Source organism: Lucilia sericata, unplaced genomic scaffold, assembly GCF_015586225.1.
Source record: "Lucilia sericata isolate MDLA Ls3-8-SP2 unplaced genomic scaffold, ASM1558622v1 Contig000430F_arrow, whole genome shotgun sequence".
Lineage (NCBI taxonomy): Eukaryota > Metazoa > Arthropoda > Insecta > Diptera > Calliphoridae > Lucilia > Lucilia sericata.
Genome location: NW_023994445.1, coordinates 101159 through 173247, shown reverse-complemented (window position 1 = coordinate 173247; position 72089 = coordinate 101159). Strand labels below are relative to the sequence as shown.

Below are 72089 nucleotides of genomic sequence, written 5' to 3'. Positions count from 1 at the left end.
GGACTATAGACTAGACTATAGACTAGACTATAGACTAGACTATAGACTAGACTATAGACTAGACTATAGACTAGACTATAGACTAGACTATAGACTAGACTATAGACTAGACTATAGACTAGACTATAGACTAGACTATAGACTAGACTATAGACTAGACTATAGACTAGACTATAGACTAGACTATAGACTAGACTATAGACTAGACTATAGACTAGACTATAGACTAGACTATAGACTAGACTATAGACTAGACTATAGACTAGACTATAGACTAGACTATAGACTAGACTATAGACTAGACTATAGACTAGACTATAGACTAGACTAAGACTAGACTATAGACTAGACTATAGACTAGACTATAGACTAGACTATAGACTAGACTATAGACTAGACTATAGACTAGACTATAGACTAGACTATAGACTAGACTATAGACTAGACTATAGACTAGACTATAGACTAGACTATAGACTAGACTATAGACTAGACTATAGACTAGACTATAGACTAGACTATAGACTAGACTATAGACTAGACTATAGACTAGACTATAGACTAGACTATAGACTAGACTAGACTAGACTATAGACTAGACTATAGACTAGACTATAGACTAGACTATAGACTAGACTATAGACTAGACTATAGACTAGACTATAGACTAGACTATAGACTAGACTATAGACTAGACTATAGACTAGACTATAGACTAGACTATAGACTATACTATAGACTAGACTATAGACTAGACTATAGACTAGACTATAGACTAGACTATAGACTAGACTATAGACTATAGACTAGACTATAGACTATAGACTAGACTATAGACTATAGACTAGACTATAGACTAGACTATAGACTATAGACTAGACTATAGACTAGACTATAGACTAGACTATAGACTTGACTATAGACTAGACTATAGACTAGACTATAGACTAGACTATAGACTAGACTATAGACTAGACTATAGACTAGACTATAGACTAGACTATAGACTAGACTATAGACTAGACTATAGGACTAGACTATAGACTAGACTATAGACTAGACTATAGACTAGACTATAGACTAGACTATAGACTAGACTATAGACTAGACTATAGACTAGACTATAGACTAGACTATAGACTAGACTATAGACTAGACTATAGACTAGACTATAGACTAGACTATAGACTAGACTATAGACTAGACTATAGACTAGACTATAGACTAGACTATACACTAGGACTATAGACTAGACAATAGACTAGACTATAGATAGACTATAGACTAGACAATAGACTAGACAATAGACTAGACAATAGACTAGACTATAGACTAGACTATACTATAGACTAGGACTATAGACTAGGACTCGACTAGACTAGACTAGACTAGACTAATAGACTATAGACTAGACTTAGACTATAGACTATAGACTATAGACTAGACTAGACTAGACTATAGACTAGACTAGACTAGACTAGACTAGGACTAGACTAGACTAGACTAGACTAGACTAGACTAGACTAGACTAGACTAGACTAGACTAGACTAGACTAGACTAGACTAGACTAGACTAGACTATAGACTAGACTAGACTATAGACTAGACTATAGACTAGACTAGACTATAGACTAGACTATAGACTAGACTATAGACTAGACTAGACTATAGACTAGACTATAGACTAGACTATAGACTAGACTATAGACTAGACTATAGACTAGACTATAGACTAGACTATAGACTAGACTATAGACTAGACTATAGACTAGACTATAGACTAGACTAGACTAGACTAGACTATAGACTAGACTATAGACTAGACTATAGACTAGACTATAGACTAGACTATAGACTAGACTATAGACTAGACTATAGACTAAACTATAGACTAGACTATAGACTAGACTACATTATAATACAAAAAACTTTCTCCTTTAATATTCTTTTAAATGCACACTTTCTTATACATATTCCTAATTTTTTTATGTTTTCTATATCATTCTTGCAACTTCTAACCCATTTTTCCCCTTTAATTAACACAAAATTCACTCACCTAAATTACAACATCATTATGGCCGCCTGTAAAGAAATACCATTAAATACATTAAAATTATTATTATTGGGACGGAAATTTAAGAATTCGTAATGAAAACTGTTTTTCTCTTATGTCTTCTTTTTATATCTCACATCACTTTAGTGGGGAGGGTTTTATAGGTTTGTGCTGATGTTTGTAACACCCTAAATTATTGGTTCTACACCCACCGTAAAGTATAGCAATCGGCTCTGAGCCATTTTCTGAGCTGTGTCCACCTGCCTGTCTATGTGTCTGTCTGTCTATGTGTCTGTCTGTCTGTGTGTCTGTCTGTCTGTATGTCTGACTGTCTGTCTGTCTGTCTGTCTGTCTGTGTGTACATCTAAACCTTATGCGCACTCTACAGGTCACAATTTTTAAGACAATTTGAACAAATTTAAAGACCTCTTTTGGTCCAAGGACAACGCCATTGTAAATGGTTGAAATCGGTCCATTATTTCATCTATCCCCCTACCGTATATGGCTTTTGAGCTCATAATTATGTTAAATATACCAAAAGATACCTCAACTATGTTTTATACAAGCCTTGATGACCTTACTGAATTTCAAAATAATTGAGCATCGTTTAACCTTAGCTCTAATACCAAGTTTTATGGTTTTTTCAGTAATTTAGTTTTTCGTCAATAATTTTATTTAATATGTTGGAACTAAGAGAAAATTCAACATAAATGCTATAATGCTATTGAAGATAAATCACATCTAATAGTCGTATTTGGTGTACGGTGTCATGTGATCAGCCACGCCCGTCTATAGTTTCGTACTTGTTTTCGAATGGAAAAAGAAAAGAAAATTTTAATATTTCAGCAGAAAGTCAAAAGAAATAAATGCAGATAAACCAACATATTTTATGACACTACAAAAGAAAACAATTTTACTATGGAAAAAAATCATAAGTTTTTCATTCTTTATATTCTTTTTCTGCTCTTAAACAAATATTCTCTTACATATGGGTGTTTCGTAAAGGAAATTCTCTGAAAAATTTGACAGAGTATATAAATATAGAGAAGATTATTTCTTATAAGTTTAGATTTAGATTTTGGTTAATATTGGAATTTTGAGTTTTTTTCTTTGATTTTTATGGAAGGCCCCATATTTTCAAGTAAATTCTACTAAAATATCAGCAAAAATATACATACATATACATATATCAAATGAATTATATAAGAAAATCCACCCAATGACAGTAACCAATATCTATAAATTCTACCCACTAAACAGCACTTTCATTTATTGAAAAATGTAGAAATAATAATAAAAATTATTAATATGTACAAGAAAATCTACTGACAAAATTGAGAAAAAAAATGTTGTAACCGAGATATCAAGGAAAAGTATACTGTTTGAAGGGGGGCAGACATACGATGAATTGAGTTGTAATCGAAATCAGAATGTAGAACTATAAAAAGCGGTAGAAAAACATAAAAAATAAATTAATGACACAAAAATGTGGCAAAAACGCAGCAGCAACTCATGCATGAGAACTAAACTCGAGAGTACACGAACACACAGAGATACTTTTACAAGCAAACAAATACATACGTATAAAGGTATACAAATCAATATACATGCATAAGTACTTACATACATACATATGTATATATGTTTGTACTTTGCAGTATAAAATGTTTAATGTTAAATTACTCATTGACTCACTGAATCCACATATTGAAGGGTTACAAAAGCCAGAAATTGCTAAAGTAAAGTCAAAGGTTAGCTGAAAATGAGAACACTGTCGAAAGCTCAAGGTGTCATAGAGAGAAAAACAAATAAATTTTTATTTGCAAAACCTTAAAACTGTGAGACAAAAAGGGTTTTTTTTTCGCAAACAAAACAATTGCAATAAATGATGACATCTAAGAGTTTTTGCGGCACACGACCTCAAATCCCACCCCCTCCATAATTTTGGCACAAGACCACAACAGCATATGGTCATAAAACATAACAACTAGAACAACAACAACTACAATAAACATAAAAATGTATTATTGTACAAGCAATAAAACCAAAGTCAAATTCGTAATGGACCATCTATATGTCCCAACAGATTTGGAGGGAGCTAGTGTATCCTTTTTTAGAGTGAACTCTTTTCAATGTCGAATGATTAAATTTTTACACTATTTGTAAAGAGAGGAAGTTTAATGTACCCTTAGTGTCCCAAAGTGCTAGAGAAGTCATTGGTCCATAGTAATCTATTTTGTGGTCAAACATTACCTATTACCTGGACTATAGAACAGTTCTATAGTCTGGACTATAGAACAGTCTATAGTCTGGACTATAGAACAGTCTATAGTCTGGACTATAGAAAGTCTATAGTCTGACTATAGAACAGTCTATAGGTCTGGACTATAGAACAGTCTATAGTCTGGACTATAGAACAGTCTATAGTCTGGACTATAGAACAGTCTATAGTCTGGACTATAGAACAGTCTATAGTCTGGACTATAGAACAGTCTATAGTCTGGACTATAGAACAGTCTATAGTCTGGACTATAGAACAGTCTATAGTCTGGACTATAGAACAGTCTATAGTCTGGACTATAGAACAGTCTATAGTCTGGACTATAGAACAGTCTATAGTCTGGACTATAGAACAGTCTATAGTCTGGACTATAGAACAGTCTATAGTCTGGACTATAGAACAGTCAATAGTCTGGACTATAGAACAGTCTATAGTCTGGACTATAGAACAGTCTATAGTCTGGACTATAGAACAGTCTATAGTCTGGACTATAGAACAGTCTATAGTCTGGACTATAGAACAGTCTATAGTCTGGACTATAGAACAGTTTATAGTCTGGACTATAGAACAGTCTATAGTCTGGACTATAGAACAGTCTATAGTCTGGACTATAGAACAGTCTTGATTAATGCATTTGGGTTGATGTGTTATCCTCTGAACGAAAAAAGTCAAAAGTTGGAATTTATGTCGTCAAGACAGGTATTCACATAAAACACTTCAGGAACTCGGACCGTATTTTTATGTCTATTAAAAATACCTACTTCTAGGTTGGACCTTTCACTTTGAACTGCTGGGTATTCACACACACATAATCATACGTAGTAGTTGTAAAATTTGTGTGCAGTAATACGTCTATTTACGTGTGTGTGTATGTATAAACGCGCATATGAAGGTGAACACCGATACTCTGTATTTTGTAGTTGTTCCTTATTTTGTTTTTCGAGTTTGTTTTTTTGGTTAGTGTAAGACCCATATACGACTTATGAGCTTTACAGCTTTTGGACATTTTTACGATGTGATTTTTGTACATCATATATATTTAGTATATTTACAGGTTGAGTAGTTATAATTCATACCACTTTAGATAGACATTTAGATTCACCGAATTTGGCCATTTATAATACCAATTACTTTTGATTATTGGGGTATATTTTAAGAAAATTTCATTCCTGTAAGTCCTTCATTTTGGGTACTATCATGCCTTTAACAGATAGGCAACAGATAGACAGACAGACAGTCATACAGATTTTCTTTTAAAATTAATTTTGCGAAATATTGGAGATATTGTAATGGAACTCACATTCAGGGATGAGGTATTTTCGAGTTGATTTACAGATGTTCGTCGTCGTATGAAGAATGAGAGCCAGTGAAAAGGCTTACAAAATTGCATGAAATGTCGTCATTTATTATCATAAGCATAACATTTCTTTTAATTTTTGTACACGTTTATCTGTATGCTATATTCTTTGTCCCGCTGTACCTCTAACATATTTATATCTGCTTATTGCACAGACAAATTTTTACATTCAAATATTGGTTTCATTCACACCAAAAAGAAAAAAACATTCGTTCTTATGTCTCTATTTGTTTTTCACCTGAATTGAAAATAAAAACCGAAAACAATTTTTTTATATGTTGAAAATCCATTTCGTAAATGGAAAATGACGACAAGACGGTGATAAACATTCTTCAGTCAACAGCCAACCATCTTAACATTTCTATCTTATTCGATAAAGCTAAGGCCAAGCGGTAAAGTTAGAAAAGGGCAGAGATGTACAGGGTTTATTACCGCTACAACTGTAAACTGCACATACATACGCACACATTTACAAAAGTTCTTCAAAGAGAAATGTATGAATATGAAAGTCAGTCAGCCACCTTTCGTTTATTTTTCGTTTTTTTTTTTTGCCCAACAGCTTGGTGCTCATTTTGAAGATGAAAATAAATTTATTGGACTCAAGAGTACACGATTTCTAATAAGCTAAAATGTGATGGCTGATATTAAACAACTAACACACAGCTATAGATGTATTTTCTTTTGTTGTTGTTGTTGTTGGGTTATAAAACAGCAGCTATAAGTATCTCCAGGAATTATGGGTATTAGATGTTGTAAAAGTGAAATGTTGTTAAAGAATAAACAAGAGAGAAGAAATAAAGGGTTCAATTTCAAGCTCAAATTTCACTTTTCAACTTTAAATTGGCCATCGAACTGAGGTAATAATACGTAATAATAACGTAAATCATTTGAGTTGAAAAACTAAATCGATTTAATGTGTTTTTGCAGTAAAAGGTCATGTTTCGGAAGAGTTATTATTATTATCAATATCGTGTTTTGGAAATAGCCTTTAAGTAAAGGATTAATTGGAAAATATACATAAAGAGAGAATTCTACGAAAATTTTCTATAAAAGGATAAAAGCGAAAATTTCCTATAAAAAGAAAATTAAAAGGAAAATTTTATCGAAAATTTCCTATAAAAAGAAAATTATCGAAAATTTTCTATATAAAAAGGGAAATTTTATTGAAAATTTTCTATAAAAAGGAAAATTTTATTGAAAATTTTCTATAAAAAGGAAAATTTTATCGAAAATTTTCTATAAAAAGGAAAAATTTATCGAAAATTTTCTATAAAAAGGAAAAATTTATCGAAAGTTTTCTATAAAAAAGAAAATTATATCGAAAATTTTCTATAAAAAGGAAAATTTTTATAGATAAAATATTCCTTTTTAACGAAAATTTTCTATAGAAAGGAAAATTTTATCGAAAATTTTCTATAAATGAGAAAATTTTATCGAAATTTTTCTATAGAAAAGAAAATTTTATGGAAAATTTTCTATAGAAAAGAAAGTTTATCGAAAAATTTCTATAAAGAAGAAAATGATATCGATAATTTTATATAAAAAAGAAAATTATATCGATAATTTTCTATAAAAAAGAAAATGATATCGATAATTTTCTTTAAAAAATAAAACTTGATCGATAATTTTCTTTAAAAAAGAAAACTTGATCGATAATTTTCTTTAAAAAAGAAAACTTGATCGAAAATTTTCTATAAAAAAGAAAATTATATCGATAATTTTCTATAAAAAAGAAAATTATATCGATAATTTTCTTTAAAAAAGAAAATTATATCGATAATTTTCTATAAAAAAGAAAATTATATCGATAATTTTCTATAAAAAAGAAAATTATATCGATAATTTTCTATAAAAAAGAAAATTATATCGATAATTTTTTATAAAAAAGAAAATTATATCGATAATTTTTTATAAAAATGAAAATTTTCTATAGAAAAGAAAATTTTATCGAAAATTTTCTATAAAAAAGAAAATTTTATCGAAAATTTTCTATAAAAAAGAAAATTTTATCGAAAATTTTCTATAAAAAAGAAAATTTTATCGAAAATTTTCTATAAAAAAGAAAATTTTATCGAAAATTTTCTATAAAAAAGAAAATTTTATCGAAAATTTTCTATAAAAAAGAAAATTTTATCGAAAATTTTCTATAAAAAAGAAAATTTTATCGAAAATTTCCTATAAAAAAGAAAATTTTATCGAAAATTTCCTATAAAAAAGAAAATTTTATCGAAAATTTCCTATAAAAAAGAAAATTTTATCGAAAATTTCCTATAAAAAAGAAAATTTTATCGAAAATTTCCTATAAAAAGAAAATTTTATCGAAAATTTCCTATAAAAAAGAAAATTTTATCGAAAATTTCCTATAAAAAAGAAAATTTTATCGAAAATTTTCTATAAAAAAGAAAACTTGATCGAAAATTTTCTATAAAAAAGAAAACTTGATCGAAAATTTTCTATAAAAAAGAAAATTTTATCGAAAATTTTCTATAAAAAAGAAAATTTTATCGAAAATTTTCTATAAAAAAGAAAATTTGATCGAAAATTTTCCATAAAAAAGAAAATTTGATCGAAAATTTTCCATAAAAAAGAAAATTTGATCGAAAATTTTCTATAAAAAAGAAAATTTGATCGAAAATTTTCTATAAAAAAGAAAATTTGATCGAAAATTTTCTATAAAAAAGAAAATTTGATTGAAAATTTTCTATAAAAAGAAAATTTGATCGAAAATTTTCTATAAAAAAGAAAATTTTATCGAAAATTTTCTATAAAAAAGAAAATTTGATCGAAAATTTTCTATAAAAAACAAAATTTGATCGAAAATTTCTATATAAAAATGAAAATTTGATCGAAAATTTTCTATATAAAAAAGAAAATTTGATCTATAATTTTCTATATAAAAAAGAAAATTTGATCGAAAATTTTCTATATAAAAAAGAAAATTTGATCGAAAATTTTCTATATAAAAAAGAAAATTTGATCGAAAATTTTCTATATAAAACAGAAAATTTGATCGAAAATTTTCTATAAAAAAGAAAATTTTATCGAAAATTTTCTATACAAAAGAAAATTTTATCAAACATATTTTAATAAAATTTTGGAAAATTTGTATTGCTTTTTAAACTTTTCTTAAAATTAAATTTTAAAAATAAAAGTTTTTTTTTTTTGTCTTTGTTGTTGAAAACCTGTGATTATTTACATAATTTGTTTATTTTTATATTGAATAGACGTATTTTATTCTTCTCTAATGTCCTTCAAACATTTGTTTCAATTATTTTATTACTAAGTTTACATTGATTATTTCCTCACTAGACAATGGTCTAGGAAAAGTAAACAAAGCCGCTTGTTTGTCCTTAGACACAAAGCTCTGTAGTAAATATAATCTCCGAATAAGAAAAAACTATAGATTCCTTATATACATACATACATACGTATACACATGTATACACATTAGGGAGACTAAGTTTTATATCAATATGTAAATTTTGTTAAGATTGCTATATATTAATAAGGTGGCGTTTGTAAAAAAGGATGATTTGTTTAACAACTAAATATTTAAATAGTTGCTAGCATTGTTAACTTTTTTTAGGACTACCCTAATATACACATGTGTATTTATACGTACATTGAAGTATTTACTTAATTACTTATGTAAATGAACAACATTTTGAGGTTATCTGTACATACAATTTATAAAATACCACAAAATTGGGTTTTTACTTATGGGTGTGTGTGTGGCTGGAACAAAACAATTGTTTTTCAAACAATCAATACAATTTCATACACCTGCATAAATTGAGCAAAGGATAGAGAATAAAACAACTAACAAATTATAAATGGTCAAGAACGACTATATGATACCCCACATATAGTCGTAGAGGATATTAACAGGAGAAATTATATAAATCCTTTAACGTTACTAAAATTTACTTACGTGGCACTGGGCTCACTATTTTGACCGATGATAGATCAAGACTTTTGCAAGCATGTATGTAATTCATAATAATCTTCCCCTGTTAATGGTGTAGGACACAAAAACATCAATAAGTAAAAATATGGTTTGATGAAACCGGGGATCAAAACTTCAGTCTATTAATTTGTTTATTACCAAATACTGGTGCACTTTAGTATTGCAAATATTTTATTAAGTATTTATTTATTTGTTAAATTTATGAAAATTTATTTAATGAATTGTTTTCAATTTAAAAAATTAAGTTTTATTAACATAAACTCATTCAATTAATGATTTTCAATGAGTATGCTTTTTATGGTTTTAGTAAGTAATTTGATTTACGAGTTTTTAAAATTGAAAAGTAGAAAAAATCGTCTGTTTAAAATATGTCACTATTGTGAACTATTTCACTTTTCTAAATGACAATTTTCCTCAGTAAAATGCAATTTTCATTTTGTATCCACACATACATCTGCTTACAATAAACATACAATTCATTTTCATATAAACACTATTGCTTTTAGAAGTACATACATATGTACATAGGAAAGTATACAGAAGCATTTCACATCTACATACAAATGCGACCACATTACACTTAATTACAAAAACAGGTTTGTAGGTTTTTATGATTATGATTTTCACATTATGAAAATTACTTGGTTTTTCACCAGAAACATAAAAAATGGAAAGAGAAAGGATTGCAAAAAAGTGAAGCTTTAAATTGGGAAAATTGGTCTAGACAAAACTTTTTAAAAAAGTCTTCACAAATACCCATATAATGCAACTAACTAACTACTAACTAACTACTAACTAACTAACTAACTAACTAACTAACTAACTAACTAACTAACTAACTAACTAACTAACTAACTAACTAACTAACTAAACTAACTACTAACTAACTAACTAACTCTAACTAACTAACTAACTAACTAACTAACTAACTAACTAACTAACTAACTAACTAACTACTAACCTAACTAACTACTAAACTAACTAACTAACTAACACTAACTAACTAACGACTAACTAACTAACTAACTAACTAACTAACTAACTAACTAAACTAACTAACTAACTAACTAAACTAACGAACTAAACCTAACTACTAACTAACTAACTACTAACTAACTAAACTACTACTAACTAACTACTAACTAACTAACTAACTAACTAACTAACCTAACTAACTAACTAACTAACTAACTAACTAAACTAACTAACTATAACTACTAACTAACGAAATAACTAACTAACTACGAACGAATAACTAACTAACGAACTAACTAACTAACTAACTAACTAACTAACTAACTAACTAATAACTAACTAACTAACTAACTATAACTAACTAACTAACTAACTAACTAACTAACTAACTAACTAACTAACTAACTAACTAACTAACTAACTAACTAACTAACTAACTAACTAACTAACTAAACTAAACTAACTAACTAACTAACTAACTAACTAACTAACTAACTAACTAACTACTAACTAACTACTAACTAACTAACTAACTAACTAACTAACTAACTAACTAACTAACTAACTAACTACTAACTAACTAACTACTAACTAACTAACTAACTACTAACTAACTAACTAACTAACTAACTAACTAACTAACTAACTAACTAACTAACTAACTAACTAACTAACTACTAACTAACTAACTAACTAACTAACTAACTAACTAACTAACTAACTACTAACTAACTAACTAACTAACTAACTAACTAACTAACTAACTAACTAACTAACTACTAACTAACTAACTAACTAACTAACTAACTAACTAACTAACTAACTAACTAACTAACTAACTAACTAACTAACTAACTAACTAACTAACTAACTAACTAACTAACTAACTAACTAACTAACTAACTAACTAACTACTAACTAACTAACTAACTAACTAACTAACTAACTAACTAACTAACTAACTAACTAACTAACTAACTAACTAACTACTAACTAACTAACTAACTAACTAACTAACTAACTAACTAACTAATACTAACTAACTAACTAACTAACTAACTAACTAACTAACTAACTACTAACTAACTAACTAACTAACTACTAACTAACTAACTAACTAACTAACTAACTAACTAACTACATTACCAGGCCACTCGGGAGTAGTCGACAACGAAATAGCGAATGTACTAGCTTCACAAGAAAGGGAACTCGAGTTAGTTAACCTAAGAACGCAAACCTATTCGACACAACGAGAACTGAATTAAAAATATTGGTGATAGAATTCCCGGAAGTCCTGTTGATAGAATAACAAAGATCCAGTCTGATGTTAGCGTATACAAAATGGGGAGTGCGGATTCAGACGAATGTAGAACATGTATAGAGGACAGTGTAGCACTTCAGCATTTTCTTTGCCTTTGTCAGGGTTCTGTAGAAATGAGATCCAAATATCTAGCGAGTGCTATTATTTCTAATATAACATCTCTCACAAACACTGATTGGAAAATTCTCAGAAATTACGTCCAGAAAACTGAGTTTCTGCACACGGAACGAAAATATATTCAGTGAATAGTATACGTGGTTTTTGTTTTAACCAACAGACATTGTGCATGAAAAGGAGTGCATAACAGGTCCTATAGTGGCCTAGGTGTATTTCTCCTCTCCAGTCAACCTTACATTTATTAACCTAACCAAACTAACTGACTAACTAAAGGGAGTTTTACTAGTGTCATTGGTGGGAATGCAAACCACGACCTGCGAACGAATTAGTATGATTGTAACACTTATGTATGTAGGTATTTGAGTATAAACTTCAATTTCAAAAAATTTCTAATATATATATAACACCAATTCTCATAAAATCAGTTTATCTTTCTTTTAATTTACTAATAGATTTTAACACTTACACATTTTAGTGCTTTTATTCAATAAATAAATTTAGTTTTGCGCTTCATTTACTAAATTCTTATTTTCATGAGTTTATTTTCTTTTTTTCTCTTTTACACGACAATATTTGAATAATGTTTTACAATTATTATGGGTTTAAGTTAAATTTACACTTCCGGTTTTCATTCAATGATTGCCACTAGTTGATACATGTGAACCTCCCCCACATGACAACAACTTTATTTCCTATTTAATGTCATTTCATTATTTTTCAAAGTTTTTTTTTCTCTTCTGGTTTTTTTTTTGTTGTAATTTTTTGACTCCCTAAATAGATTTTTGTTTGGCACTAACAACGTTGAGTTGAATGTAAATATTTTATAATGGTTGACATGATTACATGTCATTTATTACCCTAAATTTGTTGTTATTGTTTGTAGACCGTTATACTACACAGAAAAACAGAGTGTGAGAAAAATAAAAGAGAAAGGGAAATAAACAGAAGGGTTGACATTGTTGCTGTGCCACATACATAGTAATAATGACATACAATTGACACAATAAACTTGTGTAGATTTTGAAAAGCCATCGAGAAATAATTCAAATTCAACGAGAATGATGCGACCAAGTGATTTTGAGTAAGTAAATGAACATTATTGGATTGTTACTCTCAATGGTATCCTTGTTGGATAAATAATGGACATTAAGTAAACATAAATGGATTAACGGTATAATGGTTTGATTGAAAAGGTGGGTGATAGATAAGAGTGATATGATATTTTAGATAAAAGAGTGACAGCTATGATAGAAAGTAATTGTTTGAGGGAAAATTTTGAAGTTTAATCAGATTTCATTTTCTTCTATTTTGTTTGTAAGAAGGATGAATCCGAAAAAAATAAACCTAGGCCTCAATAGGTCCTGTTTTCCGCAGCTCTACCAGCGCCACTATTTATTTAATATATTTGTATGTTTGTATGTATCGGGCATAAGTTCGAAAATATGAACCAATGCTTAACTTTCCTTTAAATGTTCTATTCCATAGCAATAGTTTTAATTAAATCTTTATAAAATTAGAACATCAAAACAATTTTCCCTAAACAAACAAAATGTGTCATTCAAACATTGACATTTATAATTTCCACCGTTTTTCTACTTATAGCGATAAACTTTTCGGAAGCAAACTTTAACTTAAAAAGAAACAAGCAAAACTACCCAAATAATATGATATTCTTTACCACCAAAACCCCTTTTTTCTTTAACAACAATATATAGCAAATTTTTTTAGACTATTCAAAGGAACGAGTTAATAGAACTAACGAATGAAAGTCGGAATAAAGAAAATATTCGATAATAAACCCCTTGTTAAGTATTAATAAACAGGAAGTCTAAAGTACTTAAAAAAATATACTATCACATACCACTATTTCTACAATAGTTATAGTTGTTGTATTAGTAGTACTTATTGTATATGTTTTACACACCCACACAAACATACATACATATACAATAACATTTGATATGTGTATCCTTTCCCTTGTTTGTAGTTGTTACATTTCAATGGTCATAGGATAAGGAAGCAGCTTTGGCAGATTAAAGGCAGACACACACTCCTATACAAACACTTTCAGTCACATAAAAATAGATTTAAGTTGAAAATAACAAGATGTCACATTAAAAATGGCTCTCAACATGAGTCTAAATACTTACATATACATGTATGTTTAATCATATATACATATATGTATGTATAGAATAAAAAGGAACCACATACCAATTTATTCATTGTACGAAGGAGCTTGTGTACATATAGACGAAAGTAATCTGAAAAGGGATCGCTAATAATAATGAAAAATGGAGAACATTTATCAATAATTTTCTTTTCAGTTCAGTTCTAGTTCTAGTTCAGTTCTAGTTCAGTTCTAGTTCAGTTCTAGTTCAGTTCTAGTTAGTTCAGTTCTAGTTCAGTTCTAGTTCAGTTCTAGTTCAGTTCTAGTTCAGTTCTAGTTCAGTTCTAGTTCAGTTCTAGTTCAGTTCTAGTTCAGTTCTAGTTCAGTTCTAGTTCAGTTCTAGTTCAGTTCTAGTTCAGTTCTAGTTCAGTTCTAGTTCAGTTCTAGTTCAGTTCTAGTTCAGTTCTAGTTCAGTTCTAGTTCAGTTCTAGTTCAGTTCTAGTTCAGTTCTAGTTCAGTTCTAGTTCAGTTCTAGTTCAGTTCTAGTTCAGTTCTAGTTCAGTTCTAGTTCAGTTCTAGTTCAGTTCTAGTTCAGTTCTAGTTCAGTTCTAGTTCAGAACTAGTTCTAGTACAGTTCTAGTTCTAGTTCAGTTCTATTTCAGTTCTAGTTCAGTTCTAGTTCAGTTCTCGTTCTAGTTCAGTTCAGTTCAGTTCTAGTTCAGTTCTAGTTCAGAAAATTTCTGTAAATTTCTGTAAAATTTGCTGTGTAAAGAAATAAGTATACAGCATATTTGTTATGAAGCCATTTTAAGAACTTTTGAGTTTTCCTTCGCATGTTTCTGTAAGCGGCGGAGTTTGAGGTCTTATGTACAATCCACTAGTAGTATAAATATTTGTTGCTAAGCATCGAAAGGATTCTATGTGTAATACAATGCTGTGGAGTATGTGTAACCACATACAATTTTTGCCACAATTCAATTGACTTTTTTTTATGGCCAACCATAAAATGTTGTATTTTATTTGGCCAAAAAGGGTTACAAAAAAGAAAAAATACAAATTTGAAGCGTTTTTGTTTTCTTTCAGTCACATTATCACGGGAGAACGAAATGGCAACAGCAAAATAGAAAAATAAGCACAAAACGTTAAAACAATTTTGCATTCAACAGTTAAGACCGTAATAATGTCATCATATAATGAGGTACAAAAAGAACCTTAAAAAAGGGTTCAAAAGAAGACACGACATGAGCTCAATAAAAAATATGTTTATAGTTTAATGATACATATGTAATGTAAAAGCTTAAAAAAATTGTTTTGCCAAAAACACAGGTCCAAGCACGTGATAGTAAGAACAATAAAACGAAATTGAAAATTAAAGAATATTGATATTTTGGGAATGATCGTAAAAATAACGCACTTACTGGTCATCAAAATATGTAACATATTTTATTTTCATTTATAGACTTGAAGAAGAAAAACAGAGTCCATGTACAAGTACATATGTATGTAGTTTTTTTTTATTACAATTTAACTGAAAACGTGACTGCTATAAACATTTATGATGTCCAATTATTTATTATTAAACTATTTTTAAGGTTGTTATCCTGTTTTGTTTTAACAGCCACATACAAAAGAAATCCTCTGTTGTCTCACTTATAAACATAAACATTTTTATGGCCTATATAATTATGTGACCAAAAACCCTCTTTATGACCTAAAAATAAAGAGAACGAAAAAAAAATACAGTTAACTTAAAACACATTTTGTTAATTGCATTTTTAAATACTTTCAAATCGACACACACACACACATACACATACACACATGTATCCTTTTTAATTACATAGAGATACAGACACACAATTTGTGTCAATCATTTTCGTTTGAAGCTGTTTTTAAGTAAAATGGAATATAAATTTGAAAATTTATTTTAAATTTTATGGTTTAACATGCGATTTATTGAATTAAAGACAAAATTTCTATTCATAACTTTCCATAAAGATAAAATTTTTATCGATTACTTTCTATAAAGAGAAAATTTGTATTAAGATTTTTCTCTAAAGAGAAGATTTTTATCATAACTCGTAATCGCAAAAACAATGGGTATCTGGGGCATAGATGAGGAAGGATATCTCGAACTCTCTCTCAAAGAGAATCTGACCTCCCGAATAGCTGACTACTGAGGAGAAACTAAAGAATAAGCTACCCGTCTTCTAATATACTGCCGAAGACAAGTCACCTCACAGTCTCATGCCATAATCCTGTGAGTAATTCCCTAAAGATGCAGACTGTGAAAAAGTAATATAGCAGACATCTTGCTCTAGAGTAGCCAAGAGAAGGCACCGGTCAAAATCCCAATAGACCAGCGGAAAAATGTTGAAGATTAACAATAAGATTGTCGATCACATAAGAGCTTATAATGGCAAATAGGAAATAGAGAGCGAGAGAGTATATGAAGGTACCGCGAAGGATGACTATTTTGCTCTAGAGTAGCCAAGAGAAGGCACCGGTCAAAATCCCAATAGACCAGCACATAAAAGTTGAAGATTAACAATAAGATAGTCGATCACATAAGAGCTTATAATGGCAAATAGGAAATAGAGAGCGAAAGAGTATATGAAGGTACAGTAAATGATGACTACTTCAAAATTGAAAAGACTGCTACCCCTAGCACAGGCAAGAACTACGAAGTACAAACGATATTGCCTACAGCATCATTTCCCACTATAGTTTACCTTGAGGAGTCCAATGTTAAGAACGAGGTGATGATCGTTAACACGCAAAGGGCGAGGAGCTGATAATTAACACGTAAGGAGGAGTCAAATCCTAAAACCGAGAAAGTGACTTCCATTGTCTCCCTCAAAATAGGGAAGGTGCTCATCAAAAAGACTGTTGTCATTAGCCCCGATAGGGTCGACGTGGGAACAACGATGGTACCTACAGCATCGTTAGCAACTACTTGTTACAAGGAGGTAGTTATCACCAATTCGAAAGAGGCAGTTTTTGTTTCTCTATTTCAAATTCTAGTTCATATCCCACTATAGTTTACCTTGATGAGTCCCACCTTCAGCTTCACGCAAAGGGCGTGAAGCTGAACTAACACGTAAGAAAACAAAATTGCGAAGGTGTCCATTGAAAAGGCTGTTGCCACTAACCCCGACAAGGGCGACGAAGAAGCGACGATGGTCTTTAGCCAATACAGTTTACCCGGAGGAGTCAAATCCTAAAAGCGAGGAAGTAAACATTAACTCGCAAGAAAATAGTTTAGTTGTCTCCCTTCAATTCGGGATGGTGCTCATCGAAAAGGCTGTTGTCACTAGACACGATAGGGACGACGTAGTAGCAAAGAAGGTGACTACAACATCGCCAGCAACTACATGTTACCAGGAGGATTCAAATCCTATGAGCGTGGAGGTTATCACCAATTCGAAAGAGATAGTTTTTGTCTCTCTACTTGAAATTCTAGTTCATATCCCACTATAGTTTACCTTGAAGAGTCCAACCATAAGAGCGAGGTGGTGATCGTTAACACGCAAAGGTCGAGGAGGTGATAACTAACACGTAAGAAGACAAAATTGAGAAGGTGCCGATGGTCTTACCCAATACAGTTTACCCGGAGGAGTCAAATACTAAAAGCGAGGAAGTGAACATAAACTTGAAATTTTAGTTCATTTCCTTTAAATACATTTAGTTTATTTAATTTCAAATTACAAATGCACAACATGAACTACATATTAAAATAAAATTAGAGCTTAAATAACTCAACACATTGAAATTTAATGATTATACACACATTCATGACCTGCAGTTCGAGATGGTTGTTCCGAAAGAGTTACTTTATTCAGCCTTTTGGTTTACTCTTGGTTAAAGAATCAGCTAACGCCAACTCACTTTTATTATATTCACAAGAAAATCTCTTTAAAAAGGATACATTGACTCCTTGCTAAATAGTCGGGTAATGCGTGTCAGTGTAATTGTATAATCTATGTCTATAACAACTGAATGACCAGACAATGACAGTAACGACAAATGACTGACTAAATTAATGCCACATACATACATATGTATGTAAGTATGTTGTAGATACAATGTTTTTTAAAGCAGCATTTTAGGAGGAAGAGGAATGTATGTGTGTTTATGTGAGAATGTAAAAGAGTGTAAAATGTTAGAATGCAATTGTGAATGTGTGTAATTGTAAGTAATGTTTTTGATTTTGTGTTGACAATGATCATGTAACGAAATTTATTGTCTATTACAATTCAGAATGTCATTGTATAAGGCAAAAACTACTGATACAAACTGTGTATGTATGTATGTATGGCAAGTGCATGTCTATGTTAGTATGTGTGTGTGTATAAGAAAGTAATTCGTTCAACATCAATTGCTGCAACAACTAGTATGTATCTCTTGTTGTTTAGTCACTAAACTATTGTAAGTTTGCATTTTTTGTTGTTTCGCATTGTAGTGAAAGTGCAGCAAATTGCATTATTCTGTGTAGGAGTTTGTCAGTATGTTGCCATGGAATTGTGATTGTGTAAATAAATTTCATCATGTGTATTTGTCACTATACACATCTCATGTATGTTGGTGTTGACTGGAGATGCCTGCAATTGCTTTGGGCATTTTACTTTTGTTTGTTTTTCTTCCTCTATGAAAGTAAAGGCGTGGCAATGACATTTACACACCCCAATGCAATTTTTTGACTAACAATATTGCGAAGCATTGCTGTTCGGATGTTTCGAATTGTTTTTTGTTTCTGGAGAAAACAATAAAAACAGCAAATTTAAGTTTCCGTGAATGTTTGAGGAAAATCTTTAAAATTTGAAAACTCCTTAATCTTTTTTCTATAAAAAGAAAATTAAAAGAAAATTAAAAAAAAAAAATTTTGTATAAAAAGAAAATTTAAAGTTTAGAATTTAATATAATGTAAATAGAAAGCAAAAAAAAAAAAAAAAACTTAAATTCACCTACACATGTTTAGTTTCGCATCCACACACCCACATTCGTATATACATAGACACATTCAAATAACCCAGCAAACACAACGATATTCTAAAATGTTAATAATAACTTTTTTGAATTAAAAACATGTTCCTAAATGTTATCAAATCACTCACTTTTCAAATATTAGAAATTTTAATTAAAAATTATTAAAGCTGCGACAACAAAATGTTTGATGGTACATTAAGTCTTATACATGCATATGTTAGTACATTGAAAGTACGAATTACATCGTAAAGTTGTCCATCATATACAGTCGTCAGTAAGTCAGTCATTCAGCCACCCAGCCAGCGAGCCATTCATTTAGTCAGTCAGTTTCACATTTATCGTTCATTTCGTTGCCATTTCATTCAGTTCATTCTGTGTGGCTGCTTCAGTTATAGAATGTTTGTAATAAATCAAAATATTTTCACATTTTGTGTTGTGTCATTTCGAGTATCGTTGAGTAACTTGAGCGTATTTTGGTGTATGATGATGGTTTTCTTTTACAATTTTTTTTTCTCTACAATTTTCGGTTCAGTCGAAAAGTGTTTTATTTAGGATATGGTGGTTTTACAATATTGTTTTTGTTGTTCTATACATTTATTGTTAGAAATTTTGTTATTTTTCTGAAAAGTTTGAATGTATTAAATTTCACCTTAATATTACAGATGTGAATATCTTACTTATTTTTATGGGCCGAACAGAAAATTCTTTGTGTATTTAATAATTATTTGGAGGGAGATCAAGCTTCGAAAATAGTTAAAACAAATTCTCAAAACAGTGCCTTAAATTTACATACGAATAATTTTTCCATTATAAAATACGTTCATAAAGCATACGTTGGTAAACAGGGCGTATGATTAATATGTATTAATCATAACAGTATACTTCATACTATAGGAAAGCCTAAAGTCCGACTGTAATCTGAATCGCAGTTGAAACTAGACTATATACTAGACTATAGACTAGACTAGGCTAGGCTAGACTATAGACTGGACTATAGACTAGAGTATAGGCTAGACTATAGACTAGACTATAGACTAGACTAAAGACTAGACTATAGACTAGACTATAGACTAGACTATAGACTAGACTATAGACTAGACTATAGACTAGACTATAGACTAGACTACAGACTAGAATATAGACTAGACTAAAGACTAGATTATAGACTAGCCTATAGACTAGACTAGACTAGAGTAGACTATAGAGTAGACTATAGACTAGACTATAGACTAGACTATAGACTAGACTATAGACTAGACTATAGACTAGACTATAGACTAGACTATAGACTATAGACTAGACTATAGACTAGACTATAGACTAGACTATAGACTAGACTATAGACTAGACTATAGACTAGACTATAGACTAGACTATAGACTAGACTATAGACTAGACTATAGACTAGACTATAGACTAGACTATAGACTAGACTATAGCTAGACTATAGACTAGACTATAGACTAGACTATAGACTAGACTAAGACTAGACTATAGACTAGACTATAGACTAGACTAGAGACTAGACCTAGTCTAGACTAATAGACTAGACTATATAGTCCTAGACTATAGACTAGACTATAGACTAGACTATAGACTAGACTATGACTAGACTATAGACTAACTATAGACTAGACTATAGACTAGAACTATAGACTAGACTATAGACTAGACTATGACTAGACTATAGACAGACTATAGACTAACTATAGACAGACTATAGACTAGACTATAGACTAGACTATAGACTAGACTATAGACTAGACTATAGACTAGACTATAGACTAGACATAGACTAAGACTATAACTAGACTAGACTATAGACTAGACTAGACTAGACTATAGACTAGACTATAGACACTAGACTATAGACTAGACTATAGACTAGACTATAGACTAGACTATAGACTAGACTATAGACTAGACTATAGACTAGACTATAGACTAGACTATAGACTAGACTATAGACTAGACTATAGACTAGACTATAGACTAGACTATAGACTAGACTATAGACAGACTATAGACTAGACTATAGACTAGACTATAGACTAGACTATAGACTAGACTATAGACTACTATAGACTAGACTATAGACTAGACTATAGACTAGACTATAGACTAGACTATAGACTAGACTATAGACTAGACTATAGACTAGACTATAGACTAGACTATAGACTAGACTATAGACTAGATCATAGACTAGACTATAGACTAGACTATAGACTAGACCATAGACTAGACTATAGACTAGACTATAGACTAGACTATAGACTAGACTATAGACTAGACTAGACTATAGACTAGATCATAGACTAGACTATAGACAAGACTATAGACTAGACTATAGACTAGACTATAGACTAGACTATAGACTAGACTATAGACTAGACTATAGACTAGACTATAGACTAGACTATAGACTAGACTATAGACTACTAGACTACTATAGACTAGACTATAGACTAGACTATAGACTAGACTATAGACTAGACTATAGACTAGACTATAGACTAGACTATAGACTAGACTATAGACTAGACTATAGACTAGATCATAGACTAGACTATAGACAAGACTATAGACTAGATCATAGACTAGACTATAGACAAGACTATAGACTACACTATAGACTAGACTATAGACTAGACTATAGACTAGCCTATAGACTAGACTATAGACTAGACTATAGACTGGACTATAGACTAGACTATAGACTAGACTATAGACTAGACTATAGACTAGACTATAGACTAGACTATAGACTAGACTATAGACTAGACTATAGACTAGACTATAGACTAGACTAGACTAGACTAGACTATAGACTAGACTATAGACTAGACTATAGACTAGACTATAGACTAGACTGTAGACTAGACAATAGACTAGACTATGACTAGACTAGACTATAGACTAGACTATAGACTAGACTATAGACTAGACTATAGACCTAGACTATAGACTAGACTATAGACTAGACTATAGACAGACTATAGACTAGACTATAGACTAGACTATAGACTAGACTATAGACTAGACCTATAGACTAGACTATAGACTAGACTATAGACTAGACTATAGACTGACTATAGACTAGACTATATACTAGACTATAGACTAGACTAGAGACTAGACTATAGACTAGACTATAGACTAGACTATAGACTAGACTTAGACTAGACTATAGACTAGACTATAGACTAGACTATAGACCTAGACTATATACTAGACTATAGACTAGACTATAGACATAGACTAGACTATAGACTAGACTATAGACTAACTATAGACCAGACTATAGACTAGACTAGACTATAGACTAGACTAGACTATAGACTAGACTATAGACTAGACTATAGACTAGACTATAGACTAGACTAGACTATAGACTAGACTATAGACAGACTATAGACTAGACTATAGACTAGACTATAGACTAGACTATAGACTAGACTATAGACTAGACTATAGACTAGACTATAGACTAGACTATAGACTAGACTTAGACTACTATAGACTAGACTATAGACTAGACTATAGACTAGACTATAGACTAGACTATAGACTAGACTATAGACTAGCTGTAGACTAGACTATAGACAGACTATAGACTAGACTATAGACTAGACTATAGAACTAGACTATAGACTAGACTATAGACTAGACTATAGACTAGACTATAGACTAGACTATAGACTAGACTATAGACTAGACTATAGACAGACTATAGACTAGACTTAGACTAGACTATAGACTAGACTATAGACTAGACTATAGACTAGACTATAGACTAGACTATAGACTAGACTATAGACTAGACTATAGAACTAGACTATAGACTAGACTATAGACTAGACTATAGACTAGACTATAGACTAGACTATAGACAGACTATAGACTAGACTATAGACTAGACTATAGACTAGACTATAGACTAGACTATAGACTAGACTATAGACTAGACCTACTAGACTAGACTAATAGACTAGACTATAGACTAGACTACTAGACTATAGACTAGAACTATAGACTAGACCTATATAGACTAGACTATAGACTAGACTATAGACTAGACTATAGACTAGACTATAGACTAGACTATAGACTAGACTATAGACTAGACTATAGACTAGACTATAGACTAGACTATAGACTAGACTATAGACTAGACTATAGACTAGACTATAGACTAGACTATAGACTAGACTATAGACTAGACTATAGACTAGACTATAGGACTAGACTATAGACTAGACTATAGACTAGACTAATAGACTAGACTATAGACTAGACTATAGACTAGACTATAGACTAGACTATAGACTAGACTATAGACTAGACTATAGACTAGACTATAGACTAGACTATAGACTAGACTATAGACTAGACTATAGACTAGACTATAGACTAGACTATAGACTAGACTATAGACTAGACTATAGACTAGACTATAGACAGACTATAGACTAGACTATAGACTAGACTATAGACTAGACTATAGACTAGACTATAGACTAGACTATAGACTAGACTATAGACTAGACTATAGACTAGACTATAGACTAGACTATAGACTAGACTATAGACTAGACTATAGACTAGACTATAGACTAGACTATAGACTAGACTATAGACTAGACTATAGACTAGACTATAGACTAGACTATAGACTAGACTATAGACTAGACTATAGACTAGACTATAGACTAGACTATAGACTAGACTATAGACTAGACTATAGACTAGACTATAGACTAGACTATAGACTAGACTATAGACTAGACTATAGACTAGACTATAGACTAGACTATAGACTAGACTATAGACTAGACTATAGACTAGACTATATACTAGACTATAGACTAGACTATAGACTAGACTATAGACTAGACTATAGACTAGACTATAGACTAGACTATAGACTAGACTATAGACTAGACTATAGACTAGACTATAGACTAGACTATAGACTAGACTATAGACTAGACTATAGACTAGACTATAGACTAGACTATAGACTAGACTATAGACTAGACTATAGACTAGACTATAGACTAGACTAGACTAGACTATAGACTAGACTATAGACTAGAACTATAGACAATCTCAATTTCATTATCTTTTATTAATGTCTAAAATTATTAGAAACAAAACGTCATTAACTTTTTCCACCTTTTCGTAACAAGAAAATCCTTATAAAAACTAATTTTTCTTTATAGTTCTAACTTGAGCCTCATAAGTATGCAAACTCAAGCATGTTTGATTTGATATAGTTTTTCTTCTTTTTCCTTAAATCCTTTTTATAGTTTGACTTATTTATGCTGATTTAAAAAAGCAACGCATAGTTACAAAAAAAGAATACCATAAAGCCTTGTAAATACTCAATTTCTTATCTTGCTATAATATTTGTAATATTATATGAACACTCAAATAGTTTTATGCGTTTGACTGTACAAGACTTACACACACACACAAATACCGAGAACATAGTATATTTACAAAAGGATTTAGTTTGTTATTTAAGTATAGTAAATATTTTGTTACTTGTACGCTTCTATGTCTTGATATAATCACAATGAGAATCCTTTGCAAAAATAGAAAAAAACTGAAGAAATACAGATAGTCATACAAATGTATGCAACATGATTGTAAATAGTACAAGTTTACGAGTTGGCCTTATACTCATATTCGTAGTTGTACTATTGCAACAGCATCAACAGACACTTGTATAAAATCTATGAAAAATAAGCCACAAAACTACTTGAGTTTTTGTATGTTCAATGCCCATCCATGAAATAAGGAAGCCATGTATTCCTTTTAGGTAACAGTTGTCCTAAATGTTTTACTCTTTAAAGTTGTTCCTGTGGAAATGTTTAAGCTTTTATGAAGTATAGCCTCTCTAAAATGCAGGGTAATAGTATCCTTTTCTTTTTTAATATGTTTGTTGTTGCTTACATTGACTTTATATGATTGTCGTCATTCCATTGGTATGCTCAAAACTGTACAGGTGTGATTTTATGTAATTTGTATACAAAATTACTAGAGATTCTCGACTGTATGCAGGCAGATTGTTGCAGGCTGAACAATCACACAATTGTATGTAGAACAAGAAAAACATTAAGGAACAAGATGTTGATGATCATCATGATTATAAAATGCTGGTACAAGATTGAATTGAATGTAGAAAGTGTTGTAAATGTTGTAACCGGTAATTGTATGATTTTGCAGTGAGTGGTAAATGTTTAACGTTTTTCTTTGTTTCAGTTTTAAAGAAAATTGATTCGTTGACAAAAAACGTATGTTCCTGATCGATAGCGCTACTATAGTGGACCTATACACATAATTTCGTATAAACTCAATTTGGCATGTGAATACTTTATAATAGTCATTCTATTTGAAAGTCTGTAGTGAAGACTATCGATCAGAATATAGTTAAGACTACTGATCAGTCTTAGATGAAGTTTATAGAGATCCGATATACTTAGTAAGTCTGTAGATCAATTTAAAGTGAAGATTATTATAGATTAGTCTAAAGAAGAAACTGTAATTGAGTTTATGGATCATTATATAGTCAGAACTACAGACAATACAACAGGAAATATTATAGATTATAGTCGGCTCTATAGTGTAGCTTATAGATCTGTCAATAGCAAAGAATATAGATCAATCTATAGTCAAAACAATAGATCAGTCTTTAGTCGAGGCAAAAGATGAATAAAATGTGAACACAGTATATAGGTAAGACTACCGATCAATCTATAATTAAGACTAAAGATCAGTCTATGATGATGTCTATAGTCAAGTCACTTGATCAGTTTATATTTAAGACTATAGATCAGTCCATGGTCAATATAACATACCAGTCAATAGTTAAGACTATAGTCAGGGCTATTTTTCAGTCGATAGTCAAGACAATGTATCATTCTGTATATATCAGTCTATGGTCAAGATTATAGATCAGTCTATAGCCAAGACTATATGTCGATATATGTTTAGCCAAGACCATAAGTCAGTCAATATTCAAATCGTTAGATCTGTCTGTTAGCTATAATCGGTTATATATTCTATAGTTAAGATATATATCACACTGTAGTCATAAATGTATTTAAATGGTAGATCAAACAATAGTGAAAACAAAAGATCAGTTTATTAAGAAGGCATGGTTCAATATTTTGCGTCAAATTAGATTGGTCTATAGTCAATTCAATAAATAGTCAATAAAATAGACTTATATATTGAATTGATTATAGACCAATCGAATTTGACCAAAAATACTGATCCATGCCTTCTTTATAAACTGATCTATTGTTTTCATGACAATAGATCAGTCCGAAGTTTACAGTCAAAACTATAGATCAGTTCATGTTAATTTTTTCATTTCAAGTGAAAAGTTTTACATTATTTAAATTGCACTGCAGTTAATAACGACACCTATACGTATACGTGTTAATGATTTATGGACATTGCAAATATTAAGTATACGCCTAATTTATGAAACATTTCAAGGCAAAAGTAAATCGACTTTTTTAAAGTTTTTTTTTGCGATTTTGATCTTGAAGATGAAGCTTTTTGATTTGTTTTGACCAGAGCTACAACTCTTCCTCAGAGAGTGAATCAAAATTCCGAACGGTTTGATCGATATGAGGCTAAGAAAATTATCACAAAACTTAGGCCGAAAATGAAAATTATAGATCTTATTGTTAAGACTTTATTGATCAGTTTTTAGTCACAAGCTATAGATCGATCAGTCTACCATCGAAATTATTTGACATTAGTCTATTGTCAAGACTGTAGGATGGTTTATAGATTATAGTTCTGTCTACTTGTAATAGCTCTTCACAAAACCACATTATTATCTTCAGTATAGTGGCACAGTATTCTTTGTAGTAGATATTTTTGTCGAATCGACTCACTTTATAGTGAAAACATGTCCACATCTTATGCATTTCATAAGAAATGCAATAATTTGTCTAGAATTTTTCCATTTTTGATTCATAACTTTCTTACTAAAAGTCCTTATCTTTTTGCACTTTTAGTCGTGTGTTTAAGGAAAATCTTTAAGTAAACTATAGAATGCACTTGTAAAATCCTCAATCAGACTAAACAAATATATATAATGTAGGTACCAATACACATCTGATGTTTTTTTTCAAACATAAGTAATTCTTTTTTTTTTTTCAACTTATCTTTGAACAAAATAAATATGAGGGATTATCAACAAATGAATGTCAGCATACATTAAAGAAATGAAGAAAGAGAACAATCCCAGAGATTTTTCTTATTGTTGGTTTGATGATACTATGATGAATATTGCTTTTAATATCTAAATATGCAACTTGATTTTGAGATTTTATTCCATTTTTTTTGATGCTCTGTTGTTAAAAATTATTGTGGTTTTTTGTTATAACCAATGTTTGTTCAGTCATTGTGGCTAAAAAAATGTAAAACATACACAAATTAAGCAAACGGAAAGGGAAACAAAATCAACCTCTTTTACCACCACCAACAACAACGCTACCATTAGCAATGCAATTTGTGTATAAGTTGCTGTACAATTTTTTTTTGTTCGTTTTTGGAGGGCAGGCTGGCTGGCAGGCCTTTTCATTGTCTAGTTGTTGACAAATTGTATGACAACATAAAGTATATGCAACATTTGCTGCATCAGCATTTAAATAAGCTTTTAGTGACATTTGAGTTTATAACTTAGGGCCTACTTGTTGTTGCTGTGGTATGCATGCATGTCTGTGCATGTATGTATGTGTATGTCACAACTTGTAAATTTTTTTAAGGTATATGTTAGTGTATGCTTGTGTCTAAGGGTAGCCACTTGTATTTGTGTTTTTTGTCATCTTTTATCTACAAGCTTGCCACTTGAGAGATTAGCATAAGTAAGCAACTATTATGAGGATGAGTACCATAGAAGAATCTGTCTGAACGAAAATGAATGATAAAATAATAAAACCATGACTGCGGCTAAAATACAATTTAACTCTACTCCCCTTAGTTTTTTTGTCATCAACTAAATACTTATGCTTCATATGATAAAATAAACCCAAAGAATTAAAATTTTTTAAATTCAATAGTATAAAATCTTATGAATCAGCATATAGTCTTAGCTATTGTTTTGACTATAGTCTAGAGTCCAGACTATAGACCAGTCTATAGTCCAGACTATAGATCAATCTACTATCCAGACTATAAATCAGTCTATACTCAAGACTATAGATCAGTCTATAGTCCAGATTATAGATCAGTTTATAGTCCAGACTATTGATCAGTCTATACTCCAGACTACATATCATTCTATATTACAGTCTATAGATCAGTCTATAGTCCAGACTACAGATCAATCTATTGTCCAGACTATAGTTCAGTCTATAGTTCAGACTATAGATCAGTCTATATTCCAGACTATAGATCAGTCTATAGACCAGACTATAGATCAGTCTATAGTCCAGACTATAGATCAGTCTATAGTCAAGACTATAGATCAGTCTATAGTCCAGACTATAGATCAGTCTATAGTCAAGACTTTAGATCAGTCAATAGTCAAGACTATAGGTCAGTATATAGTCAAGACTATAGATCAGTATATAGTTCAGTCAAGATTATAGGTATGTCTATAGTCAAGATTATAGGTCAGTATATAGTCAAGACTATAGATCAACCTGTAGTCAATACTATAGATCAGTCTATAGTCAAGACTATAGTTCAGTCTGATTTTTACTATAGACCAGACTATAGTCTTTACAATCTATAATCAAGTCTATTGATCAATATATAGTCAAGACTACAGATCAATCTTTAGTCAAGACTATAGGTATATCTATAGTCAAGACTATAGATCAAACTATAGTCAAGACTCTAGCTCAATCTATATTCAAGCCAATAGATCAATCTATAAGCAAAACTATATATCAGATCACAATATACTGAGCTATAGTTAAGACTATAGATCAGTCTGATTTATACTATAGACTAGACTATAGTTTTTACAATCTATAGTCAAGACTACAGATCAATCTATAGTCATGACTATAGATGAATCTATAGTCAAGACTATAGATCTATCTATAGTCAAGACTATAGATCAATCTATAGTCAAGACTATAGATCAATCTATAAGCAAAACTATACATCAGATCATAATAAAAACTATAGACCGGACTTTAGTCTTGAGAATAGAGCAATTTATAATCTTAACTAAAAATCTTTCTATTGTGCAGACTATAGATTTTGTATTCATAACTCAGCAATTCATCTGATAAATTTTCTGTTTAATGGGTAATTATTCAGATGTTTCGTTCTTTTACTCGTTTTCACGTTTATTTCAATATTAAGTTCGGTTTTTACTCGTACCGTAACACTACGTTCCTACATCGTTGTAAGGGTAGTAGTAGTAGTTGTAAATTCATTCAGTCCTTGTACTTATTTTTCTAGCTATGTGGTATGGTAGGATTTTTACTAATGAAATCTGTGGGTTTTGTGTTATTTAGTCTCATTTCTTTTCATACCACGATTTTCTTATGTCTTTTCTCGTCTCCCTCATAAGTTTTGTGAACCATTAGATATTTATTTCCATTGTTATAATTGTTGTTGTTGGTTTTATTTTTTTATATATATTATTTTTGTTGTATTATATTTTTATAAAAATTTTTTGGGAACAACAACAACGTTGTTGTTTTTGTGTATTTCTTTGTTATTTACATTATTTTGATTATTTTATTTCTTTGTTGTATTTTGGTGTTGTTTCTGTTTTTTTGCATTTCAATTTTATAGAGATTTTTTAAGCATTAATAGAACATATTTTTTGTAAAATAATTTGATACTTTTTTTTTTGTTTTTTTTTTCATGAAAAATTTTCTGCTAGACTGGCATTTTACGTGCATTTATTTTTTGTTTCTGTGCTTATTTCTTTAGCATTTATAAATATTAAAAAATATAGGAGAATATTTGTTTGTTTAATATTCATAATATTTACCGAAATACTTTGTTTTTTTCCGAGTTTTAACAGTTTTGTTTTTAAAGGTATTGTTATGCTGAGTGAATCATATTTAATTTGTCTGTCAAAGTAAAAAAATATATATATAAAATGTGCTGGTGATGTTAAAGTAATGTAATGTTTGTAAGTTTTTTTTTTTTTTTGAAAATTTTTATGAAGTATATATTAAATATTTGTTAACAATTATTGCTAAATGTTTTTATTGGTGTGACAATGCAATTTTTATAAATCACTATTTGGCAAGACAAACAGGTAGTGATTATGTACATTGTTCGACTTAAAAAACCACCTGAGCGTATGTTTTTCATTATAAATATAACTAACTAACTAACTAACTAACTAACTAACTACTAACTAACTAACTAACTAACTACTAACTAACTAACTAACTAACTAACTAACTAACTAACTAACTAACTAACTAACTAACTAACTAACTAACTAACTAACTAACTAACTAACTACTAACTAACTAACTAACTAACTAACTAACTAACTAACTAACTAACTAACTAACTAACTAACTAACTAACTAACTAACTAACTAACTAACTAACTAACTAACTAACTAACTAACTACTAACTAACTAACTACTAACTAACTAACTACTACTAACTAACTAACTAACTAACTAACTAACTAACTAACTAACTAACTAACTAACTAACTAACTAACTAACTAACTAACTAACTAACTAACTAACTAACTACTAACTAACTAACTAACTAACTAACTAACTAACTAACTAACTAACTAACTAACTAACTAACTAACTAACTAACTAACTAACTAACTAACTACTAACTAACTAACTACTAACTAACTAACTAACTAACTAACTAACTAACTAACTAACTAACTAACTAACTAACTAACTAACTAACTAACTAACTAACTAACTAACTAACTAACTAACTAACTAACTAACTAACTAACTAACTACTAACTAACTAACTAACTAACTAACTAACTAACTAACTAACTAACTAACTAACTACTAACTAACTAACTAACTAACTAACTAACTAACTAACTAACTAACTAACTAACTAACTAACTAACTAACTAACTAACTAACTAACTAACTAACTAACTAACTAACTAACTAACTAACTAACTAACTAACTAACTAACTAACTAACTAACTAACTAACTAACTAACTAACTAACTAACTAACTAACTAACTAACTAACTAACTAACTAACTAACTAACTAACTACTAACTAACTAACTACTAACTAACTAACTAACTAACTAACTAACTAACTAACTAACTAACTAACTAACTAACTAACTAACTAACTAACTAACTAACTAACTAACTAACTAACTAACTAACTAACTAACTAACTAACTAACTAACTAACTAACTAACTAACTAACTAACTACTAACTAACTAACTAACTAACTAACTAACTAACTAACTAACTAACTAACTAACTAACTAACTACTAACTAACTAACTAACTAACTAACTAACTAACTAACTAACTAACTAACTAACTAACTAACTAACTAACTAACTAACTAACTAACTAACTAACTAACTAACTACTAACTAACTAACTAACTAACTAACTAACTAACTAACTAACTAACTAACTAACTAACTACTAACTAACTAACTAACTAACTAACTAACTAACTAACTAACTAACTAACTAACTAACTAACTACTAACTAACTAACTAACTAACTAACTAACTAACTAACTAACTACTAACTAACTAACTAACTAACTAACTAACTAACTAACTAACTAACTAACTAACTAACTAACTAACTACTAACTAACTAACTAACTAACTAACTAACTAACTAACTAACTAACTAACTAACTAACTAACTAACTAACTAACTAACTACTAACTACTAACTAACTAACTAACTAACTAACTAACTAACTACTAACTAACTAACTAACTAACTAACTAACTAACTAACTAACTAACTAACTAACTACTAACTAACTACTAACTAACTAACTAACTAACTAACTACTAACTAACTAACTAACTAACTAACTAACTAACTAACTAACTAACTAACTACTAACTAACTAACTAACTAACTAACTAACTAACTAACTAACTAACTACTAACTAACTAACTAACTAACTAACTAACTAAGAACGAACAACGAACTAACAACTAACTAACTAACAACTAACTAACTAACTAAACTAACTAACAACTAACAACTAACAACTAACTAACTAACTAACACTAACAACTAACTAACTAACTAACAACTAACTAACTAACTAACTAACTAACTAACTAACTAACTAACTAACTAACTAACTAACTAACTAAACTAACTAACTAACTAACTAACTAACTAACTAACTAACTAACTAACTAACTAACTAACTAACTAAGTTCTAGTTCAGTTCTAGTTCAGTTCTAGTTCAGTTCTAGTTCAGTTCTAGTTCAGTTCTAGTTCAGTTCTAGTTCAGTTCTAGTTCAGTTCTAGTTCAGTTCTAGTTCAGTTCTAGTTCAGTTCTAGTTCAGTTCTAGTTCAGTTCTAGTTCAGTTCTAGTTCAGTTGCAATTCAATTCTAGTTCAATTCTAGTTCAGTTCTAGTTCCGTTCTAGTTCAGTTGCAATTCAATTCTAGTGCAGTTCTAGTTCCGTTCTAGTTCATTTCTAGTTCAGTTGTAGTTCAGTTCTAGTTTAGTTCTAGTTCAGTTCTAGTTCAGTTCTAGTTCAGTTCTAGTTCAGTTCTAGTTCAGTTCTAGTTCAGTTCTAGTTCAGTTCTAGTTCAGTTCTAGTTCAGTTCTAGTTCAGTTCTAGTTCAGTTCTAGTTCAGTTCTAGTTCAGTTCTAGTTCAGTTCTAGTTCAGTTCTAGTTCAGTTCTAGTTCAGTTCTAGTTCAGTTCTAGTTCAGTTCTAGTTCAGTTCTAGTTCAGTTCTAGTTCAGTTCTAGTTCAGTTCTAGTTCAGTTAAAACTTATATAACTTCTGTCTTGAATTCTTTCCTTGATGAAAATATCAAATGAAACTACTAAAATCTCCAATCTGTGACCGAAAGACCGATTAGAATGTTGAAAGGTTCTTTTTTTTCATATTAAATAAAATGTTCCAAAACATGTATGCATTTATTTACTTTTTAATACCCATCTACGAAAATTTTTCCATTCTACAAAATGATATCTGTCAGGGTCTATAAGGTGAAACAGAATGTAAGTTGTTTCCATTTTTTTTTGTTTCCAACTTTAGCTGTTGCTGTTATTTGTTACCAACTTGTTAAACAGTTTGTGAAATTTACAAATTTTCCAATTCAATTGACCTTTTCTTAACAAACGGCGACGATAACAAGAACATGGTTTGTTTTAAAAGAAAAAACTAAAATAAAACTAAAATAAAATTATATACTTACAACACAATAGTTGTAGTATTTATTTCTTTTATAACAAAATGTTTGATTTCTTTCATGTTATTGAGATTGTTTTTTTTTTTAATTTTTTTTATCCTCAACTAAAATGCATTCTTGTTTATAATACTTTTTTTCCCCCGATTTGCGTGAAAGAAACAAGAAATTTATTTTATCGTCGACATCAGCGACGATGACGACGTCATCATCAACTTCATTGTGTCGATATGGTTGGTCAATTGTAAGCAATCATCCAACCAAGCAATTCATCCACTCCTAACCATCCAATTTGTGTGTGTGTTTTGTGTTTTTGGTACCTTGTAGTCCTTGTTGTTCTGCTATCAATACAATCGATCTTTAAGGCTGTACGAATGTTGTTGACATTTACAAAATTAGCAACGAATTGAGCTTAAAAATTGTTGTATAAATAAACAGATTTCTTTTTCTTCTGTAGTTTATTTTTTTTTTTCTTTTTTCACTCAAATTGAGTTTACCATTGTTGCAGTTAAATCTATGAATTGGTTTATTAAACTGTGAACAATATCGAACCACCCCCCCAAAAGTTGAAAATACAAAATTAATACTTTATCAAGTTGTTTTGCTTATTTCATTTTTTTGCTGTTGTATTCAATTTCGTTTGCGATAAGTAATCTTTGGAAATTGTACAGCAAAATGGTATGTTATTAAAAAAATAAAAATTTTTTTTCAGCAGCTACCATTGTCAGTGTATGTTTTTTAGAGTAACTATTGCTGAGCTCAGGAATAAATAGTAGTAATTTGAAATTATTGTGTATTTTTTTAACAAATAGTTTACAAGGACGAATTTGAAATGCCCTTTAGTTAGAGTATGGCCTGTATCTGTAGGAAATGTATATACTACGCAACTATAATGATATTTTTGCCGATATTGTTAACACTCTCCCCTTTTTATTTGATTTTGTTCCACTTTAGTATCATAGTATTAGTTTGAATATTATTCAGGTTTGAGTTCGAGTCCCACTGGCGGATACATTTTTTTTTCAAATTTCAATGATATTTTTTGGCTTTTTTAGGTGAACTGGACAAAAACGGTTATAGGACACGTCATCAATGCATACTGGACACATTTGAAGGTTATGCACAATCATCGGACGTGCCTGATCGTATACCAGATACAGAATATGTCGGAAACTTTGAAACGCTGATCCCAGACAGAATGTCTTGGTCAAGCGGAACATTAGAGCAAATACCAGCAGAAATCCGTTGTTACACTGATGGCTCTAAATTGTGGGACAAAGCGGGGCTGGGGTTCTATATTGAAGACCCAGAAACAGAAATATACCACCGTTTACCAAATCATAACACAAGCTTTCAGGCAGAAGTCCGAGCAATAACGGAATGCGTAAATTGGATTAGAATAAATATGGCGCCCACAGCGCTTAATATATTTACCGATAGCCAGAAGGCAATTAGGGCGATATCAGGCGATAGAACTAAATCTAAGACCGTTTTGGATTGTAAGAAAGCTTTAACTGAATACTCTCCCAGAGGTAAGGTTCACATCATATGGGTACCAGCCCACTCGGGAGTAGTCGGTAACGAAAGGGCGAATGTAATAGCTTTAAAAGGTAGGGAGCTCGAGGCAGTTAACCTAAAACCACGAAGATCCTATGGGGTGACCCTGATGAGAGCAAGATGAAAAATCTCCTCAATATGAGCAAGTCTGAAGTTAGTATGATAGTACGTATTCTGAGTGGATACACAGGATTACGAGGACATCTATGCAAAATTGGACGTGCAGATTCAGACGAATGTAGAGCATGTGGTGAGGACAATGAAACTCTGGAGCACTTCCTTTGCCACTGCCAGGCATTCGTCGAAGTTAGATCCAAGTATCTTGGAAGTGATGTTATTCCGGAAATAACATTCCTGACTAACACTAATTGGAAGATTCTTAGGAATTACGTTCAGGAAACTGAGTTTAAGAACACTGAAAAATAATTCATTCAGTTACCTTTTTTTTCAGGATAAGGAGAGCACAACAGGCCCGGTAGTGGCCTAGGTGTATTTCTTCGGATTTCCTCCTATCAACCTACCTACCTTTTGGCTTATTGATGGAGATTGTTCTTCAGTCTAGGTCTACGTTCTAGGAGCTGTTGTCGAATTATTAGGGTGCCATTTCATCAGTGTGGTTTTGGGTTATTGTACAAAGATCAGAATACTGCCGAATAGGAAGTAACGGGACAACACTGCTCAGAGAAAAGACTCATATATCAAGTATTTGAGCAATGTATTGTACATGGACAAAAATTGTCTTTGCAAGTAGGGGTAGAGGTCTCTCATCCTTTGATTGAAAATGTAGCACCGCATAATGGAGCTACAACGTAAAGGGCTCAGCACTTCTGTGAGTACTGGAAGCAGGGTCTATTCTGTAAGGCGGTTAATGCAAATCTACCCAAACATTATTTTCAAACAATTTTTAATAAGACTTGCAAGATATTGCTGTTGTTTCCGAATCAACGAAGATCATTTCGTTCTTATAGTTGTGAATTGTTATTGAGGAATGCATCAGTTATGATCTGAAGATTGCCGGACAGGGAGCTATGATACTGCGATTATCAGAGTATAGATAGCTTAAGTACTTGAGCTATATTCTATATGGATCGGTAATAGTCATGTACAAAAATTGGAAATGTACAACTGTTGGATATGGCTACACAGCAGACACTCACATAAAGCATTCGAAATCAAATCCAGGACATGTTTGTTTGAAATTGAGCGGCTGTCTAGCATCCATCTGAATCAAAGGGAGCAGCAGTGTCATTGTTTCTTACTTTACCATACCAGACTCCTGACTGTTAAGACTTCCCAAATGCTTTTCAGTCTCAGAATCCTGAATGTCTTAGGGCTATGACGGACATTGAATGGAAAATAACTTCACAAATTTTCAGGCTAAAATGTTGCCCATCGACAGGGAGTATATTTTAGATTTCGAGATGTCGATCATTAATATCCACATAGTCAGCATTTCCCTGGCCGCGATGGCGAAAATGATTGAAGAATTGGAAACAATTTTAAAAATTTTCCAGCAGCAGAAAGATATATGTATCCATGGCCGTGAAATCGAACATGATAGAAGAATGGTTTTCTTTTCGTCTTTAATTTGGAAAAAATTAAGCTAATGCGTAGCCATTACTCGCCTAAACTCATGCTAATTGTGTTCCTTCTATTTCAACGTGTGAGAGAAGGTTTGTGCGGCTAAGAAGTTAAGATTTTGACCAAGAATTGCAGCTATTACTCCATGAAGATTATTGTCAAACTTAACATAAGGTTGTCAAATCATTGGGGATTAATCTGGCAGGAATTTCTAAACGTTTGCGAGCAGCGTGATTGAGATAAGTTATGTACCACACAAATTGAGCCCAAAAGTACTCGAACTGAAAGATTTTGCATGTCCGAAATGATGCTTGAACGCTACAAAAGAAGTTGAAAAGAAAGTGAATCCCTTACGATAACATGAAACGTATATGATCATATGAGAAGTACGAACAACTAACCGAATCGATAACAAAGCCACATTCCCAACACAGCCATCTCCTCGTACCGGAATGACCCGAAGTCATCGGCCAAGGGCTATCAACTCCAGCAACAACAATACAGCAAAGCCTAATATTCATAGCAATGGTTATGGTTATATTACTAGTCACATTACACATCACTGAGGGCAAGGAACTGAATATTACATACAACAAATTCACGTGAAGTGAGCATTGACCAAAGAATGCTTCGAATATGCGGCCAGACATGAAAGCGAATTATTCCATCATGAAAAAAAAATCGACCACTTGTTGAAATAAGTGAATTTTGTCCCGTTCGACTACTATGTGTTTTGATTGACTCAGAATGTTTACCCTCTCTCTCATGAAAGCGTTATATTCTATCATAAAAACAATTGACCACATGTTGAAAAAAGTGAATTTTGTCCCGTTCGACTACTATGTGTTTCGATCTAATCAGAATGTTTTCCCTCTCTCTCTGGGCGCCAATATTATTCGCTTGGTCGTCTGCTAGTCTAACGGTATTAACTTTTGATATATTGAAGATAATGATCAGTTGCCAACGTAATAATAAAATTAACATATCTCCGCAACTTTTCTTCTAACAGTTATAAAAATTGGCAAAAAAATATTTCAATGCCTTTTAGCTAATTTCCGATACTTATCGCTTTGGCTGTTGCTTTTATTTGGTTGTTGACACGCCATTGCGTTTACCATTTACAAAACACAAACATACGAATGCTCTTTTCCCAGCAATTCGTGGTGACTTCTCCTCAGTAGTGATTTAGACATCAGGAAGTCAAACATTCTATTGACTACTAGCAAAACTATTGGGTTAATACCGATTTACATTACAGTTACACTTAAAAGCAAGAAAGCAAACAAATTCACTTGAATTTTCTTTCTATTGCTTAAGCAAATCATTTCATTCATATGCAAAACATTTCATGCTTTAATACTTTTGTGTTTGATTTGTATTAAGGTGTAATAGGTGTATGTGTGTGAGTGTATTTTTAGGGAAATATTCTATTAGCAGGAACACATTTGATTTGTTGTTTTTTTTTGTTTCCTTTGTGGTCGTTAAAGCGTTGTTCGTGTCATTTTCTTTGATTCTTTTTCTCCATTTTTTGTGTTATTCGCCTTCTCCGTTACTTAACGGTGTTAAGAAAAATTGCCCACTTTAACGGTTTATTTATGCACGTTTAGTAGCGTGGTTGGAGTTTTGTATGTTTGAGTGTGGGAGTTTGTTATTTAATGCAAATAACAAATTTATGCATTTCCGTTTCCGTATTTACTGCCATCATACACTTGTTTGCTCTCTCAATATGTATTCGTACGTGTTTGCTTTACTAAGTTTATTTATTATTCTTTCCTTCGTTTTTTTTTCTTTAGACAAGTAAAAGATTTTTGCAGCTCCTTTGACAATTATTTGATTGTTATCGTTAAAGTTTTTCATTATTTAATACATATTTTTTCGTAATAAATTTTGACGAATTTGTTGATAGTGGGCGTAAAAGGTGGTGGAAATTTAAGAAGTAAATTTAGCTTAAGGTAGACGGAATAAGTGTATTAAAATCTCAAACGAAAAGATTTTTGCAAAATGTTTTGTATAGAAAAATTTAAAATTTTTGTATGGAAATTACAAATAGGAGGAGGGGAAGTGAAGAAGATCTGAAGGAAAACAATATGTCTTTATTGTGACTGCTTTACATTTCTTTAGTTAGTTAGTTAGATAGTTAGAAAGTTAGTTAGTTAGTATTGTAGTTAGTTAGTTAGTTAGTTAGTAGTTAGTTAGTTAGTTAGTTAGTTAGTTAGTTAGTAGTTAGTTAGTTAGTTAGTTAGTAGTAGTTAGTTAGTTAGTTAGTTAGTAGTAGTTTAGTTAGTTAGTAGTTAGTTAGTTAGTTAGTTAGTTAGTTAGTTAGTTAGTTTAGTTAGTTAGTTAGTTAGTTAGTTAGTTAGTTAGTTAGTTAGTTAGTTAGTAGTTAGTTAGTTAGTTAGTTAGTTAGTAGTTAGTTAGTTAGTAGTTAGTTAGTTAGTTAGTTAGTAGTTAGTTAGTTAGTTAGTTAGTTAGTAGTTAGTTAGTTAGTTAGTTAGTTAGTTAGTTAGTTAGTTAGTTAGTTAGTTAGTTAGTGTTAGTTAGTTAGTTAGTTAGTTAGTTAGTTAGTTAGTAGTTAGTTAGTGTTAGTTAGTTAGTAGTTAGTTAGTTAGTTAGTTAGTAGTTAGTAGTTAGTTAGTTAGTTAGTAGTAGTTAGTTAGTTAGTTAGTTAGTTAGTAGTTAGTTAGTTAGTTAGTTAGTTAGTTAGTTAGTTAGTTAGTTAGTTAGTTAGTTAGTTAGTTAGTTAGTTAGTTAGTTAGTTAGTTAGTTAGTTAGTTAGTTAGTTAGTTAGTTAGTTAGTTAGTTAGTAGTTAGTTAGTTAGTTAGTTAGTTAGTTAGTTAGTTAGTTAGTTAGTTAGTTAGTTAGTTAGTTAGTTAGTTAGTAGTTAGTTAGTAGTTAGTTAGTTAGTAGTTAGTTAGTTAGTTAGTTAGTTAGTAGTTAGTTAGTTAGTTAGTTAGTTAGTTAGTTAGTTAGTTAGTTAGTTAGTTAGTTAGTTAGTAGTTAGTAGTTAGTTAGTTAGTGTAGTTAGTTAGTTAGGTTAGTTAGTTAGTTAGTTAGTTAGTTAGTTAGGTTAGTTAGTTAGTTAGTAGTTAGTTAGTTAGTTAGTTAGGTAGTTAGTTAGTTAGTTAGTAGTTAGTTAGTTAGTTAGTTAGTTAGTTAGTAGTAGTTAGTTAGTTAGTTAGTTAGTTAGTTAGTAGTTAGTTAGTTAGTTAGTAGTAGTAGTTAGTAGTTAGTAGTAGTTAGTTAGTTAGTTAGTAGTTAGTTAGTTAGTTAGTTAGTTAGTCGTAGTTAGTTAGTTAGTTAGTTAGTTAGTTAGGTAGTTAGTTAGTTAGTTAGTTAGTTAGTTAGTTAGTTAGTTAGTTAGTTAGTTAGTTAGTAGTTAGTAGTTAGTTAGTTAGTTAGTTAGTTATTAGTTAGTTAGTTAGTTAGTTAGGTTAGTTAGTAGTTAGTTAGTTAGTTAGTTAGTTAGTTAGTTAGTCGTTAGTTAGTTAGTTAGTTAGTTAGTTAGTTAGTTAGTAGTTAGTTAGTTAGTTATTAGTTAGTTAGTTAGTTAGTTAGTTAGTTAGTTAGTTAGTTAGTTAGTTAGTAGTTAGTTAGTTAGTTAGTTAGTTAGTTAGTTAGTAGTTAGTTGTTGTTGTAGTTGTTGTTTGTTTGTTTGTTTGTGCGGTTAGTTCGTTGGTAGTTTGTCGGTTAGTCGTTGGTTAGTTTGATCATTCACCATAGATCAGTTTGAAGTATTTTGTTTATAGATCACTCTTTGGACTTTTGACTTGATCCGATTGTTGTTGTATTCTATGTTATGTCTTCAAAACTATTTTAATTTCATCCATATAAAAGAAAGCTCTTTTTCAAAGTTCCTTTCCATTTATATCCGACTGTATCAAACTGACTTTAATTAAATCTTCTAAATTTGTTTACATAATCATACATTTATTAATGCTCATAAATACAACTACAAACATAATGATAAAACGAAAAGAAATTTAATTTTCAAAATTAATTTTAATCACTTACCAAGTGAACATTTTAAGATAAATCCTACAGAAAAGTAACAAGTAAACGGAAATTAACAAAGATTTTCACTAAACAAAAGATTTTCTTAGCAGCAAAAAATTTCATGAAAAACATGACGAACTTTTCAGTTGTGCTTCCCTTTGCATTACAACGGTGAACAAATACAAAAGACCAAATTAAAAAGAGGGGAAATGATGCCACAAAATGAACCCAAAAAACGAAGGTCCTTCAACGAAGGGGTACGAATAGAAACGAGCGAAAGAAAAACGATTTAAAACGAAGTTCACAAGTTGAAAGCTTTTTTCAACCTTCTATAGCTGTAACATTACAACGAAAGTTTGGGACAATTAAATGTTAAAAACAGCAACAGCTTTTTGGGACATTTTAGGCATAAAAGAGTGAAGAGAAATGGCAAATGAGTGTAATAGCGAGAGTTCTTTTTAGACAGGAAATTGCGCAGCATCTTGTGCTCTAAAGCTTTTTCATTGAGACTGTGTTATAGAACTAGAAAAAACAAAGAGAAAATGAATTAGAAATGAATTCTGGCGAGAGTCTGTTCATTCCTTAGGATGCTGCATGTAGACAGATGAACTCATTTTATAGAGGAGTCTGCAGGAGAGGTTATGCTCTAACTACAATGAGCCCTTTTTATTTGCTGCAACCCTTAAAATGCATTTTTTGTGAGTTGAAGTTTTTTTCCCCCATTTTTTTTTACAATTTCGTCTTTAGTTCATTTTTGCAAATCTAATGTGTGTAAGTGAAGTTTTACACCTTTTTTTGTTGCTACAATATTTTTTTGCTCATATTTTGCTTTTGCAATATATATATTTCTTTTTTATTTGTGTTTTTTTTTTATTTTTTGCATATCCCCACCCGGAAAATTCATCGCTTGCGCTTGTGGACCGGTATAAAAACCCCTCGCACAACTAAACCATTCTCATAAGTTTACCAACCATACGTCGTTCAGTTAGTTTTGTGTATTTTCGAATTTCAGACGCAAAAAGATTTTGAAAGAAAATTGAAAGAAATTTGTTTAAAAAAAAAGAAAAGAAAAACAAGCAGAATCTAACGTCTCTTAAGGCTGGAAATTCTAAAATCAAATACTTACTTAGAAATGTACTACTTAGTGTGAACAGTGTTGCCAATTAAGAAAAAATTTGAAAAAAAGTGTTTGAAATTTTAAACGTGTTTTTTTAAATAAAAGTGTATTAAACAATTAAATTCAAGTGTATTTTTTCAACTAAAAATTAATTGTTAATAAATAAATTTAATTTAACAGTTAAAGACTATAATTAAGAAACTATGCTGACACTATGGCGGTTTTTTTAAGACAAAAATATAAATGGTAATTAAGCGGTTTTTAATTTAGAATCCATATATTTATATTTAAATGCTTATTTGTTTAAAAATTTTAATAAATTTTTAAAAATAATTTGAGAAAAAAAATTATTTTTAAAATTAAATAAAATTAAATTTCAATATATTTTTTTAAAAATTTATAAATTTTCCGAATTTTTGTGAAATTTTTTGGCGCGAATGCTTGAAATCAATTAATGATTGTTCTTAAAAGTTTATCGAGAAAAAATTAATTAAAATTTAAATTTTTTTATTAATAAAATTTGTCAAATTTTGTAAATAATTTTACTAAGTTTTGCCTGATTTAATAATTCAGGCGATCAGCCAATTGAACCCTATTAAGGGTTTTATTTTCAATCATTTAGTCGGTTTTTAAAATTTTAGTATAAATTTTCCTATTGAAGGTATTGTTAGCTAAAGAACCAGTTACATCACTACTTCTGCTAGCATTCTCTCAACATGAGTCAAATACATTTGTAACAAATAAGAGTATAGATGATCGTGCACGACCATATGATACTTTACACGAGTTATTAAATGCGACTTTGTATGGAAGCTAGGGTCAAATAAGGCCTGATTATTACGAAATTTGACAAGGCTATCCAGGCCTGTATATAGTTATCTTAGTTGTGCCAGTTTCCATCGAAATACAAGTATATTTAACATCATTTTTTTTTTTGCTGAAAAGCCCTTTTCCGGGGGTTCAGTTCTATGGGGGCTAGGTTAAATAATGTACCGATTTTAAGAATTTTCAATATGCTTCGTCTTTGGGAAGATATGTGCCAAATTTTATCAAATTAGCTTGAAAATTGTGACCTGTACCTTGGGCACAAGCTTTACATGTACAGCCATCAAGGCGGACGGACAGACGGACATGTCTTAATCGACTCAGAAAATGAATCTAAACCGATTAAGCTGGGTATAGGATGAATATATTTGTGCGTTACAAACATCACCACAAACCCAGTTATAGATTTTTAACAAAATAAGTAGGTTTTATTATTGAGTTATGGAAGATGATTCATTCTTAGTGATTCTGGTAATTATTGATCCTATCCTTTCGGTTTATTGCTTTATTAGATTTATGCTAAATTATATTATTATATATCGACATTAATATGAAAGCTTAGAGAATTCTTTGAAAGTACTTGGACTAAACTTTACAGTATTTGAGAAATTGATTAACTTGAATTTAACAGAACATATATAATACCGTACAACAATTTATTTACAATAAACTGATCTTCATTAAGGGTTTCTACAAATATCGAGAGTTGGGTCAACTATGGATGAATCGTCTTTAAATTTATAAGACAGATTTTGGTTCTAATACAATTTGCTTAGATCGAATTTCATCTAAACACTTACATATTATATGAATGTTATAATAATAAAGGATGACAAACTTTTAGATCAGAGGCCAAATCCAAATCTGGCCTCAGAATTTCATCATTATATCTGTGATTCAAGATATCGTGCCTAGAAATTTGAAAATATGCAAATTTTGGCCCTTTTTTCGAAACTTATAACAGCGACAAGGCAAGTTCATTTACAAGATATTGTATGCCATCCGATAGTACTTTTTGTCAGCTTTAAAATAAAGATCTGACATATCTTCTTTGTGCTTCGAGATATCATCTCATTGACACAACAATAAATTGACAAAAACTGATTCTTTTCGTACATTTCGCCTATATTTTATGAAAAACTTAATTTTTAACAATTTTGTCTATAAAAATATTTTTGAATTGTGCTTCGAGATATCATCTCATAAAGCTTGATACAACAATAAATTGACAAAAACTGATTCTTTTCGTACATTTCGCCTATATTTTATGAAAAACTTAATTTTTAACAATTTTGTCTATAAATTTTTTGGTAATTAAATTTTTTGGTAATTAACATTTTTTGTCTGAAAAAGTCAGAATTTTGAAATCAGTTACACAGAGAGAATAAAAATATACACACCTGGTACCGAATTGACACCAAACAAATGTTTTAAGCTCAAAATCCGTTGTCAATAGTGAGCTTACCACGTTTGTTAACTTTAAGACAACGGATGTGCATAAAATTTAGATTTAGACAACGAATTGTTGCATTGTTGACAACGTTGCTTTACATGTTGTTATTGTATGTATGTATGTACTTGACAACTTTGGTGTCAATTAGGCGTGTATATATTTTTTCTCTTTGTGTACGAGTAAATTTCTAATCAAGACCATTTTGGGATTAATTCAATCCTTTACATACATAAATCAATCATATTTTTTATTTCAAATTAAAGTATGCAGTTGAGCTTAAATCACTTCGAAAATTCTCAAAAATAGTACTTTGTATGTTCACTTTGACTCAAAAAAAAAAAAAAAGGCTTAAATTAGTTTTTTATACTTAACGTATCCGTTCTTGAATCAAGAACTACTTTTGAAACGGTTTCGGATTGATTTAAGTTCGAATTACTTACTTGTTTTTAGATTAATCCACATCAATTATAGTTGATGAATTTGAGCTTAAATCAAACCGAAAATTCTCAAACTGAGTACATTGTAAGATCACTTTGAGTCGAAAAAGGGACAAATTATGTTTTTTTTTGTAATTAACGGATCCGTACTTGAATGAAATATTTAGTACTTGGTAAAAGGTAAACCGTAGTTATACTACTTTTGATACCACTTCAGATAGATCCTAGTACGGATTACTCAATTCCTTTTGAATGTTAAATTGGTTAACAATTTAATTTTAATTTAAGGAAAAGAGAAACAATTATATATCGGGGTTTTCAGCAGGAACAACGGAATTTGTTTTTGGACATTGCTCGAATCAATTGGTTTATACATTTAAGCTACGTTGAGAATGCTAGAGTACTGCACTCTGGAGTAAGTTACATGCTTACGCCAAAAATTTCTTTCAACAAAACTGTCCAACATGACGGACGTTTGATTGAACAACTTTAGACTTTTTTCTATATAAGTTTCTGATCTATGCTAAAGCTAGAAGAGCTTCAGATGAACATATTAATCGAAATTCTTAGTATTTCAGCCGATATTTGTGTTTAAGTCATAGAAAATCGGAAACGTCATATTTATTCGTTCAAACTCTCTACTCATTTGGAATACAAATCTTAAAGCAATAAAAGAGGCTTTGAACAGAGTATTTTAGGTAACAATTGTTAAGATTTTGAGATCAGTGATTTCACTTTTTTGAAAACGACCAGATATCTTCAAGGGAAGCAATTCCAATATATCATCAACTTTAATTTACTTTTATATCGCCGATTATCTCAAGAGGAACTCATTGAATGACGTCCTAAGTAATCGTCTTTTATCTTCACGGTTTTATGTTACTTTTGTTTACACACTTAGACGCTTCTCCTCAATTGGATCCATCTTATTACAATAACTTCCCTAAAGAAATTATTGGAGTACATGATCCATAAACTACTCCCCTGTTAACATTACGGTCCATAGTCTGTATTATATAGAACCATGTTACGGATCATGTACTCTCATAATTTTTCCAGGAATAGTATTGTTTAAAACGTTCTTTAACTATGTGTGAATTTAAAGTTTATTCAACCAATTCCTCCTTTTTTTGTCGACAAGTTTGTACGATTTTTCAGCAACATGTTTAAACATGTTTAAATGTGGCCAGGGTATTAAATTAATATTGGTGTTGTTTGCTGTTGTTGTTTTTGTTGTCAAAATTGCATTATATTATTTGGTTTATTTATTGTTACTGTTGTTGGGAAAACATTTAAATAAACCAATATATACATACACACACATAGAAAGTATAAAAATTAAAACATTTACAACCGTGTTCGGCATAAAGAGAACAAACTAGTTAAAAAATTTTGTTTCCCATTTATTACTATTTAACCATTTTCAATAATATTCATCTGATTGCTGTTAGCAGTGAAATGCTCTCTTCCCTCAGAGTCTTAGCAAAGCCGATCTCTGTTTTAGAGTGTGAGGCTTAATTGACGACAATTAACGTACAACATACTATATCGAACAGGAGATTTTTTTCCTCTCTCTATATACGACAGAGTTTTTGAAAGTTTTCGTAATTTTTTTCTATTGTTTCTGATATTTTGTTAAATTTTTTTTCAACCACCCTAATGTGTTTACCACTTTTTTTTTCGCTCACTTACGGCTGCTGCAGATGTTTTGTTACATGTTTTTATAATCCCCGATAATACAACTTCATTTCAATTGAATTAATTTTTTTTTTTTTTTGGTTTTTTTTTTTGTTATTCAATTTTCATTTTTGTATGCCACGCATTGTTGTGGCCATTAAACAATTTGTTGCTGTTGTTGTTATCGCAGGGAAAATATTTTGTGAAAAGGGTTTTGGACAGAGAGAGAGAAAAAAAAAACACAAAATACGATAAATAAATTTACATAATTTTTAGTTAAATTAAATAAATACATGCTAAATAAACATTAGATGCAGCCTAGATATGTAGTTATATTGAAAAAATTCCAATAAAATTCGAACTAAACTAAACAAAAACAAGTTTAGAGGGTTTTAATTGGCAATGACGAATCTTATATACCCTTTATCGAAGTGTCGTAAATTTCAATTGAATATCTGGAGGTGACTTTAGATCTATAAGATTTTATTGATTCGGATGTTTGATATACCATTTTTTGTTGTTGAATTGTATGATCTGGATTTAATCATAAGAAACATGTTCAGAGAAAAGCTATCTTGGGTCCACACAACTTGAGAGAGTGATAAATTTCTTTAAATCAATCACTCTGAAGAGTGATTATACAGAGGATGGGCTCAGTTATTGACTGGTTCCCATTTAATTGCGCACGCAAAAACTAAATCCGCTTACTAAAGTGTAAATATATTAGTAATGTGTATGTGTATTAGTAATTTAACTAGATTTTTGTAATAAACACTTTTGCTAAAATATTCACTATTCTAAAAAACAAGTATGAATCGAACTCAAATAAAGCCCATATTGGGATGAATTTAATCTTTTACATTCTTGAATCAAATTTAATTTTATCTCAAATAAAGTATGCTTTAGAGCTTAAATCAACCAACTGCTCTTGATATTTCCAACGCCGTTTCAGTAGCAACTCTGTTAGGTTTCATCAAGAACAGTATCCTCCGATTCTTTCTTCAAAATACTGAAAATAGGTGGAATAACTTAGACACATGTAAAGGGGCCAAGTCATTGTGGCCCTCCTTCAATGAGAAACGCACAAGACACCTTTTAAACTGAAGTATGTGGGACATATTGAGACTGATAGCAGTAATAACAGAACACTGGATGATAGGCAGACATGCAATTCGGCTTGGGCTGCATTTTAACAAACACTGTCGCAGTTGCAAAGACAGGGAAAAGGAAGAAACGGTATTTCATCATCTATGTGAATGCCCTGCTTTGGCCGTAATGATAAACCGCTTCCTTGTCAGCTACTTCATATCTAACCTTGGTGAAATATCTGGCTTTAGGCTTAATGATATCCTCAGATTTCTCACGGCTACAGGCTGGATCTAATACTATGTAAATACTACATTTTACACAAAATTAATTGTGAAGATTTTGGTAGAGATACTAGAACATTTAAAATAATTATGGGCTCGAAAGGGGGTACGATTATATGAGGGCTAAGTGAAATAATGAACCAATTTTAACCATTTTCAATAGCCTTCGTTCTTGGCTCAAAAGAAACGTTTGTGTCAAATTTCATCAAATTATCTAGAAAATTGTCATCTGTAGTTTGATTACAAGATTTACATGGACAGGCAGACGGACGGAGATAGCTAAATCGATTCAGAAAATGATTCTGAGCCAATTGGTATACTGTATAGAGAAAATATTTCAATGCGTTAGATATATCAGTACAAACCTAATATACCATCCCCACTAAAGTGGTGTAGGGTATAAAAATGACTGTGTGCTTTTGTATGTACTTTATAGACTGCTAAACTGCTGGACTTCCTATTTGTCTGGGATGAACTATAGGCTACTTTTTATTTTTATATTAATAAAAGTCGGACACATATGAAACTGCTGAAATTTGACATCCATATAAAGATTTGTAGACAAAATGGACGGACTGGCAATAATGGGCGTGGTACCTACCATATAAAGAAAATATTCATATACAATATAAATATTAAAAGTTGCATATTTGACAAACTGCTAAAATTTTACATTCATATATACATTTGGAGACAAAATGGGCGGACTGGCTGTAGAGGGCGTGGTACAAATAAAGAAAATATTAAATTACTATATCTGAGAAAATATATCAGTTTGAGTCCTCAAAATTTAGTCGTAACCACTTTAGTATCAAAAGGGGGTCGTAGCGCCTTCCATATGAATTAAATAAAGAATGTAGTATACCTGAGAAACCGTTAGAGCTAGAGCCCTCAAATTGCCAGGACAACTTTTACATGCATATAACTATTATGGTAAGAAAAGGCCGGACAAGCAATGGGGGCCGTGGTACCTCTCATATAAACCTTTAGAGCTCAAATCCTTAAATTTAGCCCCGAATAACTTTGACTATTAAAATTCTGGTAAGAAATGGCTGGACTAGCAGTAGAGGGCGCGGCAACTCTCAAATGAGTTACAAACAAAATTCTTTTATCTGAGCAGATATTAGAGCTAGAATCATCAAATTCTGCACGAATAACTTTGGCATACAAGTGAAAATTTAGGCAACATAGTGCTACACGAAAAAATATAACCATATACGGACCCTACTACTAAATAAAAGTCCCGTGTCTTCCAGTTTTGTTCAAATTCTTGCACTTTTTTTTGGGCCTCGATGTAATTTTTGCCAAAAATTTTAATTTTCTCAGGCCCATATCTTGCAAATCGTACCGAATTTTGATTTACTTTCTGAGGCAAAGTTGTAGCTCTTGAAATAAAGAATAAAAACTGTGAACATATAAAATCAAAAAAACTACATCTTCAAGATCAAAATCGAAATTTTCAAAATTTTCTCAATTTGTCGTATACTTAATATTTGTAATATCAATAAATCATTAACACGCATACGTACAGGTGTCGTTAATAAAGGAAGTGCAATTTCACAAAGAAATGGAAAAATGAAGATGCAGTTTTTTTTAAGTTTTTATATTCACAATTTTTGTTCTTTATGACAAGAGCTATAGCTTTGCCTCAGAGAGCAAATCAAAATTCCGAAAGATTTGTTAGATATAAGCCAGAGAAAATGATTACTTTTTTTTTGCAAAAATGACACCGCGGACCCAAATCTTGGGAGGCCCATAAAAGGATTGTATGTCTTTAGGGCAAAACTAGGAGACACTGATCTCTTATCACGTTATCAACGTTACAGTGAACACTTTAATTAACAAATCCATAGGCTTTAAAATTATGTGGTGCAGAAATTTTGCAAATCAAACAATTGTGTTTGCTGGGTTTCTTTGACAAATATTTAAACAAAGGCGGTTTGTAAATAAAACGATTTTTTTTCAAAAATTTATTGTTATTGTTATTTTACAATACATTTTAAATTAATTGTTTTAAATATAAATGAAGTGTTTTTATAACCTGTAATTACCCTAATTGTATGTCTATAATTATACGTTTATGTATGAGAATTTATTAAAGCCCAAAAGTTCTGGGAGTGATTAAATGACTAGGTAAGGGACTTATAAGTAACTTAAAAGGAAGTCAATGGATTCTGAAAGGGTACAGGGTGATTTTCATAATATATGTAGAGAAACATAACTACTTTATATTAAGAAATGAATAGTTGAACATGACTGCAATCTTGATTACTGAAATTGACAATTGTTTACACTTTTGTTTACATGTGGCATGTTGAGTAACCTATGATTCACAGAAATAAGTTCTAAATTACATACAATTTCTAACTAAAAGAGATACATTTATACACTTATAAAACTGCCGAGTTAAACGATTGACAACCATTTAATATGTATGTATGCATGCATGTATTTAAGTTAAGTGTTGCTTGGTGTTATTTAATGAAAATTTATCTATTAGCGAAAGTGTAACTTTAGAAATTTTAGAAAAAGTTTTACAAATTTGAAAATACTTAGTTTTAAATTCCAATTTTAAAGTGTGAGTTAAAGCTATAATAAACACCAGCCATTTATTTGGTATATTATATTAAGCTTTTATCTCATTTAACTCTTTAATAATAAGCCCTTATTAACTTTATCACACATATTACAAACAATATTCTCTGTTTTATCATCAAATAGCTGCACAAAAATCCCTGTTTTTCGTTATTTTTTTTTCCATCATCCAATGTTATTAAAAAAAATTCTTTACCAACTATTTTAACGACTATAACAACTACAATAGCGTTAATAATAAAATAATAATAATAATTTTAACCTCAACAGATAAAAAACTGTGAAAACAACATAAACGAAAATTTCATACACTGTTGTTAATGCTGTTGTTGTTGCTGTTATTGTTTTAATTTCAGAAAAATTCAATATGAAATTTTAACGGCAGCAGAAGTTTTACGCTTTATATTTTCGTAGGTAAAGTAGAGGAAGAAATAAAGGATAAATATTGAAATGAGTAAAATAAAAATAATTAATTATAAAATATTTTAAATGGTTAAACAAGTACGCCGCTTCATGCAGGTTCCTTTAAATTGCAATTGCTTGTATATATGAATTGGATTCTTTGTTCAGGAGGTCCGTTATAATGTAATGGAATATTTACTTTGTAATTATATGCTTTTAGTAAGATATACAGGGGTTCAGTTACTTTTTTGGGATGTAACTCGTAAACTAAAGAAGCTAACGAAGTCAAGTTGTCTTGGTGTTGACTTATAGTTGATGGGTTTTGTCAAGCATCTTTTTGTTGTCCGAATGAAATCAAGGTTTCAAAAGGATTTATAAATTAATGAATAAAATAACAAGAAAGTGTTCCATAAAAGTATTTTAAAAAACTAAATAACTTTTTTAAGTTTGTAAGAATCTAGTTTATTTTTCTTTTTAATTTTTTATCACACGCAATCTTCCATCCTTGACTCTACCCTTCATTATGGCCAAAACAATAACATCAAACAGCAACAACAACATGCAACATATGAATCAACATATATCTTGTTGCTGTTGTCAAATTTTTTAACAATTTCTAATATAGTTAATGAATGTTTGATTTCCAAAGATGTATGTATATGGATAGAGATACAGACAGACAGACAGACAGACAGACAGACAGACATACAGACAGACGGACAGACATACAGAATGACATATATACAGACAGACAGACAGAATGATAGATATACAGACATACAGTCAGATAGGCAAACAAACGGAAAGACAGATAAAGTATTAGACAATGACAGATATACAGACAGACAGACAGAGACATATAGACAGACATACAGATAGATAGACAGATAGGCAGACAGACAGACAGACAGACAGACAGACAGACAGACAGACAGACAGACAGACAGACAGACAGACAGACAGACAGACAGACAGACAGACAGACAGACAGACAGACAGACAGACAGACAGACAGACATACAGACAGACAGACAGACAGACCGACAGAGTGACAGAATAACAGATATACAGACAGACAGTCAGATAGGCAGACAAACGGAAAGACAGACATAGTATTAGACAATAGAATTATAGAAGATTTGAGTTCTAAACATGTCTTTGGTCTTCAGAAAATTGATTTCATAGCCTAATCGACCCCGCTTTCTTTAAGTATACAGAATGGAACAAACAGGATAACAAACTAACGAAGGTGATGGTTAGTTATCTGTACTGATCAAAACAAATAGTTGTCGAACAGGGTAACGTATGGACCATAAAGCTGGTGGGGCACTACTTTCCAACCTCTTTCTACTAAATAGTTTTTAGCCATGATTGCTGCATATTCTGCTTTCTTCAAACTAATCAGCTGCAGTTGGTACTGGTTTCCTTTGATGGGAACCATAGAAATTTGCCTTTAAATTCTATTCACAAGTGATTTCTTAGGCTATGGTATATTCATTTTGAGCAATTTACGATTTGGTGCATCACTTATTTTCTTTTATACCATTCAAGCAGTATTTGAATATGCAAAATCGTCTTACTTTCTCAAAATCACCACTTCAAAACATTGAAAGCGTTGGAACACATTCATCATACCCGTTAGTAAACAATCGGTGTCATTCAACGGCCATTTTCTTTCAATTAAAGAAGTAAAAAAAACCTACCGCTTTGTTGGCACAAACTTGGTCATTTCCATAGAAAAAACTTTATTAGTGTAATTAACATATCAGAAGACCTCAATACGAATCCATCTAATAAGGCCAAAAACACAATCACTCCTCTGCGGCAGCAGCACGGAACTTTTATCGTAATATAGATTTCACCATGTAACCGTATTTAACTAAAATTATCCTCTCAGGAATTTGGGTTTAAGACATCACGTGTGCCCCAAAAGGACCTCTCCTATAACTGGGACAAGACAAAATCTGAAACTCTGATCTGCGGTCTACTGGTTCTCGTGATACCGGATTATATGGCTCTCTAGTTCGATTCCAGATCACACAATCCAAGGAATGGCCGAGCATATAGAACCGACCGAGGGGTAGTACCTCTACCCAGATTGCAATCACACCAACATGGTAGAAGTTCACCCCCGGGAGATGTAAAGAATAACAAAACAAGTAAGAATTTATAGTCGGGCATGGTCGACCATATGATACCCTATACCAGTGCTTATGTAAAAAATTTTGATTATTTTTTTTAATAATAAAGTATTTAATTCCATTTTAACCTTAATGCAGAAATATTTAAATAATTTATTGACAAAAAAAGGGATTTTCTAAAAGAGGGGTTATATAGGTGGGGGATATGGATATGGTCCTATATTTATAAATTTTAGTAGAGGGTTTTACGTCTACATCAGTTATTTATGCAAAATATCATTGTGATGGTAGTGTTTATAAGTAAATTTTAAACATCAATTCATTTTCTGAAAGGGATTTTGTGTGGGGGCTGATCATTAAGAAAGTCAGCAATATCATTAAGACTTACATAACACTAAGTTTTGCTGATTTTTAAAGTGATACAAGAACATTTAACATATGTATGAGCTTAAAAGCCCTATTCGGGGGGTACGGTTGTATGGGGGCTATACGAAATAATGGACCGATTATCTTGAAAATTGCGACCTGTAGAGTGCTCTCAAGGTTTACTTGGACACACAGGCGGACAGACGGACGGACGTACAGACGGACATAGCTGAATCGACCCAGAAAGTGATATTGAGCCGATTGGTATACTATAAGGTGGGTGTAGGATCAATATTTTTGAGTGTTACAAACATCAGCACAAACGCATAATACCGTCCCCACCATAGCGATCAGGCGCGGATCCCCGGCGGAGAGAAAAAGGGAAATGTAGGATATAAAAAGCTAAGGGAGAATAAATGTCATATATGTGCGCTTTATAATGACATATAAGTTACAAAATACAAAAAAAGGTACGTCTTCTGTTATGAATCCAGCATTTTTTGAGTTCTACTAGAAATAACATGAGAAATTTTTGGTCAAACAATTTTAAAAAATTTTCAACTTTCGATGCTTTTAACTTTTTATGGCGCCAGTATAATTGTTAACATATTTTTCACAATTTTATCTTAAATGCTGCTGATGGTTTCGAAAAGACCAGGTTTAGGGAAACACTCTTTGGTAGCTTTTGCATCTACAAAGTTCAATAATTGTAAGACAAATTAAAAATGCCTCAGCTCTGACTACGTGAAATTTCATTATGATATTCTCCTATAGTTTTGGAGTTATTAGAATAATGTTTTCAAACCACTGTTTTTTGTAATTGTAATATTTTCTTATAATAATTAAGGTCTAAAGTTGCCAAACTTTAAGTTGGCAACTAATTTCTAAAGTTAAATTTTAAATTATTTGTATACTTGACCATATTCTCTATGTTGCCCAAAAAGTTATTTCTTTACTTGCAAATCAAAATGTCTCTTTAAATACTTTGTTTAGCAATATAAGTTTTTTCTTCTAAAATAATACCAAACATTTTGCAGCAAAAGTATATAATTTATAATTTATTAAATGAAGTTTATAAAGAAGAAATTTGCAGTTATAAATGAAAAGAAAATAAATAAGTAAAATTATTTTTGAAAGCAAAACCTTAACGTATGATAAATATTTAATTAGCAAAGAACCAATATAAAATATTAAGCATACGTCCTGTAGTTATAAACATATGAAGAAATTTTAAAATTTTTAAATTTCTATTTAAAAAAAATTTTTAACTTAAACATTGCTTAAACAAAATGAATTAATACTTACTTAAACATTTCATTTTCTTTTTAATTAAGTGTCTATATATCTTTCTAACAAATATGTTCTTAGATTTATTAACAAAATTTAAATTTTTCTTACTTTTAAAACCCCAACTCAAAGGAAATATTTTCATTGTTCTTATCTCTTACCTTTATAACTTTATGAAATTCTCTTTAGTTTGAAAAAAATAGGAAATAATCAGAAACTGCTTGAGAGAAGAAAGAAAATAAAAAAAAACGAAATAAATGAAACAAATCTCATAATGTAAAGAAATCCGTAGCTGTTATTTTCAAGCTCAAAATCTACCTTTAATAGGATTTCTAGTTTAACATCACTTGTTTATGCGTTCATATTCTCTGTTTATTTTTTGTCTTATCCCTTTACTTACGTTCCATTACATGCTTTTTTTCTATAGTTTTTTTTAGTTTTTTTCTTCTCTCTCTGTTTCCTTGCTACTTCCTGTAACATTTTTCATTTTTGCTGAATATTATTTTTCTATTGCTGTATTTATGATATGTGCATACATATGCATGCAATACATAAAAAAATAAGCATATATGCAGATACATTTAAATATTTCACTTGGCATACTTTTATACTTTCGTAAGATTAAAGGTATTTTCTACAATGTGTGACTGGTAGTTATACCCTACACCACTATAGTGGGGAGGGTATGATGTTTGTGCTGATGTTTGTAAAACCAAAAAATATCCACCTTAAAGTATACCAATCGGCTCAGAATCACTTTCTGAGTCGATTTAGATATGTCCGTCTGTCCGTCTGTCTGTCCATCCGTCTGTCCGTTTGTGTGTACTCTACAGGACACAATTGCGTATTGAAAATGGTTAAAATCTGATTATTATTTCGTATGAGCTCATAAATTTTTAAACATTTTCAAAAGTAGACAAATCAAAGATACCAAAAGTATTAAAGCCGAGAGTCATAAGTTTGCGGGTTTGGTTCTTCTTTATTTCAACAAAGCGTCCTACACGAAAATATTCCTCCTTTTCTTTGTGTCAGCGTTTTTAAAGTAAGAAACGATAGTTTATGGCACAGATCATCAGAAAAAGTATGACAAGAATTGATGGTGTTAATCCATGAAGATTGTTGTCAAACTAAACAAAAGGTTGCATAATCATTGAGTGCTAATCAAGCTGCAATTCCAAAATGTTTGCGATTATCAATATTTATAAGAAGGTATGGAAATTAAGTATGTACCATACGAATTGATTCCAAGAGACCTTGAATGACGATTTTGCATGTGTCAAACGCAGCTTAAACGATATAATAAATGGCTTAAACGATAACCCGATATGGAAGAGATCGTATGTGAAGTCCGCCCAACCAGCAGTATCGCAACAAAAGAAAAGTATTCATACCGCTCGTTGCCACGATATTCGGTTCTTCGTACCGGAACTACGGAAGTTAAGTGAACAAGGACTGTCAACTCAGTACAACTGACAACATCAATATGTTTCTAATGTACATGGTTGGACCAATAGCCAGAAAATCACAAGGAAACTGTACCAAACGCAAGTGATACATTCAACTCAGTAAAACCGACACCGAAAAACCGGATATTCCATAATATGACTGAAGAGAGGAAAGTGCTTGAACATGGGTCACTGTCGAGCGTTGGTGAGTCATCTCTAGCTTACCCTGTGATCGAAAAATATCACCGTGAGCTTAGGTCAGTAAAGCAGTCGTTCACAATAAGTTGTATGGTGATGGATGTATAGTACTGCTGACCTTGATTTACCGCTAAAGTTTCCTTCTTTGCACGGGTATGTTTCACTATTTACTCTATTTAGAGCTGACCTACCACAGTATGTCATCAGTTTGTAAAAAGCGATGTTTTGACTTATTGACGAATACTCGGTCTTCCAAATCTAGATATTGTTGCCAAAACAACAGAGGCCATCACAGCAGTATAGTTGGATAGGCCATCAAAGCAGTCGTTTACTTTAAGCACTCCAGAAACTTAGAACATTGTCAAGATTTATGGTCGAATATCTCGTTGAAGATAGCAGATTCTGAATTCGACTGAATCGAGCTTTAGATAAGTCAAACAATTTTATAAATAAAGACGTCTTTGAGCAGGTTATAACGTCTCAAGTATGGCCATCGGATTTCTTTCAATCTTTATGTCACGATATCTATTATTATTAAGTCTGTCTTTATAGAAAACTTGGGTATTATATTTATAGTATTGCAGCTGCAAACTAGTTTACATTTTTTTCTAAAACGTTTTTCTTAAAATTCTCATTAAGTTCATTAAACAAGTATACACCCGCAAAGTATACAATGAAAATAAATTGCTTTATCATTTACTAAACCAACAAAAAGAGAAACTATGTATGTATAGTATGTACATTGTACATATATGCAGTAACTGATAGTTGATAGATAAAAAAACCTGCACATATGTATGTATAGTTAGTGTATATAAAATTCAGATACTTACTCATATGATTTAAAAATGTACAAAATACTGACACATACGTAACAACTTACATACATACGTATGTAGCATCTAAGGACAACTGACAAACACGGGATATGAAATTTTCATTTTTGGCAAAAACAAATCTTTCAGCTTAAAAAACCGAGCAAATCTTTTACTGATGCTCAGTGTAAAACAATTTTCATAACGGAAAATTTTTAACAAAAAATTTAGAAGGAAGAGTAAGATAATAAATGTAACTTCCTATAAACGAATTGTTTGTAACTGTGTTATATGATGTGAGTAAAAAATAGCGCCAAATAGTTTTTAGACACTGAGAAAAATGAATAAGTTTGAGGTTAGTATGATTCTAAGTGGAGATGTAGAGTATGGCAAGATTACAGTAAGACGCTGGAAATCTTTCTCCTTGAATGGCAGCCTTTTACCGAAATTACATCCAAATATCTTAGTAGCGATATTATTACTTTCCTCATAATAACTGTTTGGAAAATTCTTAGAAACTTCTATCAGTATCTGATGTAATATATGTCCTCCTTTTAATTTAACCTAGAACATAAGAAATCTAATCGATTAACAAGAAATTTATTTTTATACCACAATTTTCCCTGTGTACTTTAAAAGTTCATATACATAGTTTCCTGGAACTACCGTTTTAAATGCTAAAGGTGAAAACATATTTAGTATGTTTTTTTCTTCCGAATTTTTCCTTAAAACTAGAAACAAAACGAATGTAAAGGTTTAGGTTAATAGTCGCTGATATAAGTTTGAACAATTCGTGAAATTTACAATAGCAAATACAGGTTATTTTTACAGTTTGCACCATGGGAATTTAGTGAGTAAAGTGTAGCAAGTAAATTTTAGAAATTCTAGTAAAAGAAAGATTATTTCAATATTTTGAGGTAAAGTTAAAGCTCGTGTCATAAAGAAAATGTAAAATAAAAAAAACTTCATTTTCGCAAAAATCTTTAAGAAATTTAATTTACTTTCAAAGACTTTTCTAAATTAGGCGTATACCTTGTATTTCATTAATAGCAATAAATCATTAACACGTATACGTACAGGTGTCTGTAATAAAAGAAGTATAATTTGGCAATGTAAAACTTTCAACTTGAAATGAAGTTCCCATGAGTTCCAAATTCGAAACTTAACTAGACAATACATTCTCTTAGTATGTGGGTAATCCAAATTCTTACCGTATAAGCACAGTGTCGTTAATGTACTGTTTCCAGTAAACATTGCACTAGTTCTCTTTAGTATGTGGGTAGTCATAATCTATTATACACGTTATTACCACAGGTGTCGTTAGTATGTAAGTAGTGCAGTTTCACAATGTAAAAGTTAGCTTGTTTATTAGTAGTTAGTTAGTTAGTATTAGTTGTTGTCACTTAGTTAGTTAGTTAGTTAGTTAGTTAGTTAGTTAGTTAGTTAGTTAGTTAGTTAGTTAGTTAGTTAGTTAGTAGTTAGTTAGTTAGTTAGTAGTTAGTTAGTTAGTTAGTTAGTTAGTTAGTTAGTTAGTTAGTTAGTTAGTTAGTTAGTTAGTTAGTTAGTAGTTAGTTAGTTAGTTAGTTAGTTAGTAGTTAGTTAGTAGTTAGTTAGTTAGTTAGTTAGTTAGTTAGTTAGTAGTTAGTTAGTTAGTTAGTTAGTTAGTTAGTTAGTTAGTTAGTTAGTTAGTTAGTTAGTTAGTTAGTTAGTAGTTAGTTAGTAGTTAGTTAGTTAGTTAGTTAGTTAGTTAGTTAGTTAGTTAGTTAGTTAGTTAGTTAGTTAGTTAGTGTAGTTAGTTAGTTAGTTAGTTAGTTAGTTAGTTAGTTAGTTAGTTAGTTAGTTAGTTAGTTAGTTAGTTAGTTAGTTAGTTAGTAGTTAGTTAGTTAGTTAGTTAGTTAGTTAGTTAGTTCGTTAGTTTCGTTAGTTAGTTGTAGTAGTTAGTTAGTTGTTAGTTATTGTTCTTAGTTCGTTAGGTTGTTCGTTAGTGTTGTGAGTTAGTTCGTAGTTAGTTAGTTCGTTAGTTGTTAGGTTAGTTAGTTCGTAGTTAGTTAGTTAGTTAGTTAGTTAGTTAGTTAGTTTCGTTAGTTAGGTAGTTAGTTAGTTGTTCGTTAGTTCGTTATTTTTGTAGTAGTTTCGTTCGTTGTAGTTAGTTAGTATCGTTAGTTGTTAGTGTAGTTGTTAGTTGTTAGTTAGTTTTGTGTCGTTCGTTCGTAGTTAGGTTGCGTTAGTTAGTTAGTTAGTTAGTTTGTTTTCGTTCGTTGTTCGTTAGTTAGTAGTTAGTTTCAGTTAGTTAGTTTGAAGGAGGATGTGCAAACTTACATATATACATAAAATCCGAAGAAATACACCTAGGCCTCTATCGGGCCTATTGTGCACTCTTTACCCAGTGCCTCAGGTGGGAATCGAACCTACCACCTCCGGTCTACCACACTAGAACACTAACCACTAACCTACCGAAGGCCACAAACATTCCACTTTAAATGATAAAATTAAAAAGGGCCTATGAGGACTAAATTGCAAACTTCGACAACACTTCCTCATTTAGTATGTATGTGAAATTTCATTCAGATCGGATTAAGCGTTTAAAACTTTAAACCGGTTTGATTCAAATTAAAGAAAAAACTGCCCGCTTTTATAGAAAACAAAATATACGAACGCATGGCCGAGAGAATGTTGACAGATTTTAATGCATGAAACATATGTGGGAACTTGAGAATAGAAAATTGTTTTCAACAAACTTAAGGACATACTTAAGGACAGACAAACATTAAGAGTTTGAGTTTATATTTAAATCCTTCTAAAGCTCCTGTGGTAAAATTCAATTCAAATATGATCTATAGATAGAATAATAATTATTCCCAATATGGACATAGTATGACCCACATTAAAGCATTTTCCAAGTGAGAAACTTATCCATAAACTATTTAAAAATGTTTAAATTGTGAAATGCTTACGTGAAACTGTTATCTGGTCCATAGTGTCGTAGGTCCTTGAATGTATAAGAAAAATTATAGCTACATCTAAAAGTACCTACACACGAATATACCTACAGAAAATCTAAGTATGTATAATTTATGCACACAGCATGTGCATATTTATATAATAATGAAGTTTATTTTGGTGGCAAACCCAGCAAACATTAAGATTTTAACATAAATTTAAAACAAACTTATTGTTATAAAGCGAATGTTTTGATAATGATTTAAGAATAAAAACGTCCCAACATTACATTTGCAAAATATTTACACCTTTTTGTCATTAATCTAACGATTCAATATTAATTTTTGAAAAGTTATTAGAATGATTTGTTGTTATTAAGTTGCAAAAACTGTCCCTATAACTTTATTTTTTCAAACATTTATCACAATGTTTGCTGGTTATGCCTTCAAAGGTATGTGAATTTGTTTCAAACTAGTATATGTTCTAAAATCCACATTAATATGTATTTGTATGTGTGTGTGAGTGTGTGGTTTTAAATTGCTATCATATATTTTCAACAGTTAAAGCAAACAATATTGTTGTTATCATTTCATTTTTAGTCTTGTTTCTTTTTTTGCAACTAAATTCTATAGTGTTTTAGTTTTTTTCTTTTGCAAAAGTGTTACGACAATGAAAAAATAAAGAATTTATAGAAAAACCTTGTACCGAAAAAATCAACCACCAACGATGATAATATCAAGAATATAAATACATTTAGGTAGTAGAAGAAAATACCACCTACCATTCAACATTGACTATAGACAAACATGCAAACTGCAAAATTTCTATGCATTAGGAGTAGAATATCAAAGCGGAATACAGAATTTTCGAAAAGATGGAGATTATATTGATTTGGTTATTCTATTTTCAAAACATTCTGGAACATTATCACTCTAAAATTATCAAGCTCTGTGCTATCATTCACCTGCCTGTCTGTCCATCTGTGTGTCTGTCTGTCCATCTGTGTGATTGACTGTCCGTCAGTCCACCTTTTTGGTCACGAGTCCAAACGGAAGAAAGCATATTTATAGATATTTTGTATTGAAAATGGACTTTATAATCCATGAAATAGAATAGGAATAAAATGTCAAAGCGAATTGAATTTGTACTTACTTTCACATTGAATTTTCGAAAAAATGGCGATTTTTTGTTGTTCGAAACATTCTGGAACGTTATTATATACTAAGATGAACAAACTATGTTCTTTCATCTGCTTGGCTGTCCATATTTTTGTCCGTCCGTCCGTCTGTCTGTATGACTGTCTGTCTGTCCGCCTTTTTGTCACGATAAAGTCCAAACCGAAGAAGCTAGAGGACTTAAACTTTCCATAAATATTCTTTATAGATAATTTGTATGTGAAATAGACTTTATAAGCGAATCCTATGGAATACAGCTTAAGCATAAAAAAAACTTTTTTCTATATGTTTTGATAAAACAAACTCTAACTCTAAATTGCAAAATTGCGGATCGAATTGGTAATACCTTTCATATAGAAATTTCGAAAAGATGGCGATTATATTGATGTTGTTATTCTTTTTTCGAATCATTCTGGAGCCTTATAATATTCTAAGATGATCAAACTATGTCCGTTATTTCACCTGTCTATCCTTCTGTCTGTCCTTCCATATTTCAGTCCATCTGTCCTCTATCCACCATTTTAGTACCATAGCGTCCAAACAGAAGAAGCTAGAGGAGTAAAACTTTTTATAAATATTCTTTATAGTTTGCATTGAAGATGGACTTTATAAGGGAATCCTTGGCAATAGTGCTTAAGTATTCATAAACGTACTTCTTTTTTTTTAAAGAGAATACATCAGTTATATTTGCCCTGAGTACGAAAAGAAACTTCCCTAATGTCACAAATTTCATATAAACTCTTACTTATACATATTTAAGGAATCATACTATTCCTAGGACCAGTATGTATACATGCATTACATGACAATCCTAACAGTTTTTGAAGTATTCAATGTATCCCTTTAAAACAACAATTTCTTCAAATATTTAACTATTAGCTTGACCCGTTATTTGTATACTTTTTAGGTCATTAGCTTTTAGTTGAACAGACGGAAGTTAAAGGTTACTTCTCTATTCCCATGTAATGTAAAATGTAGTCAATTGTCTGTCAATTCTGTATTGAACCTTAAAAATAACTTAGTTTTAGAGCTCACCAGTAGTAGTGAGTGTTGTCAAGTCGATTGTCCATTTGTAATCGAAGTGAAATGTGTTTCAAGTCCATAAAATATTAGTTGATTTCCTCCTAAAATTTGCCACAATGTTTAAGGTTTGAGAATAGTTTCACATCCTGGCAGGTACCGATGCGATGATATGTAATTTTATAATTGTATTAGTGTTATTGTATGTGTTTGTTCAGCATTAAGTAGCAGTCTGTTGCTTTTTTGATAATAATTTAACTTTTTTTTGTTAATTCATGAAATTTGTGTGTTTTTATAAACCAGTTGCAAAAAAAGGAAGATTGTGTTTAATTTTAGCAAAAAAAGGATAAAAGGAAAAAATAAGAAAAATAACAGCAATTATTAAAAGGATATAACATGATTGAGCACGATTGATTGTATGGATATAGAGGAAATAAAAAACAATTATACAAATCACAATCTATGGTAAAAGTTGTATGTTGCATAAGGAAAACTCCATGAGAGTTTTATGTTGTATCATGTTGTATCATGTTGTATCTTGTTGTATCATACAAATTAGAACAAAACAAACAATTTAGTTAAGATAGGATAGGATTCTGTGCGAATAGAATTTTTCATCTTTTGAGTTCAAAAACGAATTAAAGAGAGTGTCCGAGTATACTTTTCTAAAGGATTGAGCTAAGCTGAATCCGAATCTGGCTTCAGAAAGACATGTCAGATATTAAGTCTTCATTTCAAAGCTGACAGAAGAAACTTTGTCTTGGCGCTGTTATAAAGTCTTAAAAAGGTCAAAAAGTGTGTTTTTTCAAACTTCAGAACACGATATCTCAAATCCCAGATGTGAAGGGGAAAAACTGAGGTATAACTTGGTCTCAGGGTTTCGTCTTTTTTGGAATTTTGTGGCCCTGCTTAATCATCGAGTAATTACTCCAATTCTTTAAGTATTATGGGTTACTGGGTTATTTACTTTGCATATCTTCTATCTATATACAAATTAATGTGTGTTTATTTGTTTATGGGTTTGTTTGTTTGAAGTCAATAGACGGCTAAACGGCTGGACCAGTAACAATAGGCGAGGTGCCACGCCTACTTATTAAATAACTATTAAAAGTTATATACCTTAGAAACTGGTGCAATTAGAGTCCTCAAATTTTGCACGGACAACTTTGACATCCATAAGAATATTTTTGGACAAAATGGGCAGAATGGGCGTGGCACCTTCTATATTAAAAAATATTAAATCAGTATATCTCGAAAAATATAACAGTTAGAGCCCACAAATTTGGTATGAGCTACACAAGAGTCAATATGATTAGTTAGGATAAGAAGTGGGCGGACTAGCAGCAGGGGGCGTGGCAACTCCCATATTAATTAAATACAAAAATTCGTTTATCTTGGAAACTATTAGTTGTAAAAGCTTCAAATTTTGCACGAAGAACTTTAGCATCCATGTAAATATTTTGGATAATAAATTGGCGGACTACCAATGGGGGGAGCGGCACCTCTCTTATGAATTAAATACAAAAAAAATCTTTTATCCAACAAACTAATAGAACTAGATTTCCAAAATTTTGCACAAAGGACTTTCATATTCATTTGTACATTTTGGGGGAAAAAACGGACTTTCATCAGGGGGTGGCTTGGAATCTGCATACGAATTATATAGAAAAATTTGTATATCTGAGATACTCTAGAAGCTAGAATCTTCAAATTTTACATGAAGAACTTTGACATTCATGTGAACATTTAGAGAAAAATGGACGGACTGTCAATGGGGAGATTGGCCCATCCCATATTAAATACAATATACTCCTTATTAGAGTTCGGAAAAATAGTCGAATTGGCATTTCCCATGTGTAAGTAAGTTTTTTTATTTATATTGCTTTTAGGGTAGCAAAGTACACTGGGTATAGCTAGTAAATAATAAAAATTAAAGTTTAATTGTGTGCATTAAAGTACATGTAAATATTTATATAAAATTTTCCATAATTTTTCATTTCATTATAAAAGAATAAGGAAAAACTGTTAAAACACACATATGCTTGAACATACGCAAATACTCACACACAAACACATTATAAGAAAAATCCTTGTAAGCATATGTGTTAGTAAGCATTTTCATATTATTATTAAAATAAAATGTTTTATACCTTTTTTGCATAAATAGAAGTAGAAGAAGAAGGGAATGGGTGTTAAGCAAGTAGTAATGTGGGTGTGTGTATGTGTGCGTATGTATACTTTACATTATAATTTGTTTGGTCATTTAACAAATTTACTTAGTTTTGGAAATTTATAAAGGAAAAACTGCTTTATATGTAAAGAGTTTGTTATAAATTTTGTTTGATTATAAAATGGCAAAAAGGTTTATTACTATTTGTGTGTGTGTGTAATTTTTGTGGTTTTTAATAGGATATTTGTGTTGACACTTAAGTAATCAAAAAGCTAGTTTTGTTAACCAAGTTAAAATTTTATATAATAATGACAAATATTTGCTAGAGTTAAAATAAATATTATTTACTTATTCATTCACTAGCATAATTGAGTATGTTAATTTTAAGGCATTAATTTTAAATCTGTTAATTAAAAGAAAATAAATTGCAATTTTTAAAAAAGATTTTTAAATTAAAAATAAATTCTTAACAATTATTTTCTATTTCATTGCAGATAACAACCAGCAAGCTGGCAGGATAAACAGAAACCTATACATGAAATGAATTTTAAAGGTTTTATATATTTAAATATTTAACTAGCATCTTAGAAAAGAAAACATAAAAACTTTAAAGATATAAACTAGTTTAAAGAAAATTGTATAAGAAAACTCAAAAAAAACTAAGATTTCTTAAGTGAATAAATCTATTCAAAATGAAGACTTATATGTAATCAAACATACCCATAGCTTTTATATTTAAATAACTGTTATCTGCTTACTACTCTACTACTGCAATCACTCATTCTCTCACTCACTAACTCATTCTTTCATACACTTTCTAACAAAACCGGATGTGCATGAAAAAAATATGATGAACATACATATGTGTGTGTGTGTGTAACTTAAGAAAATGTGTTTGGTAAATACTTAAATATTTACAAGTGTATCGGTGTAACTGAATAAATTCTAAACATGTGTTTAAAATATGTGTTTGTAAAAAATTTTTAAAGAAAATAAAAGCTAAAAGAAACTCTATAGTACATGTCTTCATCAGCATCGCATTTTTTTTTATTGAATCACATTTCCTGTCAGAGCTGCTGTTCCACTCTACATGACTGCCACTAAATAAATAAGGTAATATTGAGAAAATATTGTTGTTAAAAAATTTTATATTTATTTAGACAGATGTAATGTACGTATGTATATAATATTAGTTTTACACATAAAAAACGAGGGCTTTTTGAAATTAATAGTGGAATTTTTAAACTAAATATAAACTGAATATAAATTGAGTCCTTATAGATAGTGAAGAAAAATTAGTGAAGTTCGTCTGTCTGTCCATATGTCTTTTTCAAAAAAGTTTGCATTTCATTCATAGAATTAACTTTTCAGAAGTTGTCTTGGATTTTGGTTCGTATCTTCGTTATTTATGGACCGATTTTGGTGATTTCCAAAGCATGTCAGATAGAATTTTTGAAGATTTAGATCCCAAAGATATCAAGGGTCTTAATATAATTGATTTCAACAGACATACAGACAGAAAGACAGACGGACAGACAGACAGACAGACAGACAGACAGACAGGCAGACAGACAGACAGGCAGACATGGCTTAATCGAATCCGCTGTCTGTAAAGATCCAGAACTATGGAAATTTCAGAATGACAAAGGTGAAGGGAATAAAAATTAAAATTATAAGAAAAATTTTACAAAAACTGGTATTTGTTAAATAAAGAACCTTGTCCTATAGCATTACTTGCTACCATTCCTTAAAAATGTCCAATCAAAGTCCTTATAACTGGTATATGACCACCTCTAAAGCATTTCAGATGTTCACACTGAAACAAAGGTCTGTGTTGAAGAACAACTCTCGCCAATACTCTTGTTTGACTTTCGACAGTTTTGCGTTTCCCCCACACGCACTGGTGTAATAATATCGCCTAAGAGTTACAAGTTATGATCCCCCGGGGGCACGATACCTTGATGAACTTCCCCATCTTGGTTGGACTGCAATCTGGGGGAAAAGAGCTGCTACTAGTACCACTAGCCTGCCCGGACCATAAACTGGTTGTGTCAAATGTATCCTCGGCCTTTCCTTGGAATGATTTGATTTGGGGTCGAACCAGAGCTTCAATCTTATCTGTTAGCATGGCAACCGGTAGCCAGCAGGGCAGAGTTTCGGACTTTGTTTTGTCCCGGTTATTGAAGAGATCTCTTCGGGGTGCACGTGGTATCAGTCTTGTTTAATTCCAAGACTGATATACGGTGAAATCTATATTTCGGCAGTTGCTGTAAACGAGAACAGACACTTTTCATAGGGATGACTGTGGGGCTAAGCGGTGAAAAGCGGGTAGGTGTCAAATGAATAAGATTCAGATTGAATGAAGTGGTATACGGGCCTAGTTCTCTCGTATACCTAGAATATATATTAACGCTGTTTTCTCTATGAATATGTTGGATAAATAAGTATAGTGCTGGTGATGGATGTACGGCATCTTATGGAGAATATACCATTGAATTTCCCTTCCTTGTCAATTCATACCAGACTTACCACAGTGTGTCCCCTGTGAGTAAGAACTTGTCTTTGGCTTATGGATTCCTGTGGTTGGGAAAGGGTGGCTTATCGTAATGTCTATGGACGTTATGTCACACAAAAAAAAAAGTCATAGTGTTCATGGACATAACGTCCAATTTCAAAAGTTTCATTATGTCCACTGGCCTTTGTGACACTATTAAAATATAAAGGCATTGGAAAGTTTGTTAAGGATTTCAGAAAGTCCTGAATAGAATTGCTCGTAACTTTAGTGTAGGTTTTATTTTGGATTCATTTAAAAAAGTGTCCTGGTTAGCCGGTCTTCGGCCGGGCGCAGTGGATTTATATTCCAATGAATTTCGAATACCGGATTCGCTATATTAAGCCTTTTCATGACAAATGAACTATTTGTAATTCAAGGACTTTATGCCACTTTTTTCAGGGACATTGTTACACTTATGAAAGTGTCATATCAGGCCGTTTGGCATGCGCTCACCTAAAGCATGCGACTTTTGTTCCTAATTATACGTTGTCTACATTAACCAAGTGTTTTCGTTTTATCTCAAACTGAGTTTACTTTTTGACTCGAGTCCTATATCCGTAAAGTAATGAGACTATATCCTGGTGGAGATCATTTACACTGACTCATACCATGGAGTCGGTTATTTTGGAACATGCTTTTGAATTTGCTCCCTATACATCGAATGCTTTTGCATTGTCCTATATAAGGCTTGATAGCTAAAAGAGCTGAAGTACCAAAAGAGCTATTTGGAGCAACTTTTTATGGTTTCCAAATTTGCACAAACAAATTTGATGGAAATAAATTTTATGGTTTTAAAATTGTTCATACATTTGGACCAAATTTAAACTTTTTAGCGTTAAGCCTTTAGACTTGTGTTATGATAAACCACTTAATAACGTTTCGTATTTATAATAAATCGTAAATTATTTTGCGCAACCCTCCTAATATTTAGACAGTATATCTTTTTTTTAACAAATATCAAAAAATGTAGGTATTTGAAATCAAATTACCTTAACGCATGTTTAGTTTTGCATTCAGGAATATAGCAGATATACAACAAATTCTAAAGGATCAATAGAAATTGTTAGCAAGAAAAAACAACTTCAAATTCTATGTAAATTATAAAAAATATACACTAATATACTTTCAAAGTACTTAAGTACTTATACACTCAATATATTATGTAGGTAAATTCAACTGAAAAATCATTTCAAACAAGTAAAATATCATTTAAAAAACGGACTACAAACTTTTCATTTATTTCAAATGAGTTTTTCAGTTATTTTTAAATGTTGATTTTTTAACTAACAAATTATGTAAATACAAAAGTTTTTTCAGATGTTTTTACTGACAAATTTTTACCTACAAAAACAGTAAAATTTACTGATTTTTTCAGTTGTTTTGAATGACAATTTTTACCTACAATATCACTAAAAATTACAGTTTTTTTCATTTATTTTTACCCAAAACCCTAACATAAAAAAATCCAACAGATTCTTTAGATTTTAGTTTTATTGTGATCATTTGTTAAAGATTAAATATGTATAATACGGATTATTAATTGTTAAACCGCTACGTATGCTAATAGAAATTTCGTTAATAGTCTCCTTTCGCTTCGGTTGTGGTACTGGCATCATTTATATTGGATTCAAACACGTATCATGGCTTGCTGTTTTCGATATGACTGAAACGTAATCCCAAAAATGCTATAACTCTTCAATGTTGTGATGTACATCGATGTATTTGCCTTTATCGGAGGTAGAACAGCTCTCACTTCTCTCGATATAGCTGCGAATTCCAAAATATGTAACAAATTGTAAAATATGTTAAAATTAAAGTTATAAGGGATAAAACAAAAAAGAATTCTTACCTTAACTTATATACAAAAATCTTATCCATTATTATTATACCGCATCTACAACTATTGATAAAAACAGATCTTTTTAAAACATTTTTTTAAATTGTCAACAAAAACTTACAGTATCTATAATCGCGGTATTTACTTTTAAAACAATCCATTATGAAACATCTCAATATGGTTCTTGAAGAAATTAATATTTTTATTAAACAAATATAATTTTTTTCTATTTTTATGACAATTTGATTTTATGTATTTGAAACAAAAATTTAACTGATAATAATAACTGTACGGAAAAAACATTTTTTTGTGCAGTTTAATTTTTTAACAACACCCCAAAATGTTAAAAATTTAATTTATTCGAAAAATAAAAGATTTTTCATTAATTTTTAACTTTACAGAAAACTTTTTGAATAAACTACAAACAGTAAATGTTAAAATTATTTGAGTGTACGTATACGTAATGTAGATTACATTAGTGATTTAATATAACACATATACGCCGTGTTGTATATTATACAATTTTAATAATTGTTAGTTTGAAGGAAATCTTTGTGAATGTTGATATATTTACAGCTGCTAATAGACATGATGAAACGTTTTAAGAACTAATGATGAAAGAATGATACCACTTGATATAGGGTACAATATAGTTGGTTGTGATCGATTGTATTTCTCCATTTATCCACTTTATCTTTGTTATTTAAACTTTTTTCTATTTTTGCAAAATATTTCAAGAACATCAAGAGTAAAATAGAAACAAATATTTATATAGAACTTTAGAGTTCAGGCAAAACAATTCGTATAAACTTTGTGGTATAATTTTTTATGCTAATTTTCTTCTTTTTTTTATTTGAACAATAGTCAAGAGAAGTTTGTAACAAATTTGCACTTAACAGGTTAACCAGCAATCGGTAAAAGTTAAATAGAATACACGTACACATATATATACAATAATAAAACAAAGAGAACCCATAATTAAGGCACTGCACTGTGGAATAGGAGACAAGAAAAAAGCCTGATTTCATAAAAATAAAGTATTTGTTTTAATTTATTGAAAATTTAAGAAATTCAGTGCTCTTATATATATGTCATACTTAAGATCCAGTAAACAGTTCTCAGATTTCTTAATTTTTTATCTGAATTGCAAATTCAACATCACAGATTTTTTCTTTTCCATTAAAATAATTATGTAGTTTATTACAGTCTCATTCCTTTTTATTGTTTCCATTGCAGTTTTATTGTTTACTTTTATTTCTTTTTATACCTGTGTTTCTGTATATATATATATATATATATATATATATATATATATATATATCCATTATTATTATACCGCATCTACAACTATTGATAAAAACAGATCTTTTTAAAACATTTTTTTAAATTGTCAACAAAAACTTACAGTATCTATAATCGCGGTATTTACTTTTAAAACAATCCATTATGAAACATCTCAATATGGTTCTTGAAGAAATTAATATTTTTATTAAACAAATATAATTTTTTTCTATTTTTATGACAATTTGATTTTATGTATTTGAAACAAAAATTTAACTGATAATAATAACTGTACGGAAAAAACATTTTTTTGTGCAGTTTAATTTTTTAACAACACCCCAAAATGTTAAAAATTTAATTTATTCGAAAAATAAAAGATTTTTCATTAATTTTTAACTTTACAGAAAACTTTTTGAATAAACTACAAACAGTAAATGTTAAAATTATTTGAGTGTACGTATACGTAATGTAGATTACATTAGTGATTTAATATAACACATATACGCCGTGTTGTATATTATACAATTTTAATAATTGTTAGTTTGAAGGAAATCTTTGTGAATGTTGATATATTTACAGCTGCTAATAGACATGATGAAACGTTTTAAGAACTAATGATGAAAGAATGATACCACTTGATATAGGGTACAATATAGTTGGTTGTGATCGATTGTATTTCTCCATTTATCCACTTTATCTTTGTTATTTAAACTTTTTTCTATTTTTGCAAAATATTTCAAGAACATCAAGAGTAAAATAGAAACAAATATTTATATAGAACTTTAGAGTTCAGGCAAAACAATTCGTATAAACTTTGTGGTATAATTTTTTATGCTAATTTTCTTCTTTTTTTTATTTGAACAATAGTCAAGAGAAGTTTGTAACAAATTTGCACTTAACAGGTTAACCAGCAATCGGTAAAAGTTAAATAGAATACACGTACACATATATATACAATAATAAAACAAAGAGAACCCATAATTAAGGCACTGCACTGTGGAATAGGAGACAAGAAAAAAGCCTGATTTCATAAAAATAAAGTATTTGTTTTAATTTATTGAAAATTTAAGAAATTCAGTGCTCTTATATATATGTCATACTTAAGATCCAGTAAACAGTTCTCAGATTTCTTAATTTTTTATCTGAATTGCAAATTCAACATCACAGATTTTTTCTTTTCCATTAAAATAATTATGTAGTTTATTACAGTCTCATTCCTTTTTATTGTTTCCATTGCAGTTTTATTGTTTACTTTTATTTCTTTTTATACCTGTGTTTCTGTATATATATATATATATATATATATATATATTTTTTTTTTAATTTAAGTGTAATTATATAATCTTATAACAAACAACAACTACTTGTAACTTTTTACCAAGAAAAAAAATTACAGTTTTTCAGTGATTTCATAGTAATAAGAGAAAATGTTGAAAAATTAAGAAAGATACAAATAAGAGAATTAATAAAAACAAGTCAGAATGTCTAGGAGGTGGTGAATATGTATTATATTTATAAATTTTGCTAGAGGGATTTAGGTCTATACTAAAGTTACTTATGCAGAAATTCATTGTAATATTAGTCATTTTCTAAAGGGGACTTTGTATGGGTGGCTAGGATCAATTGAATCTTGATCATTACGGAAATTGTTATTATCATGTAGACTTATACATATAAAACTAATGGACCGATTTTAACTATTTTCAATAGGCTTCATTCTTTGGTCAAAAACAAGCACACGGACGGACAGCTGGATGGGCGGAAATAGCAAAATCGAATCAGAAAGTAATTATGAGCTGATTGGTATGCTTTAAGGTAGGATCAATTACATAGTTAAATTATAAGTCTCTTATTTTTGGAATATACACATTTTGTTATTTAGTTATAGTAGAGAGAATATTGTGAAGATTCTATTTTATCTATCTGGATGGAAAAAGAGATTAGTATATACATTATTATTATTATTATTGTTTTATGCGTATAATATATGCAGTAAAATACGGAAATAAAAAGGAAAGTTCTAATTTTTTAACATTGGGTTCTTATTAGATTTGAATAAAATTTATCCATGTCTGTACGTCGCCCTTCCGTCCGTCCATCTGTCACTCCGTCTGCTTAATTTTCTTTATTAATAGCATTTATTTTTCATTTTAAATGGTTTTTATTTATATGTTTTAATTTTACAATAAGTAATAAATAACATTATTAAAATTTGTTTAAATAAAATGTTATTTAAAATAATAAATTCATGTATAATCCTAAACAATTTAATTAAATATTGGAAAAATTTTAATTCCATATTT

At 30.4% G+C, this 72089-nt stretch overlaps 2 long non-coding RNA genes across 2 annotated transcripts; one reads left to right on the top strand and one right to left on the bottom strand.

The window, feature by feature from the left end:
- Nucleotides 1-41661: 41661 nt before the first annotated feature.
- Nucleotides 41662-64764, top strand: LOC119604778. The gene is made up of 2 exons (XR_005231545.1): nucleotides 41662-42044; nucleotides 64609-64764. It is a non-coding gene; the product is annotated as an uncharacterized LOC119604778 (long non-coding RNA).
- A 3410-nt stretch (nucleotides 64765-68174) lies between these two features.
- Nucleotides 68175-68786, bottom strand: LOC119604777. Its single transcript, XR_005231544.1, has 3 exons — nucleotides 68627-68786; nucleotides 68518-68568; nucleotides 68175-68435 (listed from the first exon to the last, which is right to left on the bottom strand). It is a non-coding gene; the product is annotated as an uncharacterized LOC119604777 (long non-coding RNA).
- Between the last annotated feature and the right edge of the window lie 3303 nt (nucleotides 68787-72089).